Here is a 72,089-nt window from a genome sequence, read left to right as displayed (position 1 = left end):
TGTTCTTTTTTGCTAGTAGCAAGATTTCCCGATTTATCAAGAGCGGCACCTCAGCGAGTGCTAGTTTCCGTATTTTCTGTGCAGCATGAAGATTTGAGTGCTGGTTTCTGGTATCTGTTGGAGTGTAAACTGTAAACTGGTTGTAGAAGGTGTTTTATCTTAATGCATTCTCTGCATAAGGTAAAAACCTTCTGTGTTCTGCTCCCTCCAACAGGCCCGCCAAATATGTATCTGATCCCACTCTTGATCCAGCTCTGTGCCAGGAAGAGCCAGGAACGCTGGTGGGGGAACCCAGAAGAGGAGGATCAGGGACACTTTGTGCAAAACCATTGCACAGAGCAGGTAGGTATGACATGTTTGTTATTTTTTTTTTAAAAATCCCTTTACAATCACTTTAAGGATGAATTTCTCCATAGTGCCTGATGCAACAGAGGTAATTGAAGACTTGTTTTAAAATACAAGCGAAGGATTCTTCTATAACAACAGGTGTACAAATCTTATTTTAAAAAATTCTTTACTTTCCCTGACTGAGCAATATCACACCTATGAACAGCTAAAGCACCCCATCCCCTCCAAAGTGATATTGAACCATTAGTTTTTTAAGCACTTACTCTTTAAGTGCAGCTTCTTTATCTTTTAGCCCTCATGCACACTTGACGTTTTGAGAACGCTGGTAACGTTAGCTGTGTAAACTCACATTAAAAATGTCAGTTTCCAGACTTTTTTAGTGGTTTTGCATTAGCGTTTAACTGCGTTTTTTCTGCATTTGTGTTTTTAGCGGTTTTTTTTTCCCAAAAAAATTTTCTTTGGTCAAATAAAGTCCAAAAACACTGGTTTGCGGCGTTTTACCGCATTTTTCAGTGTTTTTCAGCGTTAGAGAGTTTTTACAGCTACAAAACTCCTCTAGAAACCCACTAGTCCTGGGGTTTTTTCCAGCCAAAAAATGTCCCAGGCAAAAAACGTTGATTAGAGTATATGTGTGCATGGACACATAAGATAACATGCTGAGGGGTTTACTGGCTGTCGAAAAAAAATGTCAAAAGCCAAAAACAGCAGCTGTAAAAACGTCAAGTGTGCATGAGGGCTTAATCCTTGCCTATGTTCTGGTTTAAGGAGGTCCCATGACTGCTGCCCCAAGTTTGCTGTTTCAGGGTGGCTCCTTTCTCTTGCAGTGTCATATGGAGTCACTCTTGCATGCAGTTGTCCCTACATTGTGTGCAACAATAGGATCAACAGAAACACACCACTTTGTAGTCTAGGATGGCAAGGCACTCTCCTGCTCCTCCCTCTCCAAGCTAACAGACTGACTGGAGACTGCACTGCCCACTGTCAACTCTTTCCTGTGATGTGAAAGTTAAGGGAAGAAGCAGGGAAAGTTGTAAATTGCAAGTACTTGGGTAAGAAATATAACAAATAGTTTACTGGGAAACCTTTTCTTTATGATACTCAATGTGTTGAACTAAAAATGCCGAAGGTTTAATACTACTTTTAATAAACCTGAAAGCACTAATAAAATCTCTGTAAAATAACAATGTTACTTTATAGTTTTTCTTTTTACAATCTGGACCGTTCATCCACCCTGGGGTCACAAACCCGCACCACCATTTTTGGGTAAAATGCCACTAGTAGCTAGCTTCTTCCTATTATGCCAAACCACTTAGTTCATAATCCAACAGTGGGCAAGACTAGTTGGGGCCAGGTGAGGTTTACAGGCTATAGTACACAGTGACAATGCAGGTAGCCATGCCCCTTGCAACATCTTTTCATCCCACTGTAGTACACAGCCTACAGTGAGTGGCAACTCTGCTCTGAATTCAAGAGCAGTGCAGCATTGTTGCCACCCCATCACAGGTGGTATTATGTGGACCTTACTGGAAGCTCAACATGTATTTGTGGGAACATTGGAGAGAAGGATAAGAGAAAACTGTAAGTGTAGTTGCGCTCAAAATTAATTGTTGTAACACATACCGTATGTTTTAATGGGATGCCGTAGTTTCCCCTTTTAAAACCAATTTTCTCCTTAAGAATATGCAAAGTCCATAGCCTGGCTACAGTCCACTCAATGAGCTTACAATCCGAGTTGTATGACCTGTCACAACATTTATCCATGGCTCTGCACTGCTCTAAATCCCTTTGAATGTGCAGCTTACAGATCATTAATTTTTTAGGAGGAATCAAGAAGATCCTTCATTGACTCACATCTACACTGCTTATAGCAGGCCATGACCACCAGTGTATACACAAAGCACTGTCTTTCATTTTTGTTGTTTTTGTTCATGTTTTGTCTTCATTACATTGGAATGCTGATAAAACATACTCAAATCTAGACAGGATCCATCTGATCTAGTCTCACAGTCTGTCAATAGCAGATCATTAAAGATATTAAAATAGGACACTCTGATTTACATAGGTGAACATATGGAAGACTTGGACAGACTGTGGACACTGGAAGCTTCAAAAAGAGGTAAGCAGAGAATAAGACTAGTCACCAGTATATGCTCCTTGCAGCTTTTTCCTTGACTTACCGTACCATGTCTTGTTTCACACTATGTCTCTGTGTAGAGGCAGGACCGGGAGGAGGGGCAGAAGGGGCATATGCCCTGGGCACAGCCTTTCTATGTAGAGGTTAGGGCATGCTTGGAGCTCAGTAGAATTCCTCCCTCCTCACTGACAGAAGTGACTTTAGTGTCACTCCCATCAGTAGGGCTTTTTCTCGTCTGAAGTGCGGCACCTATAATGTGCCCACTGTTGTCACTTGTAAACACAGAATCCAGCACAGGAATCCAGATTCTGTGTTTGCGGCATAATGCACCTCTCCTAACAGCTAAGTCTCCTGGAAGCCACTTCTTCTTGGGGTGGGTGGGGGGGGGGGGTGGAAGAACTTTGTACTGGCAGGGGAAGAGCTTTGCAGTGAGGGGGAGAGCGGTTGAGGGGCAAGCTCAGTACTTGGGGAGTTGGATGGGGGAAGAACTTTGTAGTGGGGTAGAGATAAGAGCCCTGTACTGGGTGGGAAAGGGGGGAGGCTTTGTTATGGTATTTCCACCACCACTGCCGTAGGGACATTTTTTCCTTCCAGTGACATCACCACCTCAGGGACATTTTTCTTTCCAGGGACCCCACCAATGCAGGGACATTTTATCCTTCCAGCGATACCACCTAGGCAAGGATATTTTTTCTTTCAATGACACCACCAACTCAAGGGACATTTTTCCTTTCAGTGACACCACTGACCCTTAAACCTATATTTTGCACCAATTTTAAACCTTATAGTTGGCTGCAGTGTATCATAAACATTTTGGTGATATTTGTCCTATTCCCTTCCCACCCAACAGGATGTGGGGGGTTTGTGGGGTGGTGAAATGCCAAGGGTGGTGCACTTTCCCATCTTCACCCTGGGCACAGGATGACCTTGTCCGGGTACTGAAAAGATAATCATCTTGGTGGAGAACCAGATCTTAGCTTTTTTGTGTCACAGATGTCCATTGAGGATTGGTAATCTGATGATTTTTGGAGTCATAATTGAGCCATCAAGAGAATACTGAGATCCCCACAGAACAAATGGAGATCCTTGCACTTCATATCTTTAGGTACAGGTTCCTCTTCAGCAACAGTGATCAGCACAGTAGGGACATTACCAAACCCCACTCCAAATCAGGTGAGACTAGTAGTCAGAGGCAGCAGCACCTTAGATGATCTTACACTGCAGATAGACGGCTATGAGGTTTTAGGCACAGAAAGTACACTGTTATTTACCAGGAGACAAACGGTACTTATTGGGTACAATTAACAGCTCTACAGTATATGTTCCCTATCACACAACAATTTTTCATCTTTTGAGTTCAGGTGTACTGGAAGTGCCCAAACAGATATCCTCGATAGGTATAACCACCTATGTCCTTTATATTACTAAAGTAGTAAATTATTGCTGCATCTGCTATTCTATAAAACAATGTGATGGACTTTGAGTCAACAAATCAAGGTTAGACCAGGGGCAGACTGACCATTTGGAAACTCGGGCACTGCCCGAGGGCCCGGGGTCAGTAGGGGGCCCCATGAGATGCCCCTGGTACCTTTTTCATAGGCTTTTTTGAGTTTGGGCAAGGACACAGAGGCCCCATGATCCCCTATTGCCCGGGGGCCCCATGAGTTGTCAGTCCACCCCTGGGTTAGACCATAGTGCTGCAAGGGATTTGTTCATATTTGTCGTACTACTTGCAATAAAGTTTTTCTATATTTCCCTATGAGACAAAGGTTTTTTTTTGCTTTTTATAGAAATTGTAACCAGGCTTTTACCCAAACAAACTTTGCAGAAGTATGTAGGTTGTAAGTAGCAGGCCTTGTCCATCTCCCCCTTGCTGCTGCTTCCCCCGCCACTTTTATCTACAATTTGTAGTTGTCGAAATGAGATGGGTATCCTCTGTGTGAGCGATTCATATTGCGGTGAATTTAAGTGTGGAACTAGAAGAATATATTCAATCCATATTGGCCATCCAAAATGTCAAGCTATGAATTTGGAATATAATTTTCAAGTTCTGGTGAACATTTATGTGCTGAAGAAACCAATGTGACTCAGGAGAACCACAGAGGTTTGCTTTTTGGTTCTTGATGCCAGTCAGTGTTTTTGGATAAGTATGGTCACTGTGCAGCAAAACTCATTTTGTTACTTGGGTTTAAAGGAACCATTCCACTTGGAAAAAAAGAAAGCTGATTGTCTTAGAGCTGTACTTCTTATCTAACTCCTTAGGGACAGATCACAGTGAGCCTTTTCATCATCCCCACAGTACTTAGTAATCGTTTAGCAGAAGAGAATGCTGTCAATGCAGGGTGATAGTATGCAAGTAGAGCGGAATGCACTGCAGATCAAGAACATTTCTCTTAATAGCTTTGAGAGGAGCCACCAGAGTGCTTCCTTCTATGTATGGTCCAGTTTCTCAATATTGAAGGTCTCAAAGGAGGGATTGAAGGGGGGTATTGTAATAAGTACCAGTGGCCACAGCAAATGTGCACATTTCTTGACACATCTCCCCATCAAATCCCATATTTCTGCTATCGCCATCCAAGACTACACACCTGAAGTAGGTCTGCCTTCTGGAAGGTTCCCAGAAATACCATTACCGATAGGAGAAAACCAACCGTTATACTTATCACCTTCCAGGACAGCAGGCCTACTTCAGGTGTGCCATCGTGGAAGGTTCCCAGAAATACCATTACCAGTAAGTCTAACGGTTGGTTATTTTCATTGCCCATATTTGTGTGCAGAGCCATAAAATAAAAAAACATGAAATATAACTAGGTCTGTATAGAAGAATACATAAATACAGGGCCGGGACAAGGGGCAGGCAGAAAGGGCTGCTGCCCTGGGCGCAGTGGTGGTGGTGCATGAAGGATGGTAGTGCCCCCACCACCACCACCACCACCACCACCACATGCTAAAGATCAGTGGCTGGCAACCAGCAGGTCATGGATTCGTGTCTGGTGTGACAGCTAGTGCTGTCTCCCCATACTTTAACATGCCCACTCTCCATCCCATCAGTCCACAGCTGACATGGAAATCAAGCAATTGGCTGTAGATGTGCAGTGCCCACTCCATGCCAACCATGAGCAGCAGGAGAGCAGGGAATGAGTTAAGGGTGGTACAGCCATTCTGTGCCATAGATTACTAGCAGGGAAGTTGGGTGCAGTTCTACATCCTTACCCTGGGCACTTGCCGAACCTGTACCAGATAAATACATAAGAAGTTCAGGAACTGTAATAGGACTGCAGCAGAAAGCCATCCAGTCTCGTCAGCATGTAGTGGAAGTTATATTTCCCTTCTTTGAATATTACATTGAAAGCACATAAGGTGATGGTCATGCTCCATCAAGGCTATGTCTTATCTCCATCCCCGTTTATGCATTTCCTAGACACACTATCAAGGCATAGATGTTGAGTATTGCATACTGGAAGCTAGAAATATGCAAATCTTATTCCTTTCAAGATTAAACCTTTGGTTCAATTAACTGGCTGAAAATGAAATTCTATCAAGAGATAGGATCCTGTTCCTCAGTATATGATGCCTTATTTAGCTACTAGATCACAAGCCTGCCTATCTCAATAAGCGGTACTAAACACAAAAATGAAAATGTATTTTATTGCAGTATACCAGTCCTTGGATGTGATGACTGCATTAGTATTCTCTTTAGGCTTTTTTCCCTTTATTTTCACCGGGTGATCCAGCCAATAAGTCTCTTATTTTTCAACTTCCCTTAACAGAGCAAGCTGTCCAACAAAAATGTCAGAGAAATGGCAGACAAATTTACCACTGACAGCAATGATTACAGCTTTTATTAGTTTGTGTAAAACCTTTATCCCGCCCCCCCCCCCCCAAAAAAAACCCAACAATTTTGCTGTAACTGTTTAAAACCTGTTGGCTAGAGTTCAATTTTAATTTGTTTGTCAAGTCCTTCTAACATCTGTTAATGCATTTAACTCTAACCCCCCAGACTGACAATGCTGCTGCCCAAGGATGCCTCCGTTGCTCCTCCTCCAAACATGATCACTAGGTGAAATAAAGGGAAATTTAGGGTTTGGAAAGCTGCAATATATTATGTTTTTGCTTATGGGTTCAATACCACTTTAAGGGCAGGAATTACACTCTACTACACTAACCTCTTCTACTTAAAGGATAACCGCATCTGTCTTCCCACAACGCTAATGCGCGTGTAGCCTTGACCTGAGTACATTTGTGCGTTTATGGATCCGTGAATGCCAATCAGCTTACGTTGGTGATGGTGAGTGTGTATCTGTTCGTCTGTAAATCATGTGCTAAAAGTCAATTATCTTTTTTGGGGAAGCCTATCATTTGTGTAGCACTACCCCCTTAGGAGTTGCTGAAGATTTGGGTTCCTCTATAGTCCTACACAGCCACGCGTTCCTCACAGACTTGCAGCCAGGAGACAGAAACCAGTGCTTCAGCTTGTTTTTTTTGTTTTATTAGGGGAATTGAACTTGGATGGGGTAAGGGGTGTATGGGATGCCTAAGGGAACTGCAACTGAGGACAACTTCCTTAGACTATGTACAAGTCTTTACACAGAAAAATCTCTTCTTGGGAGCTCTCCAGCCTCTCCTGGTGTACCACCCCAGACTCCAAATAACCCTCCCCTATCCAGCTGTCTGAAGGAATCCCTGGGCAAGGAGATCCAGTTTCCCACCAGAGTGCTCTTTTCCCCTTTAACTGGCCCAGGGGGTGTAAGATTACTCACTCAGCCCTGTTCCTATGAGCTGGTGTCTTGGTTGTTGCTTTCAGGCCTTTCGCTGGGCTTGGCTCCTTCCCTGCTGCACAGGTGGTCCTTGTTCTGGGGGCCGATAAGGTCTGAGCTTTCCTCCTTTCCAGCACCACTGCCTAGAGGTGGGCCCCTTCCCAATTGGGCCTTCTCCCAGGCTCCTGCACCTCAGCCTTCTGACTTCATCTTCCACTCAAATTCTCCTACTGCTGAGTAGGCTTTGTCACATTTTAAGGGCTGCCCTGGCCCCATACATAGCCTCCTGCATGGTGATTGGTCAGGGTCCCATAATGTGCAGGCCAGCCCCTCCTTACTCTCACCCACTGCTTCTAGAATATTCTCCAAGAATCTAGAGCAGGTGGAGATATTAAGGAACTGACCTGCAGAGCTTCTCAGCCCTGACCTAAAATAACCCCTCTGCCTCAGTCCAGGCTGCTACTCAGCCTTCCTAGCTGAAAAAACCTGAGCTAGCTCCCTCTAGCTACCTATAAGGCTGCTACATTTGGATGTGTGTAACTAGGGATAGTTGTGGTTATATTATTCCTATGGATCCCTCTGGCTAAAGTTTTTCAGTTCCTTTCTAGCAAAATTATGCAGAACAACAGTGACTTTTTTTTTTTTTTTTTTTTTTACTAGTTAACTTACCTGCATAGTTTACTTGCAGTCTGTTAAAGCCTAAGTTTAGGAAAATATTTTTTTAACATTTTATATCAGCACATAGTTGATATTTGCATTTATGTCTCTCTTGTGCTGTCCTACAGTAGTTGAAATCCATAGTCCTCTGTATCCATCCCATACCCCCACAGATGGGATTTTCCTGGTACACCAGAGGTTAATACAGACAAGCAACCTGTCACAGGCACTCGTCAAGAGTGGCAACTGTGCCTGCCCTTTCTCCATTCATAGGAGGACGGATGAATGAAAGCACCACCTCCTCCAATAATCAGGGCAAGGACAAGTGGTGGGCAGGAGGGGAAGGTGCCCTGAGCACTGTGTTACCATGTGTGTGGGGTAGGGCCACAAGGAGATTAGGAGGGAGGGGGAACTTAGGGATGATAATGGGGTAAGAATTGTTCTAACAGGGGAAATTTGGGTGTGATGTCAGAGAAGGATTTGTGCTAGGAAGGAGGATTGTTTTTTTTTTTGGGGGGGGGGGAATTTGTGCTAGTAGGGATGATTGGGGGCTAGGGGATGGGGAGGGGATTTTTGCTGGTAGGGGGCTTTGGAGTGGGGGGGGGCATAGAGGTTTTGTGCTCGGAGGGGAGATTTGAGGGGTTGAGGATTTGTGCTAGGAGGGTTCATTTTTTTTATTTAAATTTTTTTTTTTTAGGGGGATGGGAGTTTGGTGAAAGAGGATTTGAACTGGGAAGGGGGATGGAGAGGCAAAGATTTCTTCTGGGAGGGGGATTTCAACAGGGGGGGAAGATTTGTAATGAGAGGAGGGTAAACTTATGTTTAAGGTGTAAGTATGCTGACTAGGGTTTTTTCTTTTTTGTGGGGGTGGGAGGGAATTTGTGCTGCTACACAGTGCTTGTACATCTTGGGGGGGGGGGGGCTGGGGTGCAGTTTGGCATGATCGTCCTGGGCTCTAAATGAGCTTGTACCAGCACTGCCAGTCGTAGAGCACATTTCATTCATAGAAGCTTTGGTACAGCTTCCATTAAGCATGTTGTAGCTATACAGTATTTATCTCAACAGCATTCTTTTGTGGGTTATCTGTAACATGGGGACACAAGAGTGTAAGCTCTTCTGGTGTGGAGACTGAATGGTTTGGATGTCTTTTTTTTTTTTACAGCATTTAAAAATGTGTGTGACTGTGGAGGGGGCATTAGAGTGTAAGCTCCTTGGTGCAAAAAATAATGTGAATGGTTCAATGTTCTCTATACAGCACTGTGAAGTGTGTCACATTTGTATAAATAGAAAATATTAGTGTGTGATTGTAGAGGGGACATTAGAGTGTAAACTCCTTGGTGCAAAAACTGATGTGACATATTTCACAGTGCTGTACTGAGAACATTGAACCATTAACATCAGTTTTTGCACCAAGAAGCTTACACTCTAATGTCCCCACTGCAGCCACACACTAATATTTGAGATTTATACAGCTGCACTATATTCCACAGTGTTCTACAGAAAACATTGAACCATGCACATTCGTTTCTGCACCAAGGAGTTTACACTCTGTCTCCACCACAGGCAAACACGAATATTTAAGATTTATTCATTGGTGACATATTTAACAGTGCTGCACAAAGAACACTGGACCAGTCACATCAGTTCCCCCACTAGAGAAGATTACACTCTAATGTCCCCTCTATAATCACACACTAATATTTTAGATTTATACAGATGTGAATGGTTCAATGATCTCTGTACAGCGCTGTGAAATGTCACATCTGTATAAATCTAAAATATTAGTGTGTGATTATAGAGGGGACATTAGAGTGTAATCTCCTCTAGTGGGGGAACTGATGTGACTGGTCCAGTGTTCTTTGTGCAGCACTGTTAAATATGTCACCAATGAATAAATCCTAAATATTCGTGTTTGCCTGTGGTGGAGACAGAGTGTAAACTCCTTGGTGCAGGAACTAATGTGCATGGTTCAATGTTTTCTGTAGAACACTGTGGAATATAGTGCAGCTGTATAAATCTCAAATATTAGTGTGTGGCTGCAGTGGGGACATTAGTGTGTAAGGTCCTTGGTGCAGAAACTGATGTAAATGGTTCATTGTTCTCTGTACAGCACTGTGAAATATGTCATGGCCAGATGAATCTCAAATAATAGTGTGTGATGGGTCATTAGAGTGTAAGCTCCTTGGTGCAGAAACGGATGTGAATGATTATATTGTAAAGTGCTGTGCAAACTGTTGGCGCTATATCCTGTATATTAATAATAATAATTCAGTCTTCCGTGTACAACAATGTGTGTAAGGCAGACTGTTAGTACCTCCCTCTTGCTTCCCATTAACTAGTTGGGTGCCAAATATGGGTCACATAGGAGGCATACCCCAGGTCAATTCTATGGGATATACCAGGCTTTGAACAGGGTAACTGACCCTTGCATGTGGGTTAACGCTTTGTCCTAAGGCATGCTCGCCAATGCCTGGAACCTGGCAGGAGCCGCGGTCATTTGAAAAATCAAGCATTAAGGCGACTTCCTGACTCAAAGATGAGCCACATGTGTGCAGTACACAAAATACAGGGTTTCTCTTTAAGCTGCTTCTCCCCATATACTACAAAACTCGTGCTGATGGATGTGCTGCATTCGAAGAGACAGGCTCAGCCTCTGCCCACTCCACCAGTCGGCATACTTCAGTTACCTCGCTCTTAGTAACAGAATGGGATCCCACCGAGTGCGGACCTCATACATGTTCTCACTTAACTCTTCTCTTCCTGTACCTAGTGACCAGACCTTAGATCTCCATAATGCTAATCCACTCCCAGTGACCAGCAGAGATGGACAGCTAGGGAGGGTGTAAAACACCAGCCCCTCTCGCTACCAGAGAACCTGTCCTCTAACTGGTACCATGCCAACTACTGGTTGCTATTTCTCTCTTGCAATTACTCATGAACCTCTGTCATAGTGATGTTAGGTCCATATATATTTGGACACAGGCACAATTTTTGTTTTTTTTCAGCTATTTGCCAAAACATATTCAAGCTATAGTTATAATGGATATGGGCTGAAAGTGCACACTCTCAGGTTTAATTTGAGATTATGTACATCCAAATTGGAGGAAGGGTTTAGAAATTACAGCTCTTGAGAGTAGCCTCCCCCCCCCCCCCCTTTTTTCAAGGGACCAAAAGTAATTGGACAATTGAATCAAAAGCTATTTCATGACCAGGTGTGGGCTACTCCTTTGTTATATCTTCATCGATTATGCAGGTAAAAGGTCTTGAGCTGATTCTAAGTGTGGTAATTGCATTTGGAATCTATTGCTGTGAACCTACATCATGCGTTCAAAGGAGCTGTCCATGCAAGTGAAACTGGCCATTGTTAGGCTTCAAAAATGAAGCAAATCCATCAGAGAGATAGTAGCAACATTAGCAGTGACCAAATTAACAGTTTGGTACATTCTGAGGAAAGAAGAATTCACTGGTGAGCTCAGCAACATGAAAAGGCATGGGCGTCCACGGAAGACAACAGTGGTGGATGATTGCAGGATCCTCTCTATGGTAAAGAAAAACCCAGCCCTTGAAAATGGAGTGACCGTGTATAAAAATGGTTACAGTTCCTAAAATTTGACCTTGATATTTATGTTCAACCCCTTGAATTAAAGCTGAAAGTCTGTACTTCAAATTAATTTGGATTGTTACGTTTTTATTTATTCTGATGGTATGCAGAGCCAAAAGTATGAAAATTGTGCCTGTGTCCAAATATATATGGACCAAACTGTACATACCCCATACTGTGGTCGTGAACCCAAGTTCTTTAGTAATACACCAGGACCTCGCATGCACCCCCTGAATAATTTCATGCCAGGCTTTAAGCAGTAGAATCAACTTTTACAGTAAATTTGGCAAAACATGTATAACATGCAATAGCGTTCTTCCATAACTGAACCTAACTGTGGCTACCCCAGGTTGCCTGCACAGGTGAAGTCTCTTTGAGAAAAGTCCATGCTTGGTGATGCTCTATTACAGAAGTCCATGTTCCGGGGTTATTCTGGCTAGTCGGCATTCCACAGCAGACCAGAGGTCCCAGCAAGTCCTTCGTGTTGCATGCAGGGCTTTTTTTCTAAAAAAAATAGGTGCAGGAACTCCCCCCTTCTGAGTCACTTCTTGTCTCAGCCCCCTACCCACCTCCCAGTATCTCTCCTCTTTGAGAATACGGAGCCAAGTATCATTTTGTGGTGCTAAATAATTTGTATGGAATTTAGTTATAACAGGAAAAGTAGTACAAAAGATCCCCCACAGCCAGCAGCAATAGTCCCCCCCCCCCCCCCCAGCAACAAAAGATTCCTCCAGCAACAATGGACCCTCAAAACAAAATACCACTCCAACAACAATAGACTCCCAGTAGCTACAACAGATCTCCCAGCAGCCAGCAACAATAGACAACAGATCTCTTCCTCAACAGTATATCTCTTCCAGCAACAATTGACCGCCATCAACAATATATCACCCACCAGCAACACTAAACCTCCCCAGAAACAATAGACCACCGCACAAAAATAGATCCCCTTCAATAACATTAGATCCCCCAGCAGCCAACAACAATTGATCCTCTAGCGCACCCCAGCACCCCTTGCCATTGCATACATTCAGCACTAGAGGTGCTGAAAAAAAGCCCTGGTTGCTAGTGTTTCCCCAGGTGTTCCTTAGAGCCCCACTCCGGGCTTCTCCTTTTTCTGTTTCTCACTTATCCTCTCCACACCAGGGCCCTGACCTCTTCCCTTTTAGAGAAAGGAGGCAAAACATTAACCCTTTCCCCTTGACTTTGGCAGCTTGGGCTAACTATACAGTAGGATGCCTACCTACAAGTAGAATTTTTCAGGGCTATACAAATATAAAATAGTAGAGTGCGACTGTGCTGGGGACATTACAGTGGAAGCTCCTGTGGAGTAGATAAAAAAAAAACAAAAAACTGTTTTTTGTGCCACACTGAACTTATCAATATATCCTAGATTGTCAAAATGTAATGGTAATAAATCAACAGCATCTTAAAATATATCAGAGCTATTGTTTTTTTTTTTTATAAAAGTATAGTCATAGTACACATGCTTCAAACCCAACCCATGGTCTCAGTTCTGCAGGCCCATATTGTTACTACTCCTTTATCTAATAGGAGGGGCAGCCATTATTAGAGCACAAACTTCTACATTTCTTCCGCTCAACAAATGGGCCTACTTGCCTACTTCCATTACCATATCCAACAACTTTCATGTTCACAACATTCCCAGAACATTCATTTTTAAACTGGAGCCTTCCAGAGCGCACCAGCTGCATATCACAAACATCGCAATGAAACACAGGAGAACTTAGATCAGAGGAATATTTTTTTTTAGAAAAAAAATGGATAAATTCAGATCATCTTGAATAAAATATGATATGGTAGCAAGGACTTATACTCTGGTAATTCCTTTATATACAGACAGTCTCTGGCTAGGCAGAGTCAGAGATGTAGTCATCATTTTATATCCCACTAATGAGGTACGTATCAGATACAGAGATTATCTAGAGGAAGTATGTCCCAGATATATGATCTCTTATTATTAGTATGACTTAGCTGGCTGCTATATGAAATGCTATATCAGCAGATCAAAGATAGGAATTTGGGAAGAGGGTACATGGTTTAACTGTTGTAATTGCCAGCTGAAAGCTACTAATCAGATTAATTCGATAGATGCACACATTACACTAATTTACAATAAAAACACATACTTTAAACCCATTAACAAATACACTCATATGTTCTTTGCAGACCAAAGAGATAGTGGGGGGATTTACTAAGACTGGTGCACACAGAATCTGGTAACCAATCAGCTTCCAGGTTTTATTATCAAAACTTAACTAAGAAAGCTGAAGTTAGAAGCTGATTGGTTACCAGGCACAGCTGCACCGGATTCCATGTGCACAAGTTTTAGTAAACTGTCCCCAAAGTCTCTGCAAAGGATTGGCCAGGCCTCCCACCTGAGCCCTTTATACTCACCTTGCCTATGCTCCCCTTTCACTCCTTCCTCCATCACAGCCAGCACTGAGATCTTCAGTGTAGGCGACTTGGGGATGAATGCTATGGTAACATCACTCCCTCGGACATGTGAAAGTGCCTGTGCCTAGTAATGGGCTTCTAGGCCCGAACACTATCTCCGGGGAACAGGTCAGAACCCCATACCTGGATGCACTGTTGCAACAGAAGGAGGAGTAGACAAGATGATTATAAGGGGTATGGGGAGAGGGATTTTTTGTAGACGCTGCCACTTTATTTTTCATGGGCAATCTGACTGTGTCTCTTTAAAGTGTAAGTCCAGCAAATATGTTTCTTTTAGTTTTTAGTCTTTACTGCTCTCTGGGGCTTGAAAAGATCAATTTCTGTCTGTAGCCCACAATGTCTTCGAATATTTTCCCCACCAGGCCTGGGAGAAATAAAGCTCCAAACACCAAAGAGTGCAAGCTAAATTTCTGAAATTTAATACATGACAAGAACTGTTATACTCAGTAGCCGTTGCTTAATCTTAGGATGACCAATGAAACATTCCATTCTTATCAATATTGATATGTGAAGAACAGAAACAGCAAATAGCTGAGGGATACCATATAATGTGGTTCCATTTACAGTGAAATTAAACTATTCTCAGAAAATGAGAGAGAAGTTACAAGCGAAACTAACTGTTCACACATCTAGAAATGGAGGCATTCTACAAAATGGATACCATTTAATAAGACATATTTCCTTACAGGGCTAAGTTTGGAGATTGCCCCTCAAGTACTGTCCTGGTGGCAACATCATGAGATAGGAGGTGAGGGAACATCTACAACAGGGACAAAGACAGCAAAAAAGGGCTTAACTGGGCAACAAGCTATTACTATAGGTACTGCTCCTGACAGTTGTTGGGTTTTTATTACAATTTTCAACAGCTTCTGTGAATCCACTCATGTTAACATCTTCCACATCAAGGTGGAATAGCCATAAATGAGAGGTCTTCAACATTTGTCTTCTACATATAATGCTGTTTTAACATCTCTACCCCAGTGTTTCAACAACAGTTTACACCTTTTTAGCTTTATAAATCAAAGGATTAACACCTATGATACCTTCCTGACATCAAGGATGGGTTAATACAGTTATGTGAAGGGGTTCGGCACTGCAGTGTGCGGGGGGGGGGGGTTTATAAAGGGAACGAGGACAGGAATGTGAAGGGGCTCTGGGGACTGCAGGGAGAAGAGGGGGTTTCATAAAGGGAGTGAGAACAGAAATGTGCAGGGGTGTGCTATAAAGGGGCTGAGGACAGGTATGTGAAGGGAGGCTGGGGACTGCAGTGTGAAGGGGGGAGGGTGTCTAGAAAGGGTGTGAGGACTGCTGTGTAAAGGGAGGGTTCTATAAAGTGGGTGAGGACAGAAATGTGAAGGGGGGTGCTACAAAGGAAAAAAAAAAGGGGGGATCGTGAAAAGAGATTCACAAAAAAGTGGTTACATGATGGACAGAATGCGATACTCAAAGTAGTTCCAAAAATTATTCTTTATTACACAATATAAATAGACAATTAGGGTAAATACCCTGGTTCACCATCACCTCAGTATGAGATAATACAAAGACCTAAAATCACATAAAAGCAACATCAAGGTTGGTCTTAGTGATAGAGTGCTGCATATATAGTGACATATAACTGTCTAATACATTTGCAGCACCAACACATTGGTTACACCACCTACCTGGTGGTGTAACCAATGTGTTGGTGCTGCAAATGTATTAGACAGTTAGAGTGCTGCATATATAGTGACAGCTATTACTAAGACCGACCTTGATGTTGCTTTTATGTGATTTTAGGTCTTTGTATTATCTCATACTGAGGTGATGGTGAACCAGGGTATTTACCCTAATTGTCTATTTATATTGTGTAATAAAGCATAATTTTTGGAACTACTTTGAGTATCGCATTCTGTCCATCATGTAACCACTTTTTTGTGAATCTCTTTTCATGGTCCCCCTTTTTTTTTGTATGCATGTTTTTTGGTTACTGGGCAGAAACCATATGTTGGGTGATACAATATATTTATAAAGCCTCTATGTTCTCTTCTCCTTAACTTATGGGTGCTATAAAGGGGCTGAGGACTGCAATATGAAGGAGGGGTGCTATAAAAAGGGTGAAGACTGGAACGTGAAGGGGGGCTCGGAACTGCAATTCAAAGTAGGGGGGTGATGAAAAGGGGCCCCGAGGACAATAACATGAAGGGGGACTGAGGACTATAATGTGAAGCGAGGGATGATATACATGGGGGACTGAGAACACTGATGTAATAACTTGATTGTGATGTGAAGGATCTGAGGCTAGGCTCAATGGGTACTGCATTCTGTGTGTAGGCAGCCCATTTATTTCAGTGGGATGACTTATATGCAGAAACATAGAGAAAGACGTCCCTGACCTTTTTTCAGATTGCGCCATACCGAGCTGCATTGTACTGTGGCACAATGCCGTTTGGCATTCATGAAAACACATCGCATTTGCCAATGCACAGAGGTGCCATTGCTGATCAAACATATTATTCCGACCTGTGCTGGAAGAAAATGTTATTGCCTAGACCTTCGTGAATTTTAATTCAATGCCCCTGCTTTATGTGATGATTTGTTTTTGTGACAGGTTCTCTTTAATGAGACATCGGGGGTCTAAAAGAACCCAATGTCATAACTGTCCTCCAACTAAACTAATGTAGTGCAGATTGCACTGCATTAGTTTCTTCCCCAGCCATACTGGCTAGGGAAAGTGTAACAGGGACCCGGAAATAATGTTTTACACATCATTTCCAGATCAGTAATAGGAAGGGGAGACATCCATTTACTGGTCTCCCTCCCCTCTACCTGACAGCACCCGACATGCTTGTCCCAAGCCCGCTGATGAACACACAGTGTGTTTGAAGGGGTCAGCCGTTACCACAGTTTGTGGAAGCAATCCATTGGCTGAAGAGCTATTGGCTCGCTTCCATCTGACAGCCACTAGTCAGCCTGTCAGATTTTCATATGCTCCCGGCAGCTGCAACTGCCAGGAGTGTGTGTAAACACACATCCCCGGTGCCACCAACATATGTCAGAGGCAGTAAAACGTTCATATATTAATTGCAGTTTACTAATCTCTAGGTGTGTTGGCTGCATTAGTTTCCTTTTTCCCCTGATGATCCTTCCAGACACATTTCCAGTCCTAAGGTGACAACACTCATTTACCATACTGTATGGAGGAACAGTGTTGTCCTCCTAAACTGCACTCCTGATTTCAGCCACATCCTCTTGTCTCCATCCCCACTATGTGGAAGGTAGACCGCATTTATAGACTTTCCAACTACAATTTGGTTTTTAACATGTCCTGAAAAAAATGCAGGAAAATGCATGACCAGGCATCTGGAGAGACATATGGTTCTCAGAAGCCCTTATTTCATTCATCTCTTTATTGCCTATATCAATTCTATGCCCCTCACCCTCGTCCAGTCTGTGCCAGCTTTCATCTCACTTTCTCCTTCATTGCCCAATTTCTTCTTTTCTCTGCTCACTCTGACTTCTGACAGATACTATACCATTTAGTCCTTCAGTGTCCTTCCTGATATCTGACAGGTCTCACCTCATGCTTCCCTTCACTGCCCAACCTGCTCTGTGTCTGTGTGCCCTCTCCGATCTCTGACAGCTCTCATCCCATGCCTCCCTGTCAAGGTTAACCCTCAAGTGTATTCAATGGCAAAAATATGCAGTATCCTCAAATATACTAGTTGGCCATACATGCATAGATTTCTTTCATTCAACTTGTGGGCCAAACAAAAGAAATTTAACACATGCCTCCATCCACGCTAGCTATTGTACTCCAACAGCTGGCTCCTATGGCTGTCAGAATACCCAAACAGTGACTCGATGTGATTGGACGCAATCACTGTTAGGCTAACAATTTTCCACCCAACTCCTTTGATCTTCAGATCAAAGTTTTTCGAGCCTAGTTTTTAAAAGCAGGGCCACCCACGGATTGAATTTTGGTTGAGTCTGCAGGAAATATCCAAATTTTTATCCATGTATGGCCAGTTTAAAATTAGCGCTATCTGCCCCTAATTGCTCATTTCATTCAACATTTGCTTTTCGCATACACTACTTGTTAGTCAAAAAATGTCTCAACAAAAGCGTAAAAGGGAATGGGGTGGATTACTGCATTATAGCTAGTCCAGGATGACAAATTGAACCCTTAGGTTCCCTGTATGCATACCAAGGCTTCAGCTTTATTTTTGACTAGACTACATTGAAAAAAGCAATTCCAAGCAAGAAGTGAATGCACTGAGGTAGCTACTGATGCTATCTAGTAAACTTTGCATAAGTCAGAAATTTCACTCAATTACCAATAATGTGAGTTCTGTATAATTCCCTACAGTATAAGCACACATAGGAGTAGACCTGTGAGGGCAGCACAGTGGCTAAATGGTTAGCACTTCCGCCTGGCAGTACTATGGTCGCTGGTTTGAATCCCAACCCCGGCACCACCTGCCTGGAGTTTGCATGTTCTCCCTGTGACTGCGTGGGTTTTCTCTGGGTACTCCGGTCTCCTACCACACTCCAAAGGCATGCTGGTAGGTTAATTGGCTCCTGTCTAAATTGGCCCCAGTATGTATATGTATGAATGTGAGAGTTAGGGACCTTAGATTGTACGCCCCTTGAGGGTTAGGGACTGATGTGAATGTACAATATATATGTAAAGCGCTGCGTAAATTGATGGCGCTATATAAGTACCTGAAATAAATAAATAATGTGCCCTTCGTTTTATAACTAATCTATTTTCAGAGATTCGAATGTATACGAATCTCTAAATGGACATAGTAATTAATGTCAATGAATCCAAAAAAAGCTATAACAAAACTAATGAATGCATTCCTTTCATTCGAATGATGTCACATGATCAATGGTAGTTCAAGCACATGGGAAAATTAATTAAATTTTTGAGTTCATTCGATAATTTGGATCTGAGTGCAGTTGTGATTTAAATTAAATTGTAATTGTCAGTCCATTCAGTTCCACAGTCTAATGCAATTCTTACATAGTCTGGCTGAAAAAAGACAAAAGTCCATCCAGTTCAACCATCAAAAAAAAAAAAAAAGTATAATCCTACACCCACAGTTGATCCAGAGGAAGGCAAAAAAACCCAGCAAAGCATTCCTTCCTGATCCCATGAGAGGCAATCGGATATTCCCTGGATCAACTTTACCCATAAATGTTAGTATCCAGTTATATTCTGTGTATCTAAGAAAGAATCCAGGCCTTTTTTAAAGCAATCCACTGAGCTGGCCAGAACCAACTCTTGAGGGAGTCTATTCCACATTTTCACAGCTCTCACTGTGAAGAAACCTTTCCGTGTTTGTTGATTAAATTTCTTTTCCTCCAGATGTAAAGAGTGCCCCCTTGTCCTCTGTGATGACCTCAGGGTGAATAACTCTACACTGTAGTAATGCATGCCATTATTAAGCTTGTGATCTACCAGAACCCCCAGATCCTTCTCCGCCATTGGTTCCCCCAGTTGTAACCCCCCCTAGTATGTATGATGCATGCATATTCTTAACCCCCAAGTGCAGAACCTTACATTTATCATCATTAAACCTCATTTGCCACATAGTTGCCCAATTTAAACAGAGAATTGAGGTCGGCTTGTAAATTGGAGACATCCTGTAAGGACGTTATTCCACTACACAGCTTGGTGTCATCTGCAAAGACTGAAATGGGATTTTTAATCCCAGACCCTATATTGTTTATAAATATATTAAAAAGTAAGGGTCCCAACACTGAACCTTGGGGTACACCACTGACAACCCCGGACCATTCAGAGTATGAATCCTTATATATTTATATATTTCAGGTACTTATATAGCGCCATCAATTTACGCAGCGCTTTACATATATTTATTGCACATTCACATCAGTCCCTAACCCTCAAGGGGTGTACAATCTAAGGTCTCTAACTCACATTCATATATATACTCACATTCATTAACCACTACTTTCTGAATACGATCTTTTAGCCGGTTTTCTATCCATTTACATACGGATTTTTCCAAGCCTGTAGACTTTACCTTACACATTAGCTGTGTGTGGGGAACTGCGTCCAGTGCTTTTGCACTCCGAGGATACCAGGTCCACCACCACCCCTCTGTCCAAGTATACCACGTCCACCACCACCCCTCTGTCCAAGATTTTGCTCGTTTCCTCATAAAAAGAAATCAGATTTGTGTGACATCTTCTGTCTTTCATGAATCCATGCTGTCTGTTGCTTCAAATATTTTTTTTCCAGCAAGAACTCATCTATGTGGTCTTTTATTAAACTCTCCAGTATCTTCCCAACTATAGAAGTTAAACTAACAGGTCTATAATTACTTGGTAAAGATTTTGATCCCTTTTAAAATATTGAGACCACATAGGTCTTATGCCAATCCAGTGGTACTATGCCAGTCATTAAAGAGTCCCTAAAAATTAGAAACAATGGCTTTGAAATGACAGAGCTCAATTCTTTAAGGACACGTGGGTGTATGCCACCCGGTCCAGGAGCGTTTTTCACCTTTATTCTTTCTAAATATTTTTGGATCGTTTCAATTTGCGAGTCAGTGTGGATCATCTGGATCTGTGTCAATATCATGCCCATTATAGACAAAAGCTCCCCCATGCTCCTTTGTATACACAGAGCTGAAGAACGTATTTAATAAATTTGCCATCTCTTTGTCCCGAGTCACTCACTCTAGATTATTTTGTAAAGGGCCTAAATGCTCTGACCAGACCTTTTTTACTATTAATATATATGAAGAATTTTGAGGGGTTGGTACAGCTGTCTTTTGCAATTTGTCGTTCGTTTTACATTTTTGCAGCCTTTATTTCCTTTTTGCATATTCTGTTATATTCTTTGTAATGTTTAAACAATGATAGCATTCCTTCATTTTTATATTTAATAAAAGCTCTTTTCTTATTATCTATAGCTTTTTTAACTTTGGCCATAAGCCACAGGTTTGAAGAACTCCCAAACACTGTCTTGTGTTCATTGATGCCAATATTCCCTCCCAGTCTAAGTCTTGGAGAGCAGTTCCTCAGCCTTGGAAAATTAGCTCTCTTAAAATTGAGTGGTTTTATTTTTCCCGTATGTGCTTGCTGTTTACAGTTAACAATAAACGAAATCATGTTATGGTCACTGCTACCCAGATGTTCTTTTATATGGACATTCGTAATAAGCACTGCATGGTATGAGATTACCAGGTCCAGCAGAGCATCATTCTTAGGATGGAAAAATTCGGGGCCACCAAATTTTTCATTATATTTATTCTGTTGCATCCAAAAATATCAAATAGTTTCAATATATGAATAATGAATCTACCTGAAATATCAGAACTGAAAACTAATATATAGCAATCTTTCTAAAAAAAAAAAAAACTGCAAAATTTTTCGGATCCACCCGGACCAACGAATATAATGAAATGAATGTTGAAAATTAATTGATTCAATATATTGGATGTGATGAAACAAAATTCTTCAATGAACGAATTTTCCAGTGTGCACATGTCTACACAGTAGTTTACATTCTAAAGTATTTGCTGTGTAATTTTCTGCTTCTATCTGCTGCCTTCATCACCAACTACATTTAAACTTCCAATTCAGGCTTGCATCTGGTACGTGTGATTAGCCTCTTGATATTTGCATTTTTTTTATAGCCTGCTTTCTCTCTGTTAGAGGAGGTTGGTGGGGGTTCAAGCACCAGCAGGTAAGTTCCAGGATCACCAGGTTACAAACATATGGGAGTGCAGAATATAATTTCCTTTGACAATCCCTCCCCCTCACTCTTTAACCTAGATTGAATCTAGCCCATCTGATCTGGGGGTACAATATAAAAAGTCAGGGGGCATAATGACAACAGTGTAACAGAGATGCAGGGAACCAGTATTCCCCGTTCATTCAGCACTGTGCAGTTATATCAAAAAGTAAGTACACTGCAAGTGAGCATTAGACAATGTACGATGACCATTATAACCCTAAAAGGGCTCACCCTCTAGGGGTCACTAGAGATGTGGGCCCCCTATAGTCCTGCACAGCCAGGCAACACACATTCCTCACAAACTTTCATCCTAGAGACAGCAAACAGTCCTTGAGCTTGTTTTTTTTTAGTTTTATTATTAGGGCATACATAACTTGGATGGGGTAAGGGGTGTATGGGATGCCGATGGGAACTGCACTGAGGACAACTTCCTGGAACTATGTACAAGCCTTTACACATCGAAACCTCTTCTTGGAGAGCTCTCCAGCCTCTCCTGGTGTACCATCCCAGACCCCAGATAATCCAGCTGTCTGAAGGAATCCCTGGGCAGGGGAACCAGTGCCTGCCTCTTTAAGATAAACAGTCCCAGGTAAGGAGCTAATCAGGTTCTCCACCAGAGTGTTCCTTTCCCCTTTAACTGGCCCAGGAAGTGTAGGATTTCTCACTCAGCCCTGTTCCTATAAGCTGTTGGGTTGGTTGCTGTTTTCAGGCCTTCCGCTGGGCTGGCTCCTTACCTGCTGCACAGGTGGTCCTCCCTCTGAGGGCCGATGAGGTCTGAGTTTTCCACCTTTCCAGCACCACTGCCTAGAGGTGGGCCCCCTCCCAGGCTCCTGCACCACAGCCTTCTCACTCCATCTTCCATCCGAACTCCCCTGCTGAGCAGGCTCTGTCACATTTAAGGGCTGCCCTTGCCCCATGCCAAGCCTCCTGCTTGGGGATTGGCCAGGGTCCCCTAAGTTTGCAGGCCAGCTTCTCCTCAACCCCGCCCACTGCTTCTAAAATCATCTCCATGATTCTAGAGCAGGGGAGATATCAGGGAACTGACCTGCAGTGCCTCTTAGCCCTGATCTAAATTGAACCATGCTAACTATTACACCCAGGCTGCTACTCAGCCCTTCTAACTAAAAATGGAACACAAGCTCCCCCTGGCTATCTAGAGGGGCACTACACAAGCAAGCAATGTCACGTGGGGCCCACATCAAGTTGTAGATGTTTAACCCAGTCTTGGGGTCACCTCAAAAGGTGACATATAGTGGTGACCATATGTATTACCACTAACATTTTAAGTAAGCAGGAATTTCATGGTTAACGTAAGCATGGTACCAGAATACTAATAGACAAGCTTGGAAAGGGTATTACTTGGGTAACAGACTTGAGCTAGCCCAGCTGGTATGTGGATCAGCAGACACAAGAGGGGACAGGTCTGTTGCTGGATCTTGATAGGGGCAAACATAAACTGGCATGAGTGGGAATAGTTCCATGGTAAGGATATGTGGGAGACGGTCTGGATAAACTGGCATGTAATGAAGCCAGCTCACTACCAAGTCAGATGACAATATCAGATCTTGGGCTTTAACTGGTAGTTCAGAAGAGGGGTACACTGGATCAACTGCCTCTTGTTAATACCAAAAAGATATGGCTATGGTAGAATAGCAAAGCCTTGTGGGATCCGGTATTGCCTCATACCAAAATCCCTGGGGTCATTTACTGCGTTATGCCAGATAAACAAACAGAAAATTGATGTTGCGCTAATCACAATAATGCCACAGACATTCCAAAACAAATAATGAGATGAGAAGACAATAGATAATACACCATAACATAATCAGTAAATGGAAGGAATATGGGAGTGAAGGGAAAGGTGAAATAATAAAGGTCCAAAATGAGGACCAAAAAGTGTAACAAACAATAAACCGTGACCGTTTGCAAAACGCACAGAAATGATCAGGGGAAAATTAATTTACAATATTACACTATGGAAGCACTTTTCTTGTCTCCCTGGGAGTGCTGTGAGCTGGCTGTTTTTTTCTGGTCCAACGAACCCCTAGCAGGAGTTTTGTGCGCTGGCTGATTTCCGCGTCCAAAGGTGAAAGATATATTACCACTGCTGAATAGTATGGTCCACCAGTGAGGGGGATATCATCCCTACATCGACGTTTGGGATTCCACTTAAAGGGCCCCTGCAGTGAGTGTCCTGAAAGCCTTTTGGCCCCTTGGGGTCTGGGCGCGGAGGTGAGGAGGCAATTTAGCCGGTGTGGGATTCAACAATCATTTACCGATCCACGTTGTGTTTTTTTTTTTTTGTTGTTTTTTTTATGCGTTTTTGCACATGGACTTTGTCACATTTATGATTTATTTAGTCACGTTATTTATTTCTTCATTGTGTTATTGTATTTTACAGTGCACAGTAATGCATTCATTTGGTTTCACTGTGCGTTTTTATCACCATTTTCTGTTTTATACTAGTTGCACTCTATATATGCTTGGCACATTTATTTATGGTATTTATATGGTCACTTATTAGTCGTTTTATGTCACATGACCTTTTGATGCACATTGTGTTATGACTCTTTAGTCGCATGGTCAAATTTTTTGGCCTCACTGTGCGTTGTTTATGTCATTCTTCTGTGATAAGCGGTTTGTCCACTTTTAATAAGCACTTCATTTTGTATTTTTCACATTTTACTTCACTTTCTCATCAGTTGTATTCACGTTATTTCATTTATGTTATGAAGCACTCATATGTCCCACTATTACTGTGATTTAGTTAATATTTTATTTTTCCCTGATCATTTCCGTGCGCTTTGGCCAAGGTTTATTGTCTATTACACTTTTTGGTCCTCATTTTGGACCTTTATCATTTCACCTTTCCCTTCATTCCCATATTCCTTCCATTTACTGATTGTTATGGTGTGTTATCTATTGTCTTCTCATCTCATTATTTGTTTTGGAATGTCTGTGGCATTATTGGGATTAGCGCAACATCAGTTTTCTGTTTGTTATTTGTTAGTGATATTGCCAGGTGTTTGCTGCTGTCCCAATAGTCCCATCTTTTCTAGTAGCAGCGTGAAAAGTTTGTTTACATATTTTATGCCAGATAGACACTGTTGCAAAAGGGAAGGAATAGATACACATTTAATGCAATGTGAAAGCTTACATTATGTTCAGTGACGTGCAGTTATTATTATTATTATTTATACAGGATTTATATCGCACCAACAATATAAAGGGAGACAATACGTCAATGATACAGTTCAATAGAAGAGCGTTCGGAGGGCCCTGCTCCTTGGAGCTTACAATCTAAGAGTTATGTTTGGTGACATCTGCACTTACAATTGGAATGTTACTAACTGTTAACAAGTTTGTCCGTCTCTGACCAGCAAGAATGTCCAACAGAATCTGAAGTGTATGGGAGTTCCGACGATCCTGTCAGCAAGTCCAGCTCAACTGTAGTGTCCCCCCAGTCTCACTCCAATTCCTCAGGGTCCACTCATCATGCTCGATTTCCAGGGGCCCGAACCTCGCTAAGAGTCTGGACAATTTCCAGTCTACCTCTCCACCAATAACACTCTTCACCTGCTCACCTGAGGACCGGTCATCACAACTAGGCTCCTTCTGCATGGAGAGGTCAGGGCGGGTAAATGAGGCCAGCTGTTCCGAAGTGTTGCTTGTTCTGCTGTACAGTGATAGTGGATTCCGGCCTTCCGATATCATTTGCCAGGCTGGGAATGGTAGTGCGTGACCCTTCTCTGCTTGGTGGGTCAGCAATGGTGGTGGAGGATTCACAGTCCCAGGACTCGACCCCGCTTGGTGTGGCCAACTCTGGACCAACCCTGATCTTCCAGCTTCTTGGAAAAAGAGTCCCGAATGTAGATTTATGCTATAGCTGCCAGGTGCCAGATCTCTGGGCAACAGATGGTTAAGAGGCTCTTTGTAATGTCCGCACCTGGCCCAAGCTCTGACCATGGCATTTGGCCATCTGCAGTCAGGACAAACGAGGCATAAACTCTCCGTGCCTTCGATCATCCCCAGAGCAAAGCATCCGCGATTCTCAAGGTGGACCCCCGTAAAATCTCCATACAGTAGATTTTTTTTATAAACTTGCAGAATGTAGTGGCAATTTTAAGGGCAAGCTTTTGGGTGTGAACTTAGACGTGCTGGTAGGTGTGGCCACACACCTCCTCTTGATCACCTGGTGTCCCCCAAACTTCTTTGCTGGGACTTTACTGCCAAGGGATTAACCCCTGGTGTGCCGAATTGAGCAGACTCACTTGTTATTGCCACCTGTACAGCAGCGCACACACTGATTTGCAGAGATGAGCTATCCCGGTTGCTTTGGGCAATGGCAAACATATATATGAACACGTTATTGTCCTTTACAGTCACATAGCCTTTGTTGGTGGCCACCTGGGGAGCAGCTAAAGGACGTGTGCCCTGAGGAGCCATCCCGGTTGCTCCAGGCAGTGGCGTCCCTAGGGGGGAGCGGGGGGTGTGGTCCGCACCAGGTGACACCATCACAGGGGGTGCAAGAGCAGGATGCCAGCAGAGCTTCCTGGCTCTGTGAAGGTCCTGGCCAGTTATTGGGGTGATCCCAGATTCCTGGCACAGTGACAGCTGCCCCCGGTGTAGCAGTAAAATGAGTATCCCGGACCCGTGAAGATATGTATCCCCTGAAGCAACTGCCCACGTGCAGGTTTCAGGCTGAAGAAACTGATTGCCAATCTCCGACTTTAGCACAGAGCTGCCACAGTTAACCTCTTACAGGCTGCAAACCATTGAAGCTGATCCCGCAGATCACTATATGGGTTGCAAAATCGGTTAACCCCGTATAGGTTCAACCTATACGGGGTTAACTGATCTTGCAACCCATAGTGATCTCCGGGATCAGCTTCAGCAGTTTGCAGCCTGTAAGGGGTTAACTGTGGCAGCTCTGTGCTACAGTTGGAGATCGGCTTCTTCAGCGTGAAACCTGCACGTGGGCAGTTGCTTCAGGGGATACATATCTTCACGGGTCGGGATACTCCTTTTACTGCTACACCGGCATCGCTCTTTCCTCTCTGGAGGGGTGATACCACTTATTACCGCACCGGGTGACATCAACCTTAGGGATGCCTCTGGCTCCAGGCGATGGCAGGAAGGACAGGGTATAACGAATATTCTGCAAGAGTTCAGCAACCCACACAGGTCATTTTGTTAGGAGCCACCTGGGGAGCAGCATAAAAATGTTTTGATAGGGCCGGAATGGTTTACTGGGTTCTGTGACACCTTTCTTCAGGCTTGTCGGTTGCTAGGGGTGATGGCTGCAGGTTGCTATAGGCGAGTCCCCACAAGGAGCACTACCCCCTTGGGGATTGCTGTTGAATTTGGGTCCCCCTATAGTCCTGCACAGCCAGTCAATAAGCATTTTCCAGACATAAGCTTTCATCCACAGACAAAAATCAGGCCTTGAGCTTTGGTTTTGTTGTTTTATTGAGGGGATTAAACTTTGATAGGGTAAAGGGGTGTATAGGATGCCCAAAGGAACTGAAATCTGAGGGCAACTTCCTGAACTATTCAGTTTCTTCTCTCTGACACACATTCTCTGTTGCAGTGCTAGCCAGCAGCTCCAGTTGTATTACCCCAGACTCTAGATGAACTCCTCTTCACCCAACAATCTGAAGCTTTTCATCCTGTTCCCTTAAGTAAGGTGCACAGTCACTAGCAAAGGGCTAGTGATCCAGAGTGCTCCTTCCCCTATCCGCCCAGAAGGTGCAGGTGTACTCACCCAGATCCTCTCCTGCACAGCTTGTGGAATGGCTGATGCTACCAGGCCTATCAGCTGGGCTGCTCCTTTCTTGCCACATAGGTGGTCCTCTCTCCAGCTCCAGGCTCGCAGGAAGGCCTCCTGGCAGCCTTTTTCCTCCAGCCTCATATCTTCCTGACTTTCTCTCCTCTCCCACCACCACACTCCAACTCCTGCTACTGAGCAGACTCTAACCCCTTTTAAGGGAGTCCAGCCCCCGTCAAGCCTCCTGTTGGGGATTGGTTGAGGTCCCTCAATGGTGCAGCCAACCACTCCTCAAATCCACTCACTGCCTACAAGGCCCTCCTCCGAAAGCCTCAGAGCAGGGGGACATACGAGAGGGGCTGGCCTGTAGAGTTTCTAAGTCCTGTCCCAAATTTCACCCCTCTGGCTATTGCACCTGAGCTGCTAGTTAGCTCCTGTCTAACCATTAAGGATCTAGCTCCACCTAGTGTAACTAGGAGGGTGCTACTTGTATATGAAAAAGGCATAGGGTTATATGTGCCTACACACAAAGAAAATACAAATAGTATGATTTGACCTTCAATATGCAGTTTGCTATTAGGCAGCAGTTCAATGATTTCCTGGAACTGGGATGTGTATAGAGAAGGGTAATTAAATTAAATGCCTAGGAAGACCTCCATTACGAGAAAAGACTAATAGAACTGAATGGATTCATCCATAAAAAGTCCATAAACAAAGATATGATTATATTATTATTTATAAAATATAGGAATGGTCTCTACAGAAAAGTCAGAAAACCGTCGTTCAAGAACTGCTTGTCAGAAATGTATTAAGGCAAACTTGTTAAATTGCTGAAAGGTCCATTTTATATTTTAACACACATCAATCTGATTATTCATATTAGTTTCATGTTTTTAAAATTCCATTCTACCCTAGACAAATCATAAGGCAAAATGACAATTTACTCTCACAGATCAGAAGACATTCTATTTTGGTTTCTTTGAATCATTTAGATGTTCTAGTCTAGAGCACATACTTGACAGCCGAAGAAACAGCCTTTGATTTTATGTGTATCTGAATCCCGAATCTAAGAATCCCATCATTCAACAATGCATTGTGAAGCCACCAGCAGGATTGTCAGCATTTTTAGGGTGACTTGTTCTAAAGTTGTACAGCGTAGAATTAATGAGATGTGACAAGTGACCTTTAATGTGATAAATCTGAAAGAGACAGCTACTGACATATAATTTTCACAGTGCCCCAATCCATACCACAAATACCCTTTCAGACACTCTACATCACAAAGCTTGTCAACACTGGAAGACAAAAGAGCACCCCCTGAATTCCCATATGTCTGATCTAGTACATACACATCCTCCCTCCGCTTGTTCATATCACTGCTGGAGGACAGACTGGGCTGACATACCGTGCATAATGAATCATTACATGGGAGCAAAGGACACTATATATATAGCCTGGAAAGTGATGTTTATCATCCTATTGCTGGTCCACAAAAATATTTCAATTATTAATCATAACCTTTAATCATCCACTTGTCATTTTGATGTTACATTGCTGTAGGTGGACATAGATTCTCCAAAATACATAAACAGCACAGTGCAATGAGTTTATCTAACTACTTTGGGAGTGAGAAGAAGGTACCGTAACATTTTGGGGAACTGGTAGGTCAAGATGAACAGGTGCTGAATGGTATGCTTGCATTAATGCCATCTTTTTCCTTAAAGTGTTACTAAACTCACAACAGTAAAATCAGTCTGTATATGCAGTAAAGCATGCTGGTTATACTCACTGTGGGACCTAAGGGGTTAATCCTCTGCATTGTGTAAAAATGCTGTCTTCCCTGATCCTCCCCTTCTTCCAGTGCCCCCCCCCTCTTATCTCCTAATAAGAAATATGTGGAGACACACTGCACATGCTCAGTTTGGTGTGTATTGCTAGGGAGCAGGGGCGGACTGACAACTCATGGGGCCCCCGGGCAATAGGGGATCATGGGGCCCCTGTGTCCTTGCCCAAACTCCAAAAAGCCTATGTAAAAGGTACCAGGGGCATCTCATGGGGCCCCCTACTGACCCCAGGCCCTCGGGCGCTGCCCGAGTTCCCAAATGGTCAGTCCGCCCCTGCTAGGGAGGCTTTTTTTTTTTCCTTGGGAGAGTGCATGTGATCAGCACAGGGTCAACAAACAAGAGATCCCTGTGCTTAAATCCCAACAGCTAGTGCATGCATTTATCCATCAGGTGCTAAAGGGGTGTAACCACATATTAACACTAGAAATTCTTAGGACCCTCTGCACACTGGTATATACCCTTCCAAGCAGATTATGCAATAAATAGGGATATTTTGTTCACACATATTGCAATACATGCTTAAGCTGGCCAACTGCGTCAAAGTAATCCCTCTATGGCCAGTCCTACTCTGCTCTGCCTACGCAAATGCTACTGTGGACACAATGCTAGCATAGGGGAAAAGACACAATGGGGGAGGGCTACAAGGTTCAGGTCTGGCTACTGACCCAACAATACAACAAACAAGAGATCCCTGTGCTCAAATCCCAACAGGGTCAATCCACACTCTCCAGACAGAAGTCAGGGGTTCTGCATCCTCCTAGAGCAGAAAAAAACTCATCCTATAAGTTTAAACCAGTGCTCTACTGAACACTGATAGTCACAAGACTGCTCTAACTGCTGATGAGAAAAGGTATTTAGCAGTTTATATTTACTAAAATAATTGCATTTCCATGTTCTGTGTACTGTAGGAGACCAGATATAGTGAATGTGCAGGGTCCTGGGTTTAGTAACACTCTAACACAGATGACAAATGGGTTAGCTGAATGTATAAAGAGAGAGAGATTTACCAGATTTGACCATGTTGCAGAGTTCTTGCAGAACCATGTTGCAGAATTATTCATAGAATCTCTTTTGTCAACCCTTGTTTTGATTAGTAGTATGTCCATGAAAGCTCTCATTTATCCAGATCATGGTATATCTAGTAGTAGTTGGTCACATTCAGCTGGCCTATTTCTGTAATGTTAAAGATGTTTCAAAGCCTCCCAAAAAAGCACAGATAACTTAATCCAATCACTATGGAAAGGCAGATGTTCTTGTCCAAGAACAAAATGAGAGATATTCAATATTGCATAACAAGCCCATTAGAATGTGCCTCTTCAGCCTGGCGTAGCCAATCCAACTAGGGTTCCTCTAGAGCAGGGGTGTCAAACTGGCGGCCCTCCAGCTGTTGTAAAACTACAAATCCCATTATGCCTCTGCCTTTGGGAGTCATGCTTGTAACTGTCAATCTTGCAATGCCTCATGGGATTTATAATTTTGCAACAGCTGGAGGACCACCAGTTTGACACCCGTGCTCTAGAGCTTGAAAGGGAATCTTTGAATTGTGACTGATTCCCCTCCATTTTAGTGATGCCTTCATAGTTCAAGAACTATTGCTACTTGGCAGAGCCAGTTGCATGACACCAACAGCCTATGGCAGACAGTGTTCTGTGGAACCCTAGGGTCCCTCCCGAGGTTGCTAGGTGTTCCTTGAGTTTGGCTGATTTACCTTCCATTTAATGGTGGTTGCATAGTTCAAGAGCCAGTGCCATTTGACAGCACAAGCTGAAGGACACAAATTATTATTTTTTCAAGCTGTCCTTAAGGGTGGAATTCTGAACATCATTGTAAAGGGGACATTTTTCCTACTGGAACACCAATGTAAGGGACATTTTGGCCACTGACTTCCAAGTAATTGGTTTTAGCAGAGGTTGCTTGAGACCTGAAAATTATTTCAAGGGTTTCCCTGGGGTAAAAAGGTTGTAAAAGGCTGGTCTAGCAGTTAAACTTACTTATCAAGGGGTTATGCTTCACACGTAGGGGTGGACTGACAACTCATGGGGCCCCCGGGCAATAGGGGATCATGGGGCCCGTGTCCTTGCCCAAACTAAAAAAAGCCTATGAAAAAGGTACCAGGGGCATCTCATGGGGCCCCCTACTGACCTTGGGCAGTGCCCGAGTTTCTAAATGATCAGTTCGCCCCCGTTCACAAGTAAATCTGTACTAATCTGCTGGGTTTGTGGAAGGATTTATGGAAGCCTAAACTGGATGACCAACTAACCATAATCAAACAGTTGCTGGTGTGAAATTTTACACATCTTGTCACTTTTTGGCCAAATGCGCATCCAGAATCACTAGTTTGTAGGGAATGACTTTCATGATGATACTAAAATGAGGAATAAGACCTTATGTTTTGGATCTGTGATGGAAGTACTGTGATTCATACTAATTAAGTAGGGGGACTTTGCATTTAGCCTACATCACCATAGGTTATCTAGCTGTTTCCTTTAAAGAAACAATTTGCTAAGCACTATTTGTATCCTAACCAATCATAAAGCATAACCTCAGTGCAACTATGACCCTATGTGTGGGAAAAATAAATACAGTATAGGGACACATTTCACTTGAACATTTGGACAAAATTTTTGCAGAAAACCAAAAAGCACAGTAACTCCAAGGAAAATTCTGTACCATTGTTTTAATTTTACTGCATGCCAACCACATGTGAACCGAATAGATTTTAATAGTACAAGAGCTAGAATGGGTGTTTACATTTTATTATTTTATCTGCTTTAAAGATGAACTCCAGTTAAACAATCTAAATTTACTGTTGAAATACGGGTGCCATTTTACTTGTCAAAGGATTTCTATTTCTGCCCATCAATGCCTAAGAATCATACAGCTCTGGAAAACAGCAGACAGGCTGGTGACCTGAGTTTTCTCTACTGTAGTTATGCAATACAGCTTAGTCACTGACCTGCCTAACTCTGTAACAAAAATGTTTTCCACACCACTTTTAAGAGGTCCAGATACGTTTTTTTCAATAAAAGTCAGGAAGGCAATCCAAAAATAGCCAACACAATTCAGGGGTCCAAGATTGCTCCTTGTTCAACAATGTGAATAGACTAAAAGTGAACTGGAACTTTGTTTTTTTACAGTATGACTACAATCGCAGACCTCGTCTTGGTTTGGTTCTGGTCTGTTCTTTCCTCACAGCTGCAGTCTCCTTTCTCCTCTGCAGGTGGTGCTCAGCCGCAGCAGCATTGCAGAAGGAAAGGAAGTCAAGAGGAACCTTTTCTCTATGGTGTCCTTGGTCACTGGGGAAGTGAAAAGATTGGATGCTGCCACCCCATCTGACTCTGGTGGCCATCTTGGGTCAGGCAGAGCGTATTTTAAGACCCTGGCTTTTGGGCTTGGTGTGCATTTTGTGAGTGGACAGTGCAGGGGCAGGTTACCCATCTGTCAGGGAAAGTGAAAAGCAGTAGAGAGAGGTTCTGTATAAGTAGGGACAGGCTATCCTCTCCAGGAATCCTCCCAACTGGGCACAGACTGAAAAGGCCGATTTCCACCCTCAAGGCAGATGCTCTCTGCACATTAGACCTGCTCCACTCTGCATAACTATTCTGAACTGTGGGCAGGGGCGGACTGACAACTCATGGGGCCCCCGGGCAATAGGGGATCATGGGGCCCCTGTGTCCTTGCCCAAACTCAAAAAAGCCTATGAAAAAGGTACCAGTGGCATCTCATGGGGCCCCCTACTGACCCCAGGCCCTCGGGCAGTGCCCAAGTTTCCAAATGGTCAGTCCACCCCTGACTGTGGGTGTTCCCAGTTGGGTGCTTTCCCTCTGGGCAGTTTGTATTTTTGGGCTGTGACTTCAATACAAGTTCTCTTATTTGCCTTGGACTCTGTATTTACTACCAACACAGTACGCTGCACCCACCCACAAGTATGTTACTTGTCAGCATATTTGCATGCAGCACATTTGACTGGCTCCTAATGCTGTCCATAGCAGTTTGATTGCTGCTATACAGGAGAATATAAAAAGGTGGAGACAAGATTGATTTCAGGTGCTTATACTAGTTGCACATAAAAAGACATTACATAATTTTAGTGAATAAACAGCTGCATTTAATAGTCAATTTTGTTCATTTTTGTAAGAAAATGAATCAAGAATGTTCATTTCCAACAGATTTTCCATTATGAAAGAAACAAACAACTATAAAACGTTACATTATTTTATGCATGAATATTTTTCAGGGTCCTTGGTTTTCAGAATGTCATTTGCACTCCCTTAAACATACATGCTGCCACATGTTAAAGCAAATGCCATAGGCTTAGCAATGTTTAAAAGTCCAGGCTTTAAAATAATGTGATATCCCAAGGCTATCAGGGCTGTGTGCCCATGATATTTTCACCACAGATGACACAGCTAAAAAAAATACCAGGCAATATTCTGTTTGATATGTGCCAAATTGACTTAGTATAGCAGCAAATAGAATGGCAGTATGATTTGCTGATGTATGCCTTGGCACAGCGGTAGAATTGTTTGTGTTGATTTAGGAACATTACATTTTGCTACAGTGAATTAGTTGCACAGTGGACCATAGACCATTAATGTGAATGTTGAGATGAGAGGCCATGGACTAATTACTTCTTACACATACAAGTAGCTGTGTAGTGAGACTAATCAATACAAAGAGATATGTAGGTAAATACTATATATATGCTATGCAGTATTTACCTACATATATATGATAATATATGCTATATAGTATTTACCTACATATATATGATAATATATGCTATATAGTATTTACCTACATATATATGATAATATATGCTATATAGTATTTACCTACATATATATGATAATATATGCTGTATCGTTTTAGTCAGAGTAGGTGAAGGGTTTTAAATACCTGCAGGTACTTATTGTTGCCTGTGCCTTTTGGGGAGATTTCACGCCACATCTGGGCTCAGTGATAACAGAAGACATGATAACAACATCTCAACATAGCATAGTAAACAGATACACACTTTCAAGTACAATATCTAGTCCAATTCTCAACTGTTACAAACATATAAAACAACATATGAGCATATATACAGTAAAAGCACATTAAAACATCAACAGGCACATATAAAACAGCTAAAATAAAAAAATTTGGATCAGGAAAATCCATCCACTTGCCAGTGTTAGGATGGTGCTTATGCACATAGTAGTGCAAGTCCTTAAATCCCCCCCCCCCCCCCGCAGCTGGGACAGAACTAATTTATCTATGAAGATGTGTCCTCCATAGTTCCATTCCTCATAACATATTCGGAACTCCTGAGTAGTAACGGTGTCACCTATAAGAGAGTGCATTTCCTTAGAGACGCTCAAATGTTCCCACACTGTGGCCTGATAAAGCTCCTCCTCAACCATCTGAAAAAGGAGCATTGGGAAGGTAAGGGAACTTCATCCCATATTGCTTCCACACCTTATGGGCCAAATACCTCTTGGAGCTGTGACAAACTAGTTACGTGACACCCACATCCTCAATCTGGAGGCAGGTATGCATTAGACACCCTCCCAGCAGCCATTCATTCCACAGGCTCCTCGGTACAATCGTGCTCTTCCTTGACTGTCCCTAGGGCACAATCACTCACAAGGGGGTAATAAGCCCTCTTATACAGTGACTTCTCACTCTTTTGAGGCAGAATTGCATCCCAAAGTGCTCTTGGTGCATCATTAGATATCTCTTGTCCAAGGTCGAGGTCCAGTTCTGCCATCTCCCATGCCTCAGACACCAATTCACCTGTAAGGGAGCATCTTGAACTCTCTCCAGAGGTTCCCACAAATATTTCCACTCTCCTGCTTCAACTTTTTTTGACACCTGAAAAGCATAGGAGGGATCACTTGGAGCTAATGCTGTGGTCACAGATGTAAGGCATGACATATCCTCGAGTCCCACTCCTACAGTCTCTCCATAGGCTGGCTCAACTCCAGTAGCAATGGAGGAGCCTACCCACAGCTCACCCAGCAGAGACTGGCTGGTAATCCCGGGGGTTCAATGCCTGATAGAATTGCTTCGGTCCCCTCACTAGATGGAGCCTCTTCCTAGACTGCATCTTTCTTCCATGGCAACAACAGGTCCTGAGGTTCCTCACAGTCCAAGAGGACCTCAAATAAAAAGGTACAGCACCCCTCACAATGTGCCTATGGAGTAATGACTACTATCAGCTGGTTGCAGATTGACACTAGCATTTCACTTAAGTCATAATGGTATAGGGTGAACCCCTTCTTTGGCATCACCTACAGACACGTATTCACTGTAGTTCCCCAACACAAGCACAGTCTTTGGAAGCTCTTTCTCCATAGAAACATGAACATGTTCTCACCCTGTTCACACACCCTGACATTCTATTGCTCTCTCCAGCTACCACGTTATTCCCCACTCCCTCTTTGACTATGTCTTTTGGCATATACTCAACTAGTAAGGCCAATACATCCTCCTCAGGTAGTGATGTACCCCAATAGATTTTCCTAATCCAGCCTATCTGGGTGTATCCCTGAGCAGGGATCCAGTGCCTGTCACTTTAAATTAAGACAGTCCCGGGTAGTTGCTAATCTGATTTCCCACTAGAGTGCTCCTTCCCCTATCTGGCCCATGGGCTGTAGGTTTACTCACTTAGTCCTTCTCCCGTGTTGCTGGTGGGTCAGTGGCTGCTACCAGGCCTTCTAGCTGAGCTGCTGCTTCCCTGCCACACAGGAGGTCCTCTCTCAGGGGCCATTGAAGTCCCAAGCTTTCTTCCTTTCAAGATCCTCCTGCCTGGAGGTGAACCCCTATCCCATCTGGGCCCCCTAAGAGGGTTCTGCTCTCCCGCCTCACTTTCTCATCTTCCACCCGAACTCTCCGGCTGCTGAGTAGGCTCAGTTATTCTTAAAGACTGTCCTGGCCCCTTGACCAACCCCTTTATGCCTCCTCCCAACTACTTCTAGATCTTTATCCAATGTTCTAGAGCAGGGGGAAATCCCAGAGAGCTGGTCTGCAAAGCCTCTCGGCTCTGACCTAAATTTGACCCACCTGGCTATCACACCCAGGCTTCTACTCTAACAATTGAGACTAGAGCTCCTCCTAGCTAACTAGAAGAGTGCTACATTACAATGTCCATCAGTAGCTTCTACCCAGCACCACTGCAACACTCTTCAGCAAGAAAATTCTATGCAAGGCCAGCTACCTTCAGATATCAAAGTGCATACCCCCAACACTCTGCAGTTACAAATAACTTGCACAGCAGCCACCCAAATATCAATAAACTAATAATCACAAAAAGGCAGTAATAAATGTATGAAAAATAAATTATCTTAAAATAATAAATTCAAACATATACACCACCAGGCATGAAAGCTATTCACTGTTGGAAAAAACTTAAAGGACATGCATGCCGATGCATATAAAATGGAGGAGGAGCCATGCTGTGGCATTTTGCCTACTATGGGAGCTTGTTGGATTGGTGCTTAGTGTAATTTGCCTATAATGTGGAGGTCCCATTATCTGGTGAGTATCGGTTCTATAGGTGGTGGGGTCACAGTGTGTGAAGAGCATTATGTGATTTGGATCAAAGCATTTTTCACAATCGCATGTAAAGAGTTTTGCAGCTTGGACCCTTATAATTTTGTACACATAATAATTGTTCAGATTTAGAATATTGCATTGACTATACTGTATATGCATAGTATGTTGTTTGCCCCTTTTTGTCTTTTTATGTGCAACAAGGTGTCAAAGTACCTAAAGACATAAGAAAACACTTGCTTATTTTAGGACATAATTGATCAGCTGGGGATGGGAGGATATTCTTAATCGACTGCCATTGCTTTCCATGAGACCAGCTTGAATGCTACCCCATCTCTGCTCCATAGGCAAAAGCATGCATTATTCGGTGGCCTTACCTGCAGCATCATATGTTCCCAGGTTTGTGGCTTCAATCAGGGGCAGACTGACCATTTGGAAATTTGGGCACTGCCCGGGGTCAGTAGGAGGCCCCATGAGATGCCCCTCGTACCTTTTTCATAGGCTTTTTTGAGTTTGGACAAGGACACAGGGGCCCAATGATCCCCTATTGCCCGGGGGCGCCATGAATTGTCAGTCCGCCCCTGGCTTCAATTACTTAGGTCATTGTACAGTACGACCCACCCCCCCATCCCCGGGTCATATGTCACAAACCCTTCCATCTTCCACTTAATTGCCACTGGCCCTATCCCAAAAGGCCCAATGAATATTTGTTTCATAATGTTCATTGCAGCAGCTAAATTGCTAATGAACTTTGCTGATGTGCCACATCATGAGTTTACTGAGCTCCGTGTTTCATCGTGCAAGCTGTCGTATAGAGATGCACCTGGGAAGGCTCAGTTATTAATTGCAGGCATGGCAACGGGTCCCCAACTACAAGAGATTATAGGGCTACACTGGCTTTTTCAGCATCAGAGAGCGTGAGCAAAACATACACTTCAGCTAATTCCCAGAATTATTCCAGATGGCTGATCCCAATACAGGCAGCGTGAGCTGGACAAGAAAAAAAATACAGCTTTGCATGGCTAGAATAGTAGCCATTTCTACTAAGTGGTGCTTGTCTTTGGAGAAAGTTTATGCATATCCAAACCCAAACTTCTAGTGATGGCAGCTTACTGGTCCTTGGATATCGTGGCTTTTTCACGTTTTTTCCTTTAATTCCTCCTGGTGATCCTGCCAGTAACACACTTCCTGCTGTAGGATGACAACCATACTGAGCAGTGTTGTCACCCTAGGAAAGGGAGTGTTAGTTCTCCACTGAGGACAAGGGGGCACTGGGATTGGGATTTACAGTATATGTGTCTGTGAGACTCTTGTGTGCAGCACAGCAGTCAAAGCAAGTTTTAGAGGTACAAGGAAGCCAGAGTTTTATTTAACCATACCCCTTAAGCCACCCCAATGTTAACATTTTGGCCACATCCACTTTTTGCCATCTTGGATCATGCAGAGTCTATTTAAGTCCTTGCTCCTAGGATTTGGTGCACATTAGTCAAGTGGCTAGTGTAGGGAGATCTTACACTCTATCAGGGACAGCACCAGCCGTAGGGAAAGAGCAGGACCTACGCCTATATCTCCTCAAGCTCCCTCTTGGGTTGGACTGGCCATGCTGCACTCCACCTCCCTTGACAAGCGCTCTTTTCAGCTTGGGCCTACAACCGCTGACTCTCCGCTGCATTGACTGTGAGTTCCCGGTCAGGCTTCCAACCTGCCGGGTTGTTGTATTGCTCTGCCAGTTCTTCAAATACATTGTTTTTTGTACTTCAGGCTTTTAAGGACATCAAGCTCTTGGGTGTTAATTTCATTGACCATAATAATTTATTCTGACCTTTGCAAAGAACAAACCCCCAAGTGCTGAAGTTGTTTTAAATGTGTTTGAGGCCTTAACATGTTTGGGTTTAGATTTAAAATTTTACTTTTTATTCATAATAGCTCTGCAACCAAGGGGCCCTGGACCCGTTTGTCTCCACAGTCCTACTGTCCAAGATAGGAATAGTTGCTTTTCTGGTTCCATAACTGAATGCTGTTAACTCACAAACTTGTACATGCTGCGTAAGGTGGATATCATACTCGTACAGTAAGAGTAAATAAAAAGCTGGTGTGGTTTTGTAGCCAGAGGGTTAACCGTAATAGTGGTGCAGATGGCTTGGGCCTGCAGATGTTTCTATCAGATGTAAATATGGACCTGTGATACTTATAGAGTGAAGGATGACATTGACAGGAGGTACAAAGTCCACAAAACTATTGCCTCATGGCAGGGTGACCATCTGGGACTCCTCGCCCTTCCTCTGCAGGGTCACACAGAAAAGATCGTGTGCAAATATACAAAGACTGAAATATCACATGATGTTTATTCTTCATACCCCGGCCAACCACGGACAGTTGTATTTTGGGAGATGCCGTAGAAATACAGACAGAAGATAGAACTGACAGGTTATGGCAGTGCCAAGAAGGAAATGCTATCCTGGTATAATAGATGATAATCGGCAAAAGCATCTGATACCTGTGAGAACCTAGTCCTCTAAAGTGGACCTGTCATTCCAGTCTATAAACAGCTAGTTTAATAACAATGTGTACTTTTTTTTTTTTTTATATATTTCATTTGTCACTGTGAAATCATTACCAAACCCTGTTTATATATAAACTGCCATAGTCAACAGCAGACAAGAGTCAACAAATGTGACATTTGTTCTTTCCTTGGAAGAACAAAATGTTAAGGCTGAAATTTAATCTGCTTATATTTTGCCATCCCTGATTAATCGTTTTTTCCCTCATCAACACACTAATTAAGAAAAAATCCTTTCTGTTTTCATTATATATGGTGATGTCTTCATTTGATCAGCTGTGATGCATGCAGGCTCTTGGGAGGAGTTCTGCAAATAATAAAATGCAAATATAGAAATACCCTTGCTGGTGGACATCAGTCTGGAGAAGTGGGCATTTCTACATAGTTATATATATATATATATATATAAAAACACTCCATAGCGCAAACAGTTACATAGTTAGTCTGGCTGAAAAAAGACAAAAGTCCATCCAGTTCAACCATTAAAAAGAAAAAAAAAAAAAGGTTGTAATCCTATTCTAGGCTGGCAATCTCCAAAGTCTCCTAACAGTCACAATTTTAACCGAGCAAACTCGATTTCTGTGGCTCCGAGAGTGCAAAGCGGACTGTTTGTGATCATAGAATATCTAGTTATGGGTAACAGTTTTCTGTCTCTTTTTGGCTCTGCAGGAATGTATAGTGTTTTTAGTTCACATTGTCGTCCTTTATTATGTTAAAGCCAAATGCAACCCTTGGCTTTATAGGCATGAGTGAATAGAACCTGAGCCCTACTCACTGTATATATAACTCACGTATGCCACAGTGCTTGTGCCCACAAAATATTCTTCTCACTGAAATTGGCAGTCTCACAGACGCACACAAACCTCAGTACAATATTTAAAAAAAAAATAAAACTCTTCCCTTATCTATGCTTTTCTGCATTTTACAGCTAACAGTTTGTATGTGCCTATCTCAGAGAAGAACTTTATAAGAATAGTCTGCAACTTCTTAGCCACCAGCAACTGTTCAGACGATGAACACCGTCACCAGGAGTATATGATGTACAATATAGCATACAGAGAGCAGTATTGGGAGTATGTTATGTACAGCATAGTGTTCAAGGTGTGACGATTTAATTCCAAGAATGGACTGTAAAAAAAAAAAAATCAAACATCTCTGTATTCTTCAAAAGATTGGATGAAATTTGAGGGCATTGCTCTTTCAAGATTCGAGGCTCCATCTTTGCGGAAATCTTTCTCATTCTCAAATCCTCTGTTAGATTCTGCCGCACTGTTCATGTTCAATTCTTTTGCCATCGTTCACATACTCCATCTTCGATTAAAGTGTACGAGAATTCACACTCTGTCCACATTTTGCATCCATCTTTTGCTTTATTGGCTGCCCCCTTCTTGGGTCTGTAGCGCTACCTTCTTGAGGGCCTCTGTGCTTCAGGATCCCTCTAAGCATTGCACAGCCAGGCAACATGCATTTTCCACACTTGCATCCACAGTCCGTGAACAGTCCATGAGCCTGGACTCTGACACAACCCCCCCCCCCCCCAACTGCCCCCACTGCCCCCCACCAAAAGTAAGGATGGGAGGAAAGGGTGGACGGGGGGGACAAATGTATGGAGGGATGGATTGATGGATGGTAGGGTGGATGGGGGGACAGATATATGGAGGGATGGGTGGGTGGATGGGGGGAAAGATGTATGAAGGGGCAGATGGGTGAATGGAAGGAGGGAAGGGTGGATGGGGGGGCAGATGTATGGAGGGATGAATAAACAGATGAAAGGGATGGGTGAATAGAAGGAGGGAAGGGTGGATGAGAGGAAAGATGTATAGAGGGATGGATAAATGGATAGAAGGAGTGAAGAGTGGATGGGGGGGACAGATGGATGGATGGAAGGGTGGATGGGGGGGGACAGTATGGAGAGATATATTGGTGAATGGAAAGAGGGAAGGGTGGATGGGGAGTAGGGGGGCAACTGTATGGACAGATTAAAGGGATGGGTGAATAGAAGGAGGGAATGGTGGATGGGGGGATAGATGTATGGAGGGATGGGTGGATGGATAGAAGGAGGGAAGAGTGGATTTGGGGGGACAGATGTATGGAGGGTTTCCTGGTTTTCTCCAGCTTCTTCCTCCCACTGCAGAAGTGGACTCTCCTGAACACCCCCAGGACATGTCTCTCACACAGAGACTGGTCATCTTTGCTAGGCTGCTGCATCTCTTGGAAGTGCACACCCTGTCACTGTTGGACTCCCTGGCCTGTCTCTTCAGTTGGATGAGAGAGCTGGCTATAGGTGCAGTGTCACTCTTCTCCAGTATCCCGAAATCCCCCGCTGTCAGAGGCCAGGATGGCACTTCACCAGTCTTGGGATTTGAAATCACCGCGGCATCTGTACCTCTCAGCATGTAGCAGGCATTCTAATGACATGGACAGTGCTGAACAAGCAGAATCCATCTAGCGGCTAGCCCGTCCTGTCAGCGCTGCAGGCAGCCCCCTCAGCACTGGTAACGCAAACACACCAGTGGTTAGGACAGTGTTTAGGACATATGGGCAGTCCAGGCCTGGTGTCACCCCTCTGATGGGCCCCCGCACGCCCATAGCAATGTTACTGCTTATAGTGTCCCAACCCTTCTGCCTGGGGCTGGGAGGCAGTGCTACCCACCTGAAAAATGCTGCCCGTGGCAAACTCCTTGTTTGCCTCGTGGTAGATACACCACTGGTAATAGGGATTATGGGATGCCCAACTTGACTGAATCAATGCATAGGGATCCTGGACTGTTCTTTTCCTTGAAAGTGGTTGGTTATTATGGATCAGTAGCACCTGCCTCTTACAAGTGAGGGACTCGCAGCCCCTCTGAAAGTTAGCTTAGCTTGTTGCAAACTACATGCAGAGATGTCTCCTCTCCCCTGTAGAACTGCTCCCAGCTCCACAGCCTGCAGACACTACCAGCCCTCCTGGCTGCTCTGAAGATCTCCCAGGACATGAATAAAGGATTAAGCGCAGCGCTGTCCTTTGAAAGCTTGCTACATGTGGCAGTTACTCCCCTTGTAGATCCCTGGGTGTGCTGATGTACTCACCCTGTCCTCCTTGCTCCCACTGCTCCTAGGTCTTGATCCTGTTCATGCCATAATGCTGAAGCCAGCACCCCTTAGACCTAGGAGACCCCTCCCAGGCCATCGACAGGCTCCTCAGCACTCCATCTTTCACCCAACTCCCCTGCCAGCTTGACTTTCCCATATTTATGGGTTGGGCTCACCACTCTTACCAGGGCCTCCAAACCTGGGATTAGTTAGACTCCCATAAACATGCAGATTAGGTCTCCACCCCTTCCGCCCACTCACTTCTGGAAGGTTTCATGGTCCTCCAGAACTAGGTGGAGCTGATAGTCCCAACATGTTAAGCCATCCAATCTGACCTGCAGTAACCCAACCTAATTACAGACACATAGTTACCACGAGTCCTACACAATAAATTTACCTACATCGCTTCTTGTAGCACACTAGAGGGTGCTACACATCATTGTGGACATCATTCCACCCCTCCTTAAACTGCCTATACCATTTAAAAACTCTTAATTTCTTCATGAAATGTTCACCCTAAGCTTGTTATAACAGAGTTTATCTCACACTTTTGTAAATTTTCAGGCAAAATTTGATGTTAATCCACTGCTACGGGTTCCTTTCACTCTTTTTTTCACCAACAGCGCAATGCACACACGTGTTATTTCGACTACTACTCCATAAAGACTGAGTCAACTGGTCTGCAACCCAAGCGAATGCAAGTTAGAACATGTTTGAACGTGGTCAAGTACAAATGGCTGTGGATTCACCATCATAGCGCTATGTTGTGACCTTTCCGAGAATTAAATTGTCACACCTTGTATATAGTGCAGGGGTCAGATGCATTTTAGGTGCAGAGTGCAGGGGTCAGGAGTATATATTGGCATGCAGAATATGGTGGTTAAGAGTACAAAATGTACACCAGCCATTGCCAACCAGGGTTCCTGCAGGTTCCTTGACTTGTGGCTGATTGACCTCCCATCTGAAGATGCCTGCATAGTTTTGGTTCCAAACCCACTTGGCAGAGCCAGTGGCATGGCACCAATGATCTTTTTATCTGTCTGCAAGGGTAGCATTCTTACCACCAATGTAAAGGGAAAATTCTTCATTGTAAGGGGCATTATTTCTATTGACTCCTGATAAATTAATTTTAACAGGGGTTCCCTGAGACCTTAAAAAAAAATGTCAAAGTGTTCCTCTTGGGTAACAAGGTTGAGAAAGGCTGATGTACACTGTACATTGACCTAAACCACAGTCTCCTGTATTATTGTGAATTGCTATTCAGAGCCTGCTGCCTATGTGAAAGAAGCCTTAGGTTCTGTATTGGTGGGCTTTATTTCACTTTAAGCTGATTTTGTTTTCTTGTACAAGTCTAAGGAAATGTGAAATCAGCTTGAAGCAAGTCAGTAGAAGGTCAATTGCACCTGTTAATGACATTAGAATGATCTTAGTGTCTCAGATTGATGTCAAACTGATGGCATTGACACAGGCCCTTCCAGAAGTGTCAATCTCCTGTTAATCCCATAGTGCAGGGGTGTCAAACTGGCAGCCCTCTAGCTGTTGAGAAACTACAAGTCCCATCATGTCTCTGCCTTTGGAAGTGATGCTTGTAACGGTCATCCTTGTAATGCCTCATGGGACTTGTAGTTTGTCAACAGCTGGAGGGCTGGCAGTTTTATACCCCTGCCATAGTGCATAGTGGTTCTTCTGATGATCTCCACGCTCATGTGTCCTGTACTCATGCAGGGGTTAGCAGGAGAAACCAATAAGCTGCAGCAGCAGAAAAGGAAATTTTGCCTTGAGAAATGCCATGCATCCACAGCTGGAGTGTATGCATGTAAACAAAAAGTGGCAAAAGAGTGGCAGCAGGAGGCCGGAAGGACTGTCATGCCACTTAGGGTACAGGTAAAAATACGGATTTTATTAAAACAAATTTCAAATTCTTTAGCAAAGTAAATGTCTTTTAGTTTGGGCTTACATATAGTTGAAACACAGCATGGGGGTATAGCAGTGAGTATAATAATTATACATGTACATTTTTTTTTTTTTTTTTAAATAAATAAAACCCATAAATATCATCCTATTTAACAATCATTCTCACTATAGATTTGAAACATTAAAAAAAAAAATCATAATTCTTTGCATTGCAATCTCACCATGACTGCTTCATTACACATTATGCAGAGCTTGTTATCGAGGGTCAAGATCTTCTAAATGTTATTCTTTAATTATTATTCCATAAGTCTAGTATGAGCTGACAGTGGTGCTTACAGCTATCTAAATTGAATCTCATTTTACAGTTTCTAGCAAATGCATCTGCACCCAGGCAGCAATAAATAGGCAGTGTTAGTTTAGGGCTAAATGTGATATTCAATGTTGTCTCCATCTCCAACTCAAGGTCATTATAATACACACAGAAAACATAGGGGTGGATTTACTAAAGGCAAACAGACTATGCAGTCTGCACGTGCAATTGCTCCAGAGCTTAGTAAAATGAGGGGAAACTCTGTTGACTTCCAATTATCCAATATGCAAGCAAAAACACTTGTGTTTTTTTTTTTTTTTTCTTTTTGCATGTGATTAAATATTATTTGCAAAGTGAAGTTTCATCTCATTTACTAAGCTCTGGAGCAACTGCCCTTGTAAAGTGCACAGTCTATTTGCCTTTATAATAATGCAGCAGGTTTTTTTTAATCATAAACCTAAACTGATAAACCATCATTTACCTTGACATTTTCTTAATGATAGAGCAATGTATATTCCATATAGAAGTGTCATCCCAGTCCAAATTTTGTTAGAATCCATAGTCAGAGGCGGCCCTAGGGTTGGTGGCACCCGGTGCGGTAACACGTGGTGTCACCCCTCCAGAGAGGCAGGAGCAGTGCCAGTGTACAGGTAAAATGAGTACCTAAATTCTGGCATAGTTCAGAGGTGCCGAGTGAAAAGGATTGGGTAGAGAGACTAAATCGGATTAGTAGGATGGAGAAATTGTACTATATCCAAGAAGACAAGATGGAGATATACAATAGGAGATGGGGGAAATGGGAAGATTTTGTACATCAAATGAATATAAGTGAAGTGATAAGTGATGTTTCTTGATTTTATAGGGAAGGATGTAAGAGAGAATTGCAGAGTGGGAGGGTGGGGGGACGCGGTAGGGAGGAGGGGTGGAGGGAAGGGATATAAAAAGGGGGAGATAGGATTAAGAATTTTATATGTTATATGAGATTGTTGAAGAAATGTATTGTTATGTTCTTCTTTCCTTTTTCCCTTTTTATATGTATTTATAAATATGAAAAATTAATAAATATTTTAATTAAAAAAAAAAAAATGAGTACCCCGTGAAGATATGTATCCCCTGAAGCAACTGCACAGAGCTGCCACAGTTAACCCCTTACAGGCTGCAAACTGCTGAAACTGATCCCGCGGATCACTATGAGTTGCAAGATCAGTTAACCCCGTATAGGTTCAACCTGATCTTGCAACCCATAGTGATCCGCAGGATCAACGTTCACCATTTGCAGCCTGTAAGGGGTTAACTGTGGCAGCTCTGTGCTAAAGTCGGAGATCAGCTTCTTCGGCCTGAAACCGGCACATGTGCAGTTGCTTCATGGGATACATATCTTCACGGGATACTCCTTTTACTGCTACACTGGGGGCAGCTGTCACTGTGCCAGGATCACCCCAATAACTGGCTAGGACCTGCACAGAGCCCAGAAGCTCTGCTAGCATCCTGCTCCTGCACCCCCTGTGATGGTGTCACCCAATGCGACCCGTACCCCCCTAGGGACACCACTGTCCATAGTACATCTTCTCACAGTAGTCATATGGATCTTGGATTCTGGTTTATTGAAGAGCAGAGGTAATCATTAGCAACAAATTGGAAATGAGCTTGCATCAAGACATTCTATCAAAATAAATAATAGATGTGGATTTCTAGAAGTAATGTGCATTGCTACCAAAAAAAAAAAAAAAAAAGAAAACTTGGGTCTGATGCGTCTGTTAATCTGTAGAGACACGGGACTCAGGTAGGTAAACACTATAGCTCTCCTTGACCTCCCTTCTATATGTGTTTAACATAGATAAAGTGAACCTGTGTCTAGACTATGCACACTAAATATTGACATATTCTGAACAAGCAGTAAAAGCTTTGTAGAACAAGTCCTCATTCACCTCTGTAGCTATAGGCATTATGCATACTTGCACATTATGGGGAGAGCTCACTCTTACCAATGAAAGCTTATAATTCTGCTTTAAAATGAATGCTGATCAAATTTGAAGGAAGTGGTTTTTTTTTTTTTCATCTTTTTTCTATTATGCTTGATTAAAAATTAAATTATTTTTGTAAGGCGATATTGCTAAAAGGTTTATTCATGTCCCTAGCGCCCCCTCTCGAACAGCTCTACATGTGTTACCTTAACCGCTTGCAGAATGCCCACCGCAATGTACTGCTGATGGGCGGCCCGTGCAGGAAAAGCAATGTACTGCTACATCGTTGCTTGTTTCCGGGTTTAGGGCATGCACATGCGTGTGTTCCGCCAACACCCACTATGATTGTACACAGGGGGAGTCTGTTAGCAAGTCCTGCACAATAATTCATGGCCTAGACCTGCTGATTGGCTGTGTCCATTCACAGCCCTGAGGCCTGTGTTGACATTCAACAAAGAGCTCTGTACAGAGGGATTGATCTCACTGTTTCTCATCCCTGCAAAGCATGGATGAGAAACAGAGATCTCTTAAAAGCAGCACATAATATACACATTGGTAGGCACACATTTAACCCTCTGATTGCCCTAGATGTTAACCCCTTCCTACTCATTATTACTGATTACTGTATTCATGTCACTGGTGATGTCAGTGGCAGTTAGTTCCCCTCAGCGTCAGTTAGTGTCAGATTGTCCACTGCACTGTCAGAGTCCCATTATAAGTCGCTGATTACCAACAGTAGTAGTATAAAAAAAATACAAATTCCAGTTTATATACCATAGTTTGTAGAAGCTATAACTTTCAAGCAAACCAATTAATGTAAACCTATTAGGATTTTTTTTTTATTGAAGACCTGTAACAGAATACATTTTGGCCAAAATTTATGAAGAAATTTGATTTTTTTACATTCTTTTTATTGAATGTGTTTTATAGCAGAAAGTAAGAAATAGTGGGGGGGGTTTCAAAATTTTTGATCCTTTTTTTTTTTTTTTTTTTTTTTTTTTACCTTATATTGTAAACAAAACAAAAAAAAAAAGTGGTAATCAAATACCACAAAAAGAGAGCTCTATTGTGCGACAAAAAAGTGCATGACCATGCAATTACCAAATAAAGTAGTGCAGTGCCGTATAGCAAAACATGGCCTGGTCATGAAGGAGGTAAAATCTTCCAGAGCTTGAGTGGTTGAGTTCAGGCTATATAACATTCACCTTTTAAATGCTGCTGCCCCCATTTCGCTACATACAATTAAGCACAAAACGCTATGAAATCCTTTATTAAAAGCAGTACTGTGAAAAAGTTTTAGGCAGGTGTGAAGAAATGCTGTAAAGTAAGAATTCTTTTAAAAATATATATTTTAAATGTTTATTCTTCTGAATTTACAAAATGCAAAAAAAAATATCCTTTTGGCTTCAAACCAGCATAAATTCTTACACTTGCACAAAGTCAGGGATTTTGTAGGATTAAGTTGACCATTCATTACACAATTTATTTCTTCAATTTCCTTTAGATTTACCTTCAACTATGTAGTGCAAGGATCTGCCTGATTTGCATACACATTTAAAGTGTTTAAGTTTGATCTCCTATTATATGGTTTTAGTAAATCTAAAGGAAAATTGTACAAGAAAATGGTATCCTGTATGGCCAGCTTTAGGCCATAAATAATTGGCCATACCTCTGATGTGGAAACAAGGCTAAGTGTCTCAGCTATGCACAAAACAGAGGAACTGGGGTTCAGAAATGGCAGCAGGTGAGTCAAAATTTGAAATATTTGGCCGTAGCAGGAGGCAGTTTTTTCACTGAAGAGCTGGAAACAATAAGTGTCTGCATGCAAGAGTGAAGCACGGTGGAGGTTCCCTGCAAGTTTGAGGCTGCATTTCTGCAGCTTTGGCTCCCCTGAGCAATTGTCTGTGAATTCCCAAAGCCATGTTGTCACCTATAGGCTCCCATTGCCCATCGGTTGTTTGTTCTTCCTCCTCTCCCTTGCAGCAGCCACTCACTGACATAGGGGAGCCAGAGCTGCTGGATCATGTGACTGGGCAGTATTACAAATAGGTAAGTACACGGGATCAGGAGGGTAGTATTTTCAATAGGAAACCAAAATCAAGAACATGGGGACATGACCCTAAACTAACTGGAGGAAAGTTCAAAACGAATCTCAGAAAGTATTATTTTACTGAAAGAGTAGTTGATGCTTGGAATAAACTTTCAGTAGAGGTAGTGAGCCAGTCAACCGTAGATAGCTTCAAACATGCTTGGGACAAGCAGAGATCTATACTCAAACAAAAAAAACAAAAACAAACAAAAAAACCGCACCACAAACAAAAACAAAAAAAAAATGAAAAGAAAAATGGGCAAACTCAATGAACCACTCAGTCTTTTTCTGCCGTCACTTTTCTACATTTCTATCTTTTTTGTACAGGGTATGGATAGGTAGGAGGAGGGGGAGGGGATGTTTTTAAGAATAGTTCGTATTAGCCTTAGGCTCCATGTACACTGCAGCTGATAAACTCATTTAGGAGCTTTACTGCGTTTTTTTTCAGCAGCCACTGAACTCTCCCTAATGTTTTCCTATGTGTCCATGTACACTATGTCGTTTACAGGCAGTTGAGTTTACAGTTATTTTTTTGAACGCAACAAACTTGCGTTTAGGAGTAGATTTTATCAGCGTTCCAAATGCTTGTAAATGTGTAAACGTGGCTAACAGCATTAATAAGCGTATGCGTTTGGAAAATGTTTTTAAGTCTTTCATATCCAGATGCCGTCCAAAGCCTTTTTTATCATGAAAAATGCATGCAAAGCATTTTCCCGGTACTCCAATGGACCCGGTACATCATAATTTGAGGTTTCGCATGAAAAAAAATATGTTAGACACTGCTGCTATAATGTCTGCACACAAATGAGCTGGAACACATCCAAACACCACAAAAAAAAAAAAAAGACAGCTAATCTCAACACATACTGCTCTCTCTGCTTCTGCTCTCTCTATTTCTCTCAAAATGTCTGAAATAGTTAATTTTTTACTGTTTCAGTGCATTCTGGGCATTTTGGAAGATCTCTTGAGGTTACCTTTAAAAAACGCTTCTAAACATAAACACGGCTAAACAGACGTTTTTTAACCTATGTTTTCCAGTAGTCCGTTTCCATCGTTCAGAAGTGTCCCGTGTACATGGAGCCTTGTAGTCTACTTTAATTCTGTTATATCCTTATCAACAAGATTACGATCTACGCAACACAGCTACCAATTACCACTTCTCAAGGCAGTTTAGTTTGTTAGGGGATCCCATTTAGTTCAGTTTAGGTGTGTGTTTTGGGAGGAAGGGGGGGTGGATAGGAAGCGTGGACTAGTGTTCTATTTATTAAAACTGTCCTTGTCCTTTAATGGGCCTTTGTATGGTATATTTACAGCATGCAAAAGCCAGAGCATGCACCAACTCTTTAACCTCTCTGGCGGTATTCCCGAGTGTAGCTCAGGGGTAAAGTTTCAGCACCACAAGCGGTAACCCTGAGCTACACTCGGGAATACCCTGCAGCGCTGCTCTGGGATCCCTTCTGTACTTACCTTGTCCTGCGCTCCCGCGATGTCCCTCCTGCAGTGTCCCCAGCAATGTTCTCCGGCTGATGCCGGCATCTGTCTTCCGGTTTCCGCTCCCTGCGACGTCAGGACATATGGGGGATAGAGCTGGCGGGAAATTTAAAAATGTCAAATAGTGATATTCACTAAATACACTAAAATCACATAGTAAAACATTACTGTATCAAACCATTTCACATACATTTTGTCCCGAGTGCTTTGTCCTGTGCCCTGCCTGCATTTTGACTGTTATTTCTGCCTGGAAACTGAGAAACGTCCATGGCGTCCAAAAAGCGTCCCTTTAGGCCAAAATCGGTTTTAGACCAGCTAGAGAACAGCGATAGTAAATCAGAACCACTTGCAGAATTGAGTGATAATGATTCGTGGGGAAATTCGTCATCAGACACTGAAAACGATTTTGTGACTTTGCTCAGTGATGTGCGAACTTGTCGCTATATTTCAAATTTCAGTGTTTTTGGTTTGATTATATTATTGAATTAAATGTATTATTATATTGTTATTTTTTTATGATTATTTATTAAATTATAATTTATGATTTCACGTTTCAAATTTTATCATACCCGGGATGTTTACTAGACTCTTGTTCGGACAGATTTCAGTGACTCAGTCCTAAAAATTACAGGCCTACAATAAAAAACGACATATTTCCATGCAAAAAGAGTACCGCTTTGAGCACAGAAATACTGACATAATCAGACCGCTAGGGAGGCTACATGATACACGTATTTGCAACAATTGTACAAAGCGAGCGTGCTAAAAAAAAACATGCATCAACAAACAACTTGCAGAACTATATAAAATACAAAAGACCGTTACTACACTGTTTGCATAGGCATGCCTTATTTTTTTTTCAGGAGAAGATTTGGATAAACATCCCTGTACTGAAGAGGGCTCTTGAGGCTCTATGGAGATGTCAGATTAGAGGTTTGACAATCCCCTTAAAATACCAAGGATTAAGCTTTTAACCAGAACAAGAGAGCAGAAGCCAGCTTGAGTATGCTTTTTCCTGGAATTAATCTAGCATCCCCGCTCTAATGATGTGCCTTATTACCTGTACCATAGAAAAAACCCATTACCTGCCTCTTAGCTGTACAAAGATACATCAGACTGGAGATTAAATTAACAATCTCATCAAAAATGCCTTTTTGCTTTTTTTATTTGCTGTTAGTTGAAAGCATGTTGAGGCACAACAATTTATATTCCATGTTACTGCAAGAATACCAAGCCCTGCGTCTTTGCATAACTATGGCAGTTTCATTCCTCCCAGCCTTTCAGAATATGTACAAATAATAAATATAAAATTTGTATATATCATATACAGTATAAATATATATATATTTAGTGGTTAGCAAGTCTGCCTTGCAGTAAATGGGTCATGGGTTTGATTTCTGACCATGGCGCCTCCTGCATGGAGCTTGCATGTTCTCCCTGTCCTTTCGTGGGTTTCCTCCGGGTACTCCGGTTTCCTCCCACACTCCAAAGACATGCTGGTAGGTTAATTGGATCCTGTCTAAATTGTCCCTAGTATATGTATGTATGTATGAATGTGAGTTAGGGACCTTAGATTGTATGCCCCTTGAGGGTTAGGGACTTATGTGAATGTACAATATAAATGTAAAAGCGCTGCGTAAATGGACGGCGCTATATAAGTACCTGAATAAATAAATAATAATTTAAAAAAAATTAAAAAAAAAAAAATATATATATATATATATATATATTATACAGGATTTATATACTGCCAAGAGTTTGCGCAGTGCTTTGCAAAATGAAGGTAGACATTACAGGTACAATACAACTTGGTACAAGAGGAGACAGAGGGCCCTGCTCGTTAGAGCTTACAATCTAGGAATGAAATAAATAAATATATATATATATATATATATTTATTATACATACACATACACACACTTGTGGTCATATTTGCTCAATACATATGCAGACTCTGCTTGGTGGTACTGCACAAAGGTTATACATTACTGATTTACTTGAAAACAATGCACTCAGGGTGTGGCTGACATCTTATCTCAACAGGTGGTAAAGTAAACCTGTCAGTAATGAAATATATGATCTACCATTGCTGACTTGCTCTTTAAAGGTGCAGGCTATAGTCCTGTCATACTGATCCTGGCTTCATCGCATAGTGAGTCACTGACCTGGAATAAGCATGTAGCAAGTATTATGTGAAAAGCCCTAACTTCTGCTCCATATGCTTTTTGTCCACATCACTTACTAGGTAGTGAAGCTGGGATCAAAGTAATAGCTCTGGAGCCCATACCTTTTAAAATTCAAGCAGCAAATGGCTGCTCCTGTATTTCTAGCCTCCCTAGTTCTCAGCTGCAAGCTATAATTTGACATGCATGGATCCAAATGCAGACGCTACTTTTGGATCTGTGTACCCCTCTTGCCTGCATGTCCAATTTTGACATGCAACTGTATCTGTGCGGCTGCATCCACTTCTGTGGGTTGCCTGCAAGCAGCAAAAAGTGGCTCAGCACCTAACTGAATGAGCCCCAAGGCATGCGTGTAATGTAGAAAACAGGTGCCCTCCGCGGTGTGTGTAGTATTTAAAAGTGCGTTTATGATAGAAAAGAAAAAAAAAATTATATATAATTGTAAGCTCCCAGGATCAGGGCCCTCCTATCCCTCTTGTATTGAACTGTATTATTGCTGCATTGCCTCCCTTTATTTTGTAAAGCGCTGAGCAAACTGTTGGCGCTATATAAATCCTGTATAATAATAATAAGTGAGGTTACATTTAAATATAGAGATTCCTGTTATGGCTAATATGCAGTCATACAATTTTGCACCAAGTCAGTATTGTGCCCATGTATTTGTATCCTAGTAGGATTTGTATCATAATGCTATTTGTATCAACGTGTCATTTATATCATAGTATGATTTGTAACATAGCACAATTTTTTTTAAAAAGTATCATTTGTATTCACCCTGGCTCACACTGCTGTGACTTGTGCAATTTGTTGTGGCTTTCGGCACAGAAAGTCGCATGACAAGTCACAACACAAATAATTTCAATGGGTGTCCTCTTAATCGCTGAGACTCAAATCATAGTGACAAAAAAAGGTCCTGCACTACTTTGCTGCGTCTCCAGTGCAACTTGAGTGCCATAGACTGCAATGTTACATAGTTACATAGTGTGGCTGAAAAGAAAAAAGTCCATCCAGTTCAACCATTAAAAAAAAAAGAAAAAAAAAGTTATAACCCTACACCCACAGTTGATCAGGCAAAAAAAACCAGCAAAGTATGATCCAATTTGCTCCTGCAGGGGAAAAATTTCCTTCCTGATCCCCCCCCAAGAGACAATCTGACATTCCCTGGATCAACTTTACCTATAAATGTTAGTATCCAGTTATATTCTGTGTATCTAAGAAAGAATCCAGGACTTTTTTGAAGCAATCCACTGAGCTGGCCAGAACCAACTCTTGAGGGAGTCTATTCCACATTTTCACAGCTCTCACTGTGAAGAAACCTTTCCGTGTTTGAAGATTATATTTCTTTTCCTGCACAGATCATTAGCTATATGGCACCGCTTTCATCACCAAGTCACCAATTACTTATAGGATGTGAAAGGTGTCCTGTAGCACAGGACACTGTTTACTCTAAAAAGAATGAACTGATTTAAACTATTGTATATTGGTTTTGATATATGGACATTTGCACGTGCTGTGTAAGGGGGAGGTGCATTGTAGCACCTGTTATGGACACTAATTTAACTTCAAATGTTTTTTGTATTTATTTATTATTGATTGGCTCACCAAACACAGATATGAATTAGCGGGGGAGGTGTATTGTTGCACGCCCACTATATTTTCATTGTGTGTATTTTTTATGATTCATTCACCACAGTTGTAAACAGTTGGAGCTTTTTTCACTTTTACACTTCCCCGGTAATAGGTGTTCAAAATTCCTTTTTTCACTGTGTTCCTAAAGGGATAGGATTGGCAGTGCAGAATTCATTTTGGTTCATTATTTAATAAATTTGCCTTCTCTTTGTCCCCAGTCGCCCACTCTTGATTATTCTGTGAAGGGCCTATGTGCTCAGACCGGACCTTTTTACTATTAATATATTTGAAGAATTTTTGGGGGTTGGTCCTGCTATCTTTTGCAATCTGTCATTGTAATATTTAAACTATGATAGCATTCCTTCATTTTTATATTTAATGAAAGCGGTTTTCTTATTATTTATAGATTTTTTTGTAACTTTGCCCGTAAGCCACATAGGTTTGATTTTTAGCCTTTTAACCATTTGCCACCCGCCATATGGCTGAATGGCGGCCGGCAAATGTCATCAGCGTTCCGGGTGGACGCCCCCGTTGCCGGTACCATGTGACCTGCTGTGACCAATCACAGCAGGTCACATGACAGTTGTATACAATGGATGGCTTAATTCATGCCATCCATTGTATACTAGTGTCTAGCTGTGAATGGTCACAGCTAATCACATGCACATGTCATGTGATTAGCTGTGGCTAAATCACAGCTAAGCACAAAGAAAAAAAAAAAAAAAAAAAAAATCCTGAATGAATCGATGTCATTCAGGTAAATGCTTGCTTATAGCAAAGTAATTCTTTGCTATAAGCAAATTGTGTAAAAAAAAAAAAAAAAAAAAAAAAATACTGATCACTTTCCCAAAGTAGTACAGTGTTACTATGGTAACACTGTACTACTTTGGTCATAGTGAAATATGAAAAAAAAATCTTAAAAAAAAAAAGAGACAAAATGTAATAAAAAATGAAAAATAAAAAAATAATATATATTTTTTTTTTCATACTGTCACCAGTCAGTGTCCCTGATCACCGCCATGCCAGTTATATGATGACGCTGTACTGCACTGGTGACAATATGTAAAAAAAAATAGTGAAAACATTTTTTTCAATGTTTTAATTTTCCGAAAAATTATGACAAAAAAAATACAACTTCAAAAAACTCGCCATGCCTCTTATGAAGTACGTCGGACTGTCTACTTTGCAAAAAGGGGTCATTTGGGGGATATCTGTACTGTCCTGACATTCTTGGACCTCAAGATATTAGATTGGCTGTCAGTACTTCAGGACTGATCAATTTTCAGATCTATACCATAGTTTGTGAACTCTATAACTTTCCTACAAACTAAAATATACATCCTAATTTGGGTTATTTTCACCAAAGACATGTAGCAGAATACATCTCGGCCTAAATTTATGAAGAACAATTATTTATTTGCAAACTTTTATAACAGAAACAAAGAAAAACGTGTTTTTTTTTCAAAATTTTTACCACCAAAAGAAAGCTCTAGTTGTGTGAAGAAAATGATAACATTTTAGTTTGGGTACAGTGTTGTATGACCGCGCAATTGTCATTCAAAGTGTGAGAGCGCTGAAACCTGAAAACTGGCCTGGGCAGGAAGGTGTAAAATTGCCTGGTATTGAATTGGTTAAACTTGTTGCCCATGGGAATATATTTTGCAGTGTGTTCACATACAGTCTTTTTGAAGAACTCCCATTTCTGTGTCGTGTTCTTCAATGCCAATATTCCCTCCTAGCCTAAGCCTGGGTTCACCCTGATGCGGTGCGGAATTCACAGCGGTTTCTGTGCGATTTCCACACCGCATCACAATTGCACCCCATTCATGCAAACTGCTGCAGGTGTGTATATTAAGAACACCCCGAAATCCGTTCGCAAAACGCAGTGTGATGTGCAGAATTGGATCACATGGGTTTGAATACCCAATGCAATCTGATTTTGGTGTGGACAAATAAAAAGGGTCCTGCACTATTTTGGTGCAGATGTGGTGTGATCTGAGCCATACAAAATGTATGTCTCAAATTGCACCACAGAGAAATCGCATATGATTTGTACAGGAATGCAGAGCGGTTCCTGTGAGAATCACATGCGATGTGCCACGCCACATATGTGTGAACCCAGGCTGAGTCATGGAGAGCAGCTCTCAGCCTAGGAAAATTTGCCCTCTTAAAACTGAGCATTTTTATTTTTCCAGTATGTGCTTGATGTTTACAGCTAACAATAAATTAAATCATATTATGGTCACTGCTACCTAGATGTTTTTTTATATGGACATTTGTAGTAAGCTCTGCATGGTTTGAGATTACCAGATCCAGCAGAGCATCATTTCTAGTTGGGGCCTCTATGAACTGTAACATAAAATTGTCCTGTAGTAGGTTTATTAATTTTTGCCCTTTTAACTGTTCCTGCAGTATCATTACTCCAGTCAATTTACAGGTAGTTAAAATCCTCCAATATTATCACTGTCCCAGCCCTTGCAGCCCTTTCGATCTGTACAAGGAGCTGAGTCTCCACCTCCTCATTAACACTGGGAGGCCTATAACAAAACTCCAATGATTACCTTTGTAGTACGCACCCCCATGTGCAGTTCCACCCATATTACTTCAGCCTCATCACACTCTCCATCAACTAGGTCCTCTCTCACACTTGCTTTGAGATCACTTTTCACATACATGCACCACCACCTTTTGCTTTTTACCCTGTCTTTCCGAAAGAGAACATAGCTAGGAATATTAATGGCCCAGTCATGTGAAGAATGAAGCCAAGATTCAGCAATACCAATTAAATCATAGTTCTGTTCATGCACCAAAGCTTCCAACTCACTCATTGTGCTTGGCAGACTTTTGGCATTGGTGAACAAACACTTTAATCCATTGACACCTTGTGCACACGTATTTTGCATGTTTATTTTCATACAAATGGTACCAATTGCAATGGCTGTTGGTAACATGGGAACCTTTTTATCACCTGCCATAGCCCTCCCCCCATCTTTCCCCTTTCCACCCTACAATAAGTACTGACCTCTGTCTGATCTGTCTGCCCTATAATATTCTAATTCTCCCTTTCCCCTCAATCCTAGTTTAAATACTTCTCCAGTTAAAAGCCGCAATACCTCCAAAGAAGAAGAAAATAAAACAACTGCAATCACCAGCAGTCAAAAGCAAAACTGTTTTTCACTCTACACTCAAATCTCCCACTCTTTTTTTAGCTTCTAGCCAGCAAAATGTTTATTAAAATCGGAAAAGTCACAAGGAGTGGTATCTGTGTCTTGTCTATGCAAATGTGGCTGCAAAATGATACAACATCAGAGGGTTTTTTGTTAACCCTATAATCCACTCTCAGTTCATTTTCTGTTGTGTTGATTGGTATGTTTATACCATAGCAGGGGCGGACTGACCATTTGGAAACTCGGGCACTGCCCGAGGGCCTGGGGTCAGTAGGGGGCCCCATGAGAGGCCCCTGGTACTTTTTTCATAGGCTTTTTTTAGTTTGGGCAAGGACACAGGGGCCCCATGATCCCCTATTGCCCAGAGGCCCCATGAGTTGTCAGTCCGACCCTGTACCATAGTGTCATTTGTGTTTTGCTTTGGTGTCTAGTTGGGTTACTTTGTGTTATAAGCAAGAAAGCTTAGACCTCTGTAGTTTATTAATGTGATTTTTACTAAACAAAAATGCTATACATACAACTTGCAATTTTATTAATACAAAACAAGATTGGCAGATGCACATACAACATGCAAAATACTACCTACTTCCTAGCAAATAAGCAAGCCTGTATACAATGGAAATATACTAAAAGGTTACCTAACTCGGATTACAGCAGGTTCACAATCTCCGTAGGCAATGAGGACCCCAGGCTTACTCTACAGTGATTGCAGGAGATTGGGCGAAAATTGCCTTCAGGTTAGGTTTCTGTTTCTTCATTCAAAGATCTTCCTTGGTGTTAAGTCATCTTAGAGTCCTCTCTAGGGACCCACAACTTTAGTAAATCAGTCCACATGTGTCTCCTGGAGATCATAGGCCTTGCCTTCTTTTTATCTGATTGAACTCAGCCATCTCTATTTGAGCTGATCAGATTGCCAGCTTCCCGCTTATAGGAAGTAACAGTGGCACATGTCCTACTTCTTCTTACATCCTTAGCGCTTTTGTCCCTTTTGAGGGCATTATTAGACTTGTTTATGAGGGCTGCACACTGCTCATTCAAATCTTCAGCTCTTCCTGGCATGGTTTGAACACATTTTAAAGCCACGGCAAGTTTCACTTTGGGTGCCTTACTTTATAAATTCTTTGCCTTGCTTCCAGTGTCTTCCAAACACTTGGTTGCTGCAGCAAGCTGCTCTTTCAACAAGTTTCTTTCTGCCTCTGCTTTTTTCCTCTTTTCAGGTTTATTATGTAGAGCTTGCAGGAAGTACAAGCCAAACACAACTACTACCCACATCTCTCCCCCTACTGATCCCAAAATGTTTAAGAATAAAATCTGAAGAAAAATCAGAGACTCCATCAGCCCCAGCTCTGTTCAAAGGATTGCAACAGACATCTACTGAATGTCTCTAGCCCAGATAGGCAGGGTGTGTTTCTTCTCCTCCTGGAGACTCTAGAAACATCTGCAACCTTACGTTTCCTAAATGGTGTATGCAATATTTTTCCCAGCACAAGCAACAGAACACACCACAGAAAACAGGACTGCTTCAGTTGAGATTTAGCACAAATCCCGGACGAGCCCCCAATTGTTTTTTGCTTGTTGTCTATTAAAGGTTACTCTGCGGTATGAGTCAAGCAAGCTTATAACTCTCTGTTAGTGTGTATATAGTGTATTAATATACATGCAACTGCAGGAAACACAATTCATAGCATGCAAAGTATAACAAAATATGCCTACAATGTACAAACTATCTACCCTTCCTAACAAATAACTATGTATAATGTATGGGATAGGCATAAGTATAGTAATCAGATACATAACTGGGTTTACCTGGTGATGGAATATTCTCATGGCTTGCTTGCTCAGAGTCCAGCAAAGACGTCACATTTGTTGCTTCTTTGTCTCCCAGAACCACTCTCTTTGTCTCAGCACATAGCTATTTCAAAGTCCTATTCCCTCCCCCAATTCCTGCTACATCATATCCTGTACCCTGACTTCCCATGCTGAGCTCATTAACTAGTCCAACAGGTTTGTTAGCATATCAATAGGGGAGGTGTGGCTTCTAAAAAACCAACATGGTCTTAAAATCTAATATATATACTATAACATCCCCCAAAAATATCCATAGTAACACAATTGTTATAGTGTCATTTATTACATGTATAATAGTTAAATTTATCATTTGTATCATAGCATGAGTTGTAACATATGGGTTGTGCATGAACCCTAACAAAGCTTTATCCCTGTCATTCAACTGACAAATGCCAGATACCTACCCACTGAAGCTTTGCTGTCTGACTATTCAGTGACAGAGGGAGAGGCTCATTGCAGCTAGGAAGGGGCTTGAAGTTGAGGCCCCATGTACAGACTGGGTTTAGACTGTAAAAAGGGCTCCACAGGGCCACATGGATTATTTTAGAATACTAGCAGAATTTCTGCGCACACCATATGTGTTCTTCAGCTGTAACTACATTGCATAAGCACTATTTTGAACAAGTCAGGTTTACTGTAAATAACATAAGTTTAAAAGATAAACCCAATAACAAATACGTTGCAGCTTACCACTCCTTTGATAAGGTGGCTGCATTGGTTTTCTTTTTTCGGGCTTAATATGTTTTTGGCAAGCACAGAAAAATCATGTTGGACTTAGAATTGAAATACCATTGTTTGTGTGACATCCTGTAAGAGGAACTGACATTACAGGCAATGTTCTCAACTTTCCCAGCTATCGTCGGTGAACTACACAACACCTCCCTTCCATGTAATGTAGATACGAAGAGGAGGAGGGGGTTTTAATCCAAATAAGATGGGCAGTCTAGAGTAACAATGCGGCTCCTCCATAAATACAGTGAAATAACAGAGTGCTGCCACTGGGTAGTAGTGCCCCAATCTGCCCCTGCTGAGCACCAGTGCCCCCATCTCCCTTCACTAAACACCAGGACCCCCATCTGGCCTGACTGAGCACCAGTGCCCCCTTATCCCCCCACTGAGCAGCAGGACCCCCATGTTCCCTGACTGAGAACAAGTGCCCCCTTTTTGTCCCCCCACTGAACACCAGTACCCCATCTCCTCTCTCTGACCACCAGTGCCCCCCTTGTCTCCCCACTCAGCATCAGTGCCTCCTTTGTTCCCCCATTGAGCACCAGTGCTCTCTTGTCCGCCCACTAAACACAGTACCTCCATCTTCCCCCACTGAGCCCCAATGCCCCCCTTGTCCCCCCACTGAGCACTAGTGCCCCCCTTAGTGACAATCTCTTACCGTGTGCATTCACAACTGATGCATAGTAAACTGTGTTTACTATGCTACAGTTTTTTAATGAAGAGGAGGTTGCTCAGCACAGAGCACTTCCCATTCATTCACTGCCCAGTGAAGCTGAGGCTGCAGAGAAAGGGACTGGGGAATGTTTGTCTCTTTAGACACCCATTTCACCATAATCCCCCAACAGGGCTCCTAAACAATTGTAAAGAAATAAAATAAAAAACTACCGACACTGGTCTCCTCGCGGGGATACACTGAACTAAGTCTTTTCCACGGGTGAAAGAATGTCTAGCTTCGCCACTGCTGCTTTGTAATTGGTATTGGAGATGTAGCTGTTGAGGGGTGCTCTGCATTGGTTTTTGGGGATGCAGCTATTGAGGCTTGTAAGAGGTGTTCTGTTATGAAAGTACCATGGCATTCAGTGAAGTGATTCTACAAAGGGCATTCAAGTAAAACCGGGACGTTTAAATTTCCAGATATAAAAAGGAATGCTAGCATGGTGGTACTAATGCAGTAGCTAGTGGCAAGTGTGTGCTATTACTGATAGGCGGCGCACGTGCTCTGGGCCAGTCCAGAGACCGTTATTCAAAATGGCAGGCAACCATGTCAGTGCGTGCATGGAACAGCGTGTGGTGATGAAGTTTCTTGTGAACGAAGGTGTAAAACCCACGGATATCTACAGAAGATGTCAAACACAGTACAGTGATGAGATGCTTAGCTGTAGTAAGACATTTGAATGGTGTAAACTTTTCAAAGATGGCTATATGTCCGTCAGTGACAATCCCAGCCGTGGTGGTTCCCACCCCATAGCAGTCATTCCTGTGAAAATTCAACGCGTGGAACGCCGAATTCTGGATAATTGATGCATAACCTGACGTGAAAAAGCACAAGAGACTAATTTTTCTGTGGGAACGGTGAACACAATGATTCATGAATGTGCTAGAATGGTTCAGATGTAATGACAAATCTTTCTATGCCAAAGCTTTCCAGGCATTAGTTAAATGGGATGAGTGTATAAATGTAGTAAGGGAGTATGTTGAAAAATAAATGCAGTTTGCACTCCTTGAAATTTGTTCTTTTATTGTATAAACTCAAAAGTTTGACTTGAACACCCATCGTATAATGAGAGTTGGGGAATACCCACTGAAGAAAGCACAGCAAAGTAGGTATTCTCTGTTCCTCAGTTTACCATAGAGTAAAACTAACCACAGTGCTAGTCCTGTCTTAAATGTAGTACAGCCCCAGCAGAAGCCACTTGGAAGATTGGGTTCCATGTTCTTCTGCCTTGACCGACTCTGTGAACAATCTCTTCCCCTCTGACACACCAGGTTAAGCAAATGTATACTGCAAAACTATTGGGAGCACAAATATAAATATCCTGCACATCACTATAGTTCAGCATACAGTAAGAAAGCAAAAACCAAGCTGGTCGCTACGCTGTAGCAGCTTAGGATGGAGTTCTATGCAGCTAAATAGAAAGAATCTGGTAATCCACAAAATGCAATGGTATTTGGTAATCGGTAACAGCAATGATAATCAATACTGCAATAATCCCTCTTTATACAGTAGACTATAACCACTTTATGAATGACTATGGTGAAATACAACTCTCCCTAGAGAGTTAACTTTTACTATGGACAATAGGCCCAGTTTCTGTGGGGCAGCTATTTGAGTGAGCAGTCCTTACTGCTAGTTCTTCAGCCGGATAGTGTTGGGGCCCAGTGTTTATGATCGTGCAGAAAAGTACAGTCCCAGTAATGTCTGCATGCTGTTGGTAAGGCTGCTATTTATATGGTCAGCCCCTAAGTACTCAGTCTCTGCTAGAAACAATAAATCAATGTCCTCTTACCAGTCTTAGAAATACAGCAAAGGTGTTCAGATGTCAGCTCACTTCTGGATGTGCCTGGAGTGACTCTGACCTTCAACACACAGGGCTGCCCAATGCATTCCATCATAACAGACTGTAAGGGACCGCCTGACAGCACCTCTATCAGTCTCCCGGTAGAGCCTTCCCAGAGTGCGGAGTCTAAGCACCGGAGCACTTGTTCACCAGGGCCCCTGATGGTGGGGATGGACTTGAAGTGCTCCGGTACCTGGTCGCAACTATCAGGTATCTCCAACAGGGGTAGAGGAGTCTGACAGGGGCTCCAGAGAGCTAGGAGTCTGATGTAAGGGAGCCTAGTGATCCCTGCGGGGTGGGTGGATGGATGAGCTAAATCAGAGTCATGCAGGCCGGGTTGATAACTAGCGGATCGGTAAGGTACAAAACGGTAGGCAAAGGATAGTCGGGTCACACGCAGGGTCAATACCAGGAGATCAGATCTAAACGGGAACATCCAGGAGCAGAGTCAGGCAAGCCAAGGGGTCAGGACGGGAGAAGGCAACAAGGTCAAAACAATCCAGATCAGAAGTACTCACACACAGGTAACAGGATACAAAGACCATTCGGCAACAAGTGTCTGTGCAGGGATAGTTTAAATAGCCCGCCCTGCACCTGACAGGCGTAGCCTGGGTCCCAGTGCCTGCCTAGTACTGTCAAGACGACGGGTGTGCCTGGGTCCTAGTGCCCTGCCACCTATACGTCTCGGCAGACACCTGTGTGGACCCATGCGTTGCGATGGTTCCTGACATTGCCCCCCCCATGGGTACCCTCCGGGTGCCCAATTGATCACTCCACTGCGGGTGACCACGCATGAATTCCCGCATAAGTCTAGGAGCATGAACATTTTGAACAGGTTCCCAAGAATTTTCCTCAGGACCATAACCTTTCCACTTAATCAGCACTTGGGTGTGGCCCCCCCTTCTACAACAGTTCAGGATTGCTTCCACCTCAAACTCTTCCTGATCCCCTACTGTAATAGCCTCTGGGGATCTGGCTTCTCGATCTGGAAATGGGTCTGTGGCTACTGGTTTCAACAAGGAGACGTGAAACACAGGATGGATCTTAAAGGTTTCAGGAAGGATCAGCTCATAAGCAACCTCGTTAATCATGCGTTTCACCGGGAAGGGACCTAAGAATTTTGGTCCTAATTTCTTGGATGGACACTGTAGTTTCAGGTTAGTTGTTGCCAACCAGACCTTGTGTCCGGGCTGCAAAATTAAGTCTCCCCTTCATTTCTTATCGAATGCTTCCTTGTTGTCTTCCTGGGCTTTCGTCATAGCTTCTTGTAGCCGTTTGTTGTTGTCCGAGAAGAACTCCAACATGCTTTGAGTGGCTGGCACTGTACTTTCTGCCAACAGGTCAGGCATGAATGTGGGATGGAACCCGTAATTTGAAAAAAACGGAGACTGCCCTGTAGCCGAGTGATTCGCGTTATTGAATGCGAATTCCGCCATGGGTAAGAGTGTCAGCCAGTCGTCCTGTACAAAAAATGTATAACACCTCAGGTATTGTTCCAGCGTCTGGTTCTCTCTGTCTGCCCGTTCGTCTGAGGATGGAAGGCGGAGGAAAGCGAAAGCTTAATGTCCAGAGCTTTGCACAGGGCTCTCCAGAATCTTGAGGTGAATTGCACCCCACGGTCGGATACCACATCTTCAGGAACCCCATGTAGTCTAACTACTTCTTTGATGAAGATCCTGGCCGTTTCTTCTGCTGAAGGGGTCCCCCTTAGCGGTATGAAGTGGGCCATTTTTGACAATCTGTCCACGATAACAAAAATTGTCGTATGGCCCTGGAATGGGGGTAGCTCCACTATAAAATCCATGGCAATTTTTTGCCAGCATCGTGTAGGAATGGGTAGTGGGCGTAGCAGCCCCCAGGCCTTGTTTCTGGTCGGTTTATTCCTCTGGCAGATCTCACAAGATTCCACGTATCTTTTGCAATCCTGGTTCATCTTAGGCCACCAAAAGGTGCGTTTGAGTAACTCCAGAGTCTTTGCCGTTCCGAAGTGCCCTGCCATGGGGTGATCATGGCAGTGCCCTAACACCTGTGTCTGCACCTCCTTTGGAACCACAATCAGTCCTTCTTTCCGTATTAACCCTTCCGGGCGGGAGAGTGGCATGTCTGGTATTGTGGAACAAGTTTCAGATGCGTCCTGCAACCTAGCCCTTAGTTCCGTTTGCAGAGCCAAAAAATTTCCAGCAGACAGGTTGGTATCCGGTTTGAGTTCCTCCTCAGGGTCCTCAAACATGCGAGACAGGGCGTCAGGCTTTGTATTCTTTGAACCAGGCCTATATGTAATGTGAAAGGTGAACCGCGAGAAAAACAGGGCCCACCTTGCTTGGCGTGGTCTTAGGCGTTTAGCTGTTTTCAAGTACTCAAGGTTCTTGTGGTCTGTGAAGATCAGGATTGGGTGAGCAGCTCCTTCCAGTAAATATCTCCATTCTGCCAATGCCGTCTTGATGGCCAATAGTTCCTGGTCCCCAATGTCATAATTGCGTTCTGCCGGGGTTAGTTTTCTGGAAAAGAACTCCACTGGGTGTAGAAGTTCCTTGGGACCCTTTCTTTGGGAGAGGATGGATCCAACCACGTTTTCGGATGTGTCTGCCTCTAGCACAAAAGGCAGAGCCATATCCGGGTGGCCCAAAATGGGAGCGATGGTGAACAGTCGCTTCAGAGTCTCAAATGCTTCTTGAGCTCCTGGTGTCCACTTGAAGCGATTTCCTGACTTGGTTAACTGCGTTATGGGGGAAACCAGACCTGAAAAATTCCTGATGAATTTACGGTAAAAATTGGCAAATCCAATGAACCTTTGGACGCCTTTCTTATCGGCTGGAATTGGCCAATCAAGAATTGCCGAGATCTTTTGGGGATCCATTGCGATCCCCGCAGTGGAGATAATCATTCCTAAAAATGCAATGCTTTGCTGCTCAAAGCTGCATTTTTCGGCCTTGGCATATAGGCCGTGCAGGCGCAGCCGTTCCAGAACCTTGATTACGTGGTTTCTGTGGACATCTAGAGATGGAGAAAAGATCAGAATATCGTCTAGGTAGACGATAACGAAAATGTCCTAGAAATCACGCAACACGTCATTTATGAAGTGTTGGAACGTGGCTGGGGCATTGCAAAGTCCAAACGGCATGACCAGGTACTCGAAGTGCCCAAATCGAGTACGGAAAGCTGTTTTCCACTCATCCCCCTCCCGGATGCGGACCAGATTGTATGCCCCACGCAGATCCAGCTTCGTAAAGCAGACCGCTGTCCCCAGACTCTGGAATAACTCTGGGACCAAAGGTAGAGGGTAGCGGTTCTTGATGGTCACCCGATTTAATTCCCTATAGTCAATACAGGGTCTCAAGATTTTATCTTTCTTCTCCACAAAGAAGATACCCGCCCCTGCCGGAGATGTGGAAGGGCGAATAAACTTTTTCTGGAGGTTCTCCTCAATATAGTCCTTCAGTACCCTTAATTCCTTTTCTGATAGCGGGAAGATACGGCCAAAAGGAATCTCAGAACCTGGCAATAAGTCAATGGGACAATCATATGGTCGATGTGGTGGTAGTGTATCAGCCCCTCGTCTACTGAACACGTCTAAATATTCATGATATATGGTTGGTACAATCTGTCTTAGGTTAGCGTCTTCTTCTGCACATAAGAGGATCTGGGGGGCCCGGGGCCCAGAGGCCTGGCAGTTTTTCTGACAATAGTCTGGAAAACCGGGTCCCTTAGTTTTTCTTCAGTCGATCTGGGGGTTGTGGGCCTGCAGCCACGGGAGCCCCAGGATCACTGGAAAAAGGGGTGATGAAATGGCGTCAAAGTGTAGTAATTCCCGATGGGAGCCCATTATGGTGGTGAGTATGGGAGGGGTCCCTTTGTTAACTAAACCTGATTTTATTTGGGAACCATCAGCCAAGAACAAATTGAGCCCCCATTTCCTGGCCTGTAATGGTATCTCCTGCGTGCGGGCAAAGTCAAGGTCCAGGAAGCAACTGCAGGCCCCCGAATCAATGATTGCAGTGGTTACCACGGTTTTCTCTGGCAGCTGAAACAAAAGGGGTACCGCTAAGTAATTGGACTGACTTATATTACTCAAAGAAACAGGAACCGAAGATCGAGACTTGCATGTCTTCACTGGGCAGTTTCGCACTGCATGTCCAGCTTCCCCGCAATAGAAACACAGGTTCTTGGCCCGCCGTCTCTGGCGTTCTTCTGGAGTAAGGGTCTGCCGCGCCAAACCCAGCTGCATCGGTTCTGGCACATCAGTGGAGACAACTGGTGGAACAGTAGCAGGGACGGAATGACCTGTGTTTTTGGGGGGTATCCAGGTAGCTCCTTGACCCTGGCCTTGACCTGTCCTCTCAGACCGGTGTTCCCTTAACCTGTGATCAATCTGAATCGCCAGGTCGATCAACGCCTTTAGAGACCTGGGGAGGCCAACCCGGGCTAACTCATCTTTTAGGCCCTCCGAGAGTCCGACCCTAAATTGGTGACGTAGGGCGGCGTCATTCCAGTGTGTGTCCCCCATCTATCACCTGAACTCGGAGGCGTATTGCTCCGCAGCTCGACGACCCTGTCGTAGGGCATAAAGGGTGGTTTCAGCTGAAACCGCCCGCTGGGGGTCATCATACAGAACTGGCATGGCCTTAAAAAATGCGTCTAAGGTCTGTAACTGAGGGTCCTGTGTTTCCCTTAGTCTAAGGGCCCAGTCCTGGGGCTCGTCCTGTAGTAGAGAAATTACAAATCCCACCTTGACCAATTCTGTGGTAAACGCACGTGGTTGCAGTTCAAAATACAAGTAGCATGCATTTTTGAACGTTCTAAAACGTGCTTGATCTCCCTGAAAACGTTCAGGCATGGGAACGCGGCGTTCAACTGGTGGAGCTGCAGCCGCAGCCCCACTGGGAGATTCAGAAACCGCCCTAGTGTCAATAGCTGAGGCCTGACTCTGAAGGGACACTCCAGATACCGTTAGGGTGTCAAATCGATTTTCTAACCTACTACACTTGTCTTGCAGGTTAGTTACTGCCTGGGTCAGTACGGACAAATGTCGGCACATCTCATCCCATGGAGAAGGCGACCCTCCAGACTCGGTCATGGCCGAATGGTACTGTAAGGGACCGCCTGACAGCACCTCTATCAGTCCCCCAGTAGAGCTTCCTCAGAGTGCGGAGTCTAAGCACCGGAGCACTTGTTCACCAGGGCCCCTGATGGTGGGGATGGACTTGGAGCGCTCCGGTACCTGGTCGCAACTACCAGGTATCTCCAACAGGGGTAGAGGAGTCTGACAGAGGCTCCAGAGAGCTAGGAGTCTGATGTAAGGGAGCCTAGTGATCCCTGCGGGGTGGGTGGATGGATGAGCTAAATCAGAGTCATGCAGGCCGGGTTGGTAACTAGCGGATCGGTAAGGTACAAAACGGTAGGCAAAGGATAGTCGGGTTACACGCAGGGTCAATACCAGGAGGTCAGATCTAAACGGGAACATCCAGGAGCAGAGTCAGGCAAGCCAAGGGGTTAGGATGGGAGAAGGCAACAAGGTCAAAACAATCCAGATCAGAAGTACTCACACACAGGTAACAGGATACAAAGACCATTCGGCAACAAGTGTCTGTGCAGGGCTAGTTTAAATAGCCCGCCCTGCACCTGACAGGCGTAGCCTGGGTCCCAGTGCCTGCCTAGTACTGTCCAGACGATGGGTGCGCCTGGGTCCTAGTGCCCTGTCACCTATACGTCTCGGCAGACACCTACGCATGTGTAGACCCATGGGTCGCGATGGTTCCTGACACAGACAAAGTACCATAGTGTAATAGTTTATTACCAATAAAACCAATTGAGTGTCTTAAGTAAAGTTACTCACAAAGGAAAAATGTAAAGAACAGCCTGTAAGCACTGCCACGCTCAGCCAGCGAGTGTAATGACTTCACTGCTAGCTCCGCCCAATGCATTTCTTCATAGTAGATGTTGTCAGGGGACTGAAACTGAGTTTGTGAGCACCTTTACCTAATAAACTCAATTGTTTTTAAAGCTATTACACTATTTGGCCTTGTAAAGGTACTCACAAACGTCAAAAGTTCCATCTCTGTGATGACATCTGTTATGATGAAACGCATTGGGTGGAACTGGCAGTGATGTCATTACACCCGCTGGCTGCACGTGGCAGTGCTTACGTGAATGGCCTCTCTTTTTGTCTTCTTTGCTTATGAAGGTAAGCCGCCATCTGGATTGAGATGGTTGCCTTTTATAAGTGGGCTTTACAAGTGGCCTTGATGTAGCAGGCTAAAGTAACTTGGACTCTTTATTATACAAATGTTTGTGGCTTCCTAGAACTGGCGTGGGAAGCAAGGAGTTGGCACTTTGATACTGAAGTGGAATTTTATCTAAGCACTTTTTATGAACATTTTACTATTTCTTTGCACTCAGTATCTGTTAATTCCTTCTAGAATAATTGTTTGAATCATACTTTATTTGCACCAGATTTACATAATTATATTGCACGTATGTTTTATGATTGATTGCAATTATTTTATATTGTGATGTTTACTTGAATGTTGATGACTTTTAAAGGGATGGTGCACCTTTTTTACAATGACGCAATTGGTCCAGTATTCAGATGATTGAGTGCTGCTTTCCTGTACACAATTTACTTGCACTGAGCACAAAGTGTTTTTTTTTTTGTAAATGTAAAGATAGATCTACTTTAGTTCCCCTAATGGAGCTATTAGAGGTTTCCCTTTATTTCTATTGAATCCATTTAATGATTCTGTATATCTACTGCTAATGCACTTTCAATAACCAGCTGAAAATCAAAATTAATTTAGGTAGCAAGCATTTGTTTAAGCAATGTGTTTTTTTTGTATATCATAGAAGTACTATGGAAACAACCTTCATATCTCTCAGTCCAGTGATCAAACATGACTATGTACATAAAACACACAGTATAATTCGCACATTTCTGCCAAACATAAAGAAAATGTCCACCAGATTGTGCAAAATGCCTGTTTTCCCCCTGCTGAGTGTGCATACCCCCCCCAGTGAGGTATATAGGGAATATAATGAGAAAGGCAATGTAGTCTCTATCAGCTGTAGTAATCTACTACCCAATGCTGAGGCAGCGCTAATGATAATATGCCTCTCCACAAGGGGGAATAGATCGTTCTTGCTGCTTTCCAGTGGTTCTCTAGATGTATCCACTGATTTACTTTGTACTAGATTTGGTGTAGGATTAGCTGCAGAGAACTGTCAAGCTATTTGTGACACAGAGAGATGTTACAGAATAAGATGTAATGATGAGATGGAAGAGGGTCACGGAAGGGCTGCTTGTTAAGCATGTAATAGAAAAGCGAGAAAAAAAAAGGTAAAAAATACAGCATGTTACAGAAAGAAATAAGTGTGGGCAGATATAGAGAAGAAGCATAAATTAAAGGAGCCGTGTCATCCACAATGCTGGTGATGAAGTGAAATCACTGCAGAGACTGCACAGTGGCTAGTCCTAGAATTAAGCTGATACATTTGGCAGGTTGGAGATTCAGACAAAATCTGGCCAATTCATTCAAAGCAGACATACACGTTGGTGGTTTGTTCCAAAACCCCTGAGTGGTTTTGACAGTGGGGTAATATTTCGTGACCTCCTGTATGCTGTTTGCACTCTTCCTAACCCCCCCCCCTCCCAGTGGCTAATCACCCTATGCAGTGGCTAATAAGGAGTTGTTTTGGACAACATAACCATCCATATACAAAAAAAGCAGATGTTATATGCATGCAAGGGCCAAGCACAACCAATGCTGGTCACAGGAATCGCATTGTACAGAGCCGCTCAGATCAGCTCTATACACTGTTTCTATGAAATGAGTCATACAAGGATGACTCAGTTCACATAGGCTAAGTGCATGGCAATGATGATATCAGTGCTAATTTTACAAGTTTAATATCTGGTTTTGAAAAGGCATTTGAAGAACACAAAGTAGATTTATATCCTTTTGTAGATGTTGAGAAACATACAGTGTTTACATTTAGGTTTATGTGGTTTATTTAGATTGCAAGCTCAAAGGAGCAGGGCCCCCCTATTGAACTGTATTGTTAAATAAAAATATATTGAGTGTTGCGCTCTCAAACCTTCAATCAATACATTGATTGAAGGTTTGAGAGCGCAACACTCAATATATTTTTATTTTGCATTTTATCACATTGGTAGTTATGTGCTAGAGGTTTGCGATCCAACATTAGAGAGTATAAAATAAGGAATTTTTGTCTGCCTTCTGGCTCGCAAGACTTTTCAAATATTCTGAACTGTATTGTTGCTGTATTGTCTCCGGTTATATTGTAAAGCGCTGAGCAAACTGTTGGCGCTATATAAATCCTGTATAATAATAATATGTTTAAAGTTCAGCTTAAAACAGAACTAAACCCATCCATTTAAAAAAATGGTTACATTCAAAGCACGCTAACCGTCACATTCGCTTGTGCTCCCAAATGAACTGTTAAAACATCAAATGGCTGGCGTTGTAATGAACCACATGTACAGCACCCTGGAAACTGCAGCTCAAACAGAGGCCAAGATGGCAGCTTCCTTGGCTGAAAAGGATTGGAGGGTTTAGTTCTGCTTTAAATGCACAGTTTAGATTAGCAGTGAACCACATAATAACCATGTATGAAAAAAGGACTTTTCCTGAGTTCTGCAGCCGGGGTGCACCATGCATTGCAGGACACCTCATCACTTCACTCTCACCACACTTTCACACATAAGATGTGAGCGCCAAGACAAGGCATTTGGTTAACAGAGCAAATCCAAAGCCTATTTACACCCAAGAACCAAAATGTAATGTACTGCAACTTACCAGTCCTTCGATGTGGTGGCTGTATTACTTCAATTTTTCAGGCTAAGAGCATGGCTTAGGAGAAGACAACCTAAGACCAATCATCCATGTATGGTGACGTGGCTGATTGCTGATGGGCAGCTCCCTACTCTTTCTCATAGTCCATTCCAGTAGGCACTGCAAGCCCTGTTGGATGTCGGCACCCAACAGTATTGGAGTCACTGGATTGTTACATGTTCGCACTTGGAGTGATGCTCTTTACTTTTCCTAGGATCACAGAGGGTGGTGATGTAGCTTGAATCATGAATGGCTTTGTATGATATTTGGAAGTGTTTTGTATTTGTTGAGGAGGGAAAACCAGTGGAAATGGATGACAGACCTGGATGGTTGAGATGGGGAAGTAAGTAAAGTGGTGTCCTTGTCACGTTCTACAAGGTGAAAAGAAAGGAGAACCTTCTCTTTATTGTGTGAGTTACTAGTTCCATAAGTCCACCATGCAATGGAGATGAACAAAGGTAGATATATTTGTCTACATCTAATTACAAGAAATCGCTGGCACACTACCTATAAGCCTCAAAGGTGTTTAAAGTCTAGCCTATATGACAAGCATGGCTTCCTCTGTAGATTGAATGGGGAAAAAAAAGGTGTAGACCCAATGGGACATGATGTGTTATTCACAGGTTTACCAGGCATAATGAAGAGGGGGAAAAAGCCTAAAAACAACATCTAAGGATTGGTAACATGCAATATACTGTATTTGCAATGGATTTAGATTTAAAGTTTATGTACGCTTTAAGAGATCTGAGATCCCCCAACATTCCCAGGATCCTGCAAAACTGTTGAACCAAGAAGAACAGACCAGTGTCTAAGAGAGAATCATTTTTAGTTTTTTTTTTTCTTAGACCTTGAGA

This window comes from Staurois parvus, unplaced genomic scaffold (assembly GCF_062004578.1).
Source record: "Staurois parvus isolate SC_StPar_1 unplaced genomic scaffold, SC_StPar_1.0 ptg000293l, whole genome shotgun sequence".
Taxonomy (NCBI): Eukaryota; Metazoa; Chordata; class Amphibia; order Anura; family Ranidae; genus Staurois; species Staurois parvus.
Note: the sequence above shows the minus strand (reverse complement) of the source record.